Below are 70,634 nucleotides of genomic sequence, written 5' to 3'. Positions count from 1 at the left end.
TTTTCTTTGTCATCTTTCTCCTTAGGAAAGAAAATGGACTATCCTATCCCATAGTAACCTCTCTCCATTAAGCCATTTTTACATGATTGTAGTCTCAACCTCCTTCTCCTTACGTGTTTATGAAAGTGCCCTTTTGCTTTGTTCACATACTTGGCAGATTGTGACTTATCAAATTTATTTTTACAGTATTTATTTGTCCTTGTTTTTCATGCTCTGACTGTGCTTCTATTATTCTGCCAGCTCCCAGTTTTTGGGCTATCTAGCACGCCATTAGGATACTTCACTCCTAAATAACAGCTCAAATAGGCAAAGTGATCCCTTTCAGAGGGATTAATTGAACTGTACAAATACGTCTATGAACTATAGTTCTTTTAAACCAAAATCATATACAATGTGTCAAAAATGGATAAAGATAACCCAGACAATTGCTGTTAAACATTCTTAGTCATTCTGAGGCTTCAGCAACATTCTAACTGCTGCTGCGTTTCCCTGTCATTTACAATATAATTGATACTAATTTGATATTTATCTTGCTAAGAAAAAAACAACAGTAAATATTACTAAATGCCACTCCAGGCACCGCAGAAAAAATATCAAAATGGGAATATAAATGGAAAATTAGAACTTCTTGCCACTTGGAGATGAAAAGGTAAAAAGGGGTTTCTTGCAAATCTAATGAACAAATAAGTCAGAAAGATTTCTTTTCTCAGTGTAAGGAGTCTTTAAATAGTACTACAGAAAGTGCCTTACTGGCATATGAGTTTCTGCACTTAAAGATGTATATACATGAGTGTACAATTTTAGAAAAACTTTGCACTATCACAAACCTGGTGTAGCTGATTCAAGTGATAAAACTGTCATCTGCGTCTGGGCCAAAAGCAAGATGAATCTTCAGTCTATAATTCAGTATCTTTAAGTATACAAATTCACCCTGAAGGGAAAATAAATAATCAAAGGCTGTCCTTGACAGCATTGCCACAATGGATTACCCTAATGAAAATTAGGCTAATTTTTGTTTGCTTTTTTGTTACTCAAGCTTTCCTCATTTTTTTCATAGATGTGCTTCCATACAGGTGGAGTATGTGTGGGGTTTGATACTCGGTTGTTTGCAGAACAGTTCCAAGTATCTCATAGGAATCCCAGCCCAACTTTAGCACCGTATTTTAAAAGCTATCAAGCTGGCAGTGTAAGCTGAAGGACTGCTGGCGGTTATTTCAGAAACTCTATGCTCTGTCCTCTCTGAATATTAACAGCTGCATCAAATAAAAAACCCAATATCCCAAATTTAGAGCACTGTAATGAAGCTGTAGAGCTGACTGAATCATCTTTCCCCGAAAGCTAGGATGATACAAATCTTACCGAAATTTTACTGCATGTTGAATATCCTACGCTTTGATGCAAGACCATTACTGCCTGCACACTCATACTGGGAAAGGTAATTACTGAGCAACATTGGTGCAGAGAGCCAAGTAAAGAAATAAACCCCATGAATTTTCTGTTTGCTGGCCAAACACAAAGAAGAAAAGATAAAAAGGAATAAATTTGTCTGTTATTTCAAAATTGAAAGTGATTTTTTAGTGAAACAGACTGATTTTGGGTCAAGTTTTAAATTTTGTTTGATTTAAAGTAGTTTGATTAAAGCAGTTTAAATTTCAGGTTTTAAAAAAAAATGATTAGGATATATGGCTATTTTCCAAAAGTTCTGAAATGAAAAATCAAATGGTTACATTTTGAAAGAGCTGAAACAAATATTTGAGCTCCTTCAATATATTTTCTTTCTTGCCACGACTGTTTTTTACCCAAATCAATTAATAGTTTTCTCCTCCCTAAAACTTTTAAGTCAGTTTTCTGTGGTGAAATAATAAAAATACAAATTAATTCACTGTATTCTACGGCTGCCTTCAGCTGTGAATAACATCACACTAGACATTTTTAACGTTAATTTAACATGTAAACATGATGACTTGTTAGATCTGAGACAGAGTATCGTGGAATATGAGACACTTATTTGAGAACTGGACACAGCAAAATATCTTCAGCCAGAATTGGTGGCATAAAACCCCCATGTTTAAAAAAAACCCTGCAAAAACTAAACAGAGCTCTTAAAAGTTAGTAACACTTCACGTGGAAATGAGCTGGGCCAACAGCTGTTGTGTCTTTATCTTCAAAAGAGTGCTTTATGTGCACAAGCACAGGAAGAAACTGAAATACAAGTTGATTCAAAACAATTAAACTGCAGGTTATTTTGAAGGAAAAAAAAGAAAAAGAGAAAGGAAAAGAGAAAGGAAAAGAGAAAGGAAAAGAAAAAGAAAAAGAAAAAGAAAAAGAAAAAGAAAAAGAAAAAGAAAAAGAAAAAGAAAAAGAAAAAGAAAAAGAAAAAGAAAAAGAAAAAGAAAAAGAAAAAGAAAAAGAAAAAGAGAAAGAGAAAGAGAAAGAGAAAGAAAAAGAGAAAGGAAAAGAGAAAGGAAAAGAAAAAGAAGAAAAAGAAAAAGAAAAAGAGAAAGAGAAAGAAAAAGAGAAAGGAAAAGAAAAAAGAAAAAGAAAAAGAAAAAGAAAAAAGAAAAAGAAAAAGAAAAAGAAAAAGAAAAAGAAAAAGAAAAAGAAAAAGAAAAAGAAAAAGAAAAAGAAAAAGGGAAAGAAGAAAAAGAAAAAGAAAAAGAGAAAGAGAAAGAGAAAGGAAAAGAGAAAGGAAAAGAAAAAAGAAAAAGAAAAAGAAAAAGAAAAAGAAAAAGAAAAAGAAAAAGAGAAAGAGAAAGAGAAAGGAAAAGAGAAAGGAAAAGAAAAAAGAAAAAGAAAAAGAAAAAGAAAAAGAAAAAGAAAAAGAAAAAGAAAAAGAAAAAGAAAAAGAAAAAGAAAAAGGGAAAGAAGAAAAAGAAAAAGAAAAAGAGAAAGAGAAAGAGAAAGGAAAAGAGAAAGGAAAAGAAAAAAGAAAAAGAAAAAGAAAAAGAAAAAGAAAAAGAAAAAGAAAAAGAAAAAGAAAAAGAAAAAGAAAAAGAAAAAGAAAAAGAAAAAGAAAAAGAAAAAGAAAAAGAAAAAGAAAAAGAAAAAGAAAAAGAGAAAGAGAAAGAGAAAGAAAAAGAGAAAGAAAAAGAAAAGGCAAAGGCAAAGGCAAACCTGGTGGGCCTGCCTGTGGATAAGGAAGTGTGATTTCTACAGAAGAAGCAGCCATTAGTCAATCCTTGGCTTCGCATTGGGCCTTTCAATAAAAAACGGGCAAAAGGAAATGAAGCACATGCAAATATCTGCAGGCAGTCTCTTCAGCATTCTGCAGTTTGGGCTCTGACAAAAGACTTAAGGACAGAGGCAGAAGTTGGAAAGAGAAGCTGCATTCTCTAAAAATGAGAGCTTTTCATTTTTACTTACTTAACAATTTTCCCAGTTTTGTTAGGTTTATTAAAGCTTACAGAAGATAAGACTTGGAATATCAGTATATAATTTATTAAATCCTAGGGTTTGTCTGAACTGTGGGTTGAGATGAACTGACCAAAACAGTGGTGTTAATAAACAAAACCTAATACATTCAATTCTCAGTTTTTCAGGCTGTCATGGTTTAACCCCAGCCGGCAGCTCAGGCCCCCACAGCCGCCCGCTCACTCCCCCTATGGCAGGGTGCGGGAGAGAATCAGAAGAGTACAAGTGAGAAAGCTCGTGGGTTGAGATAAAGACAGTTTAATAGGTAAAGCAAAAGGACACAAGCAAAGCCAAACAAGGAATTCATTCCCTGCTCCCCACCGGCGGGCAGGTGCTCAGCCCTCCCCAGGGAAGCCGGGCTCCATCATGTGCAACGGTGACTCGGGAAGACAAACGCCATCGCTCCAAACGTCCCCCTCTTCCTCCTTCCTCCCCCAGGTTTCTATGCTGAGCACGATGCCATGTGGGATGGGACATCCCTTTGGCCAGTTGGGGTCAGCTGTCCCGGCTGTGTCCCCTCCCAGCTCCTTGTGCCCCCCAGGGGTGGGGAGCAGAAGAAGGAGCAGCCTTGAGGCTGTGTAAGCGCTGCCCAGCAGTAACTAAAACATCCCCGGATTATCAACACTGTTTCCAGCACAAATCCCAAACAGCCTCATACTCGCTTCTATGAAGAAAATTAACTCTATCCCAGCCAAAACCAGCCCACAGGCAAAGTGACCTTCCTTCACCATTTACAGTTCTGGGTTTTTCCAGTAATATGTCAAGGCCAAAGCTATATAATACTGGGATTATTTTACTTCCCAGAGATATCCTCTACACAAGCAATTCTCATGTTTTAACTTACACGTATTTACTTTTTAATTTGTCTCAGCTGTACCATAGCTTTCCATTTAAGATAGGGCCTTATATGCTTTACACTCAGTAAATGTTTCTTGCATGAAGAATGGTATGTAATTAAATAATTCTTGGAAATTAAAAAAAGGCGGTAACTTCACATTCTCTTTCAAAAAGCATTTCCAGAGACTAAGGCGCTTATTTAAACATTCCCCAAAAGATTATCTTGGTAGAGTATTCATTCAGAAATCCTGCTGACTACTAAGTTTGGCAAGAAACAGAAAAGATCATTTTTTCATATGGACAATTTCAGAATCTGTCATTCAGGGCAGAGCCAGACCAAAGAAGCATTTTTCCCTCTGTTACAGTCTATGCTACAGCCAGTGGTCACCCTGGGACACACCTGGGATTTTCAACGACAATGTTTTTCATTCCTAAGGAATACAAACAATCAATTTCTATTCGTTCATCACATAAAATAAAAGCATAGACTAATACTATTGACAGGCACGTCTCCTCCACCCCTTCTCCTACTCTCCCTTCCCTCTCATTTATGTCTTCTCAAATGGCCTGCATGCTAGAATTTATTCTGCCTATATAAACCAATAATCCTCACTGAAACACTAACAATGTTATTTGAAAGAAGTCTTTCATTAACACGCAGTGATTTATAGCCAAAGAACTGGAATGTGATTCAGGCCTAACAACGTGCATCTTAGATGATTCCTGCTTCATTGTTTGCTTTCTAGCGGTCGTGCTGGGACTATTTACTGAACCACTGCATTGCCTCATAGCACTGTGTTCTGGGACACACATCTTAGGGAAGCTGAAACATTCCCAAGTCTTGCTGGACACATTTCAGAATCCTTCCTGTAAAAAAAGTAGATTGGTATAGAGGATTTATTTCACAATTCTGCTTGTGTTGGAAATGGACTTGTGCATTTACAAGAAGCAGATATTTGACATCTAAAGGTACTGGACGTTCACTGTCAGGTATATTTTTCTCTCCTGCCTTGCTAGAAAAAAGGACTGAAAAAAGGACTCTGTTTTGTGATGCCTAAAATGTAGGTCCCTTGAAACAAAATCTGGAACCCCCTCTATGGCACTGAGGCACCCTATATCACACCAATGAGGCTGTAGTTTGACCAGTGCTTTAAGCCGTGTTCCTCTGGCACCACCACCGAAATAAGCTTTTATTCACCCCGGCTGAGTCTACTGACCCTGCTGCATGCCACCCCCTCCTGGGATGGCACACTGTTTTTTGACCACAGGATGAACTGGATTGGAGAAATGAGCCAGCTAAAACCAACTTTGTTCTGGGCTAGTTTTTAAGCTGGTTCGTTTCCCAGTCAAGATTGCCATGTGGCTGCACGAGCACTCAGGATACAGGAGAAATAGGGGAATGACAGGTCGATAGGACAGTTTCTTTAAAGACACCACCATCTGTGTGTTCTTGGTATCTCCTTGACGTCAAGGTCTGATGAACTACAGACTTCGGTATCTCAGCAGTGAGATCCAGAACTATCATCATGGTGATTTTTGATGCTGCTTAGAAGTCTGTGCGCTGCGTAAGATACCACCTCCAGTTACTGAGAATACAATAAATGTAAGATTCAGATCTGTTCCTCTCCAGGGCCTGGCACTGCACCAAGGATAGAAAGAAGAAATTTCTGTTTGTCCATGGTTTGTAGGTTGTTTTTTTTTTCCCAGTAACTGAGTAGAGATCACTAAGGATGGGAGGTGGTACAGCAATCATCATTCCCTTTGGGCAGGCTAGCTGCTAGACAAAGTACAAAGGACTGGGACACTGAAGAGAGGTCAAACCCACTTCTCCCAGTTGCTGGAACAGTGCTCTGACCACACAATACTGATTGCTCTGGAACATGGAGTCTCTGTTCTCTCTCTCAGAATGTGTGAAAACTTCTCAAAGAACACTAGGAAAAAAAGCACTGATAAACAGGAATCATGATTGTATCCTGCTTATTAAGGAATGTATTTGTATGATAATGTGCTGACAGAATACATGAGCAGGTTCTTAATGAAGAACCTGAAATTTTATTTCCTTTTTTCCAGGCACTAATATTCTACAAAAGCATACATGATTTTCCAGACTCTGCAAGTCTTGAAGACAAGCAGGGAAGGCATCACTAGCCTCTGCTGGCCAGGTTTGGATAGAAAGCACACAAAAAAATGGAATGCCATGGAACATGATTCTGTTGGAGTATGAAAGTACCATACATGCCATCAGAACACGTCAGTGGTTGAATGTGGCTTCTAAGCATTAACAGACTAAAGCATTCAGAACTGCCAACGTTCAGGTGATACTAGACCTGTCTGGAGAACAAGGCTCCTTTGCAGCTGGGGTACCTCAAGGATCAGACAGGCACTGAACAGGGTTTCATTATGACAGTACGATCTAAGCACCTAAATTCCATTTACTTCCTTCTTTGGACCCGGTCTAACTTTAAAAGAATACTCTCCCTCTGAAGGCAATGCCATGTGATTCTTCACAGTTACTGTCCAGAAGCTGAGTTATGGTCAAATTGTTTTGGTACCAATAAAAGGTAAGCTTATGGCTGTCAACTTTCTTCCAGCTTAATCAGAGTATTTCCTGATGTAGACGAGTCCTAATCCTATGGTGCCAGAAGGGTCATGGTTTTCTTTTGAAGTTTCCAGTCCAGCTTTCTAGGCTTATCAAGAGTTTTTCAGACTCCTGAAGAACAAGTTTGCTATCAATGGCAACTGCTCAGAGAACTCTTGAGAGTTTTAAGGCTTCTTGTACTCTTATGCTATATTTTACTCCTTGATTTTCCCTTTTAGCTAGACTCTTCTAGAGTTATGAAATCAATGCTTTTCCCTTTACTCTGATTCATATGTGGTTAACACTATAAATTCACAACAAACAGAAATCAATGAACATATCAACTCCAAGTCAATTCCATTTCACTTAAGGAACTTTGCCCAGTTCAGTATCTCCAATAAATTCCCTTCACCAAACAAGCACAAACACACTGTTCTGCTCAAATCCCAAAGCAGGCCATGTAAACAGACTGGTGTTGCTGCATTCCCCGGAGTTTAGAAAAATAAGGCACTTTCAGATCAGCAGTGACTTCCCAACATGACCATGGTTACTGGAGAGCAGCCTGCCACTCTGACATTTAAATCTGAAATCTGATGTACTTAGGTCATAACATAATCACCTCCTCCTCCCTGGCTACTCCAGCTAAACCTCTCCCTTTTACTCATCTCATTAGTAACCAACTTTGTGTTTATAAAGCAATAGTAAACAGAGTTATCCATTGTCAAGGCAGAAAATAATTTAAAAAATATCTCAAATACAGGGTCATAGTTTCATCCATTTATCTTAAAAAACAGATAAACGACATTTGAAACTGCCATAATAATTACCCCCTGGGTAAAACTCCCACTGAATTCAGTGGCACAAGGTGATTGCTATCCAAGCAGGGTGCAATCCAGGATACCCTTTGTACAGCCAATGAAAGCAAAAGTTCTGAAAACCTTGATCTGGCTGCTCTTGCGCAGGCCTCTTCAAGTGTGCACGCGGAGCCCAACCAATTTCACTGCGATGCTTCGCGGCTACACAGCTCCTCCTGCTTTCCTCTGAAAGTAGAAGTCCACATCTGCTATCTGCTAAGTGGCAAAGTCAGCTTCTAGTCTTTCTCCAACTATCTGGCATATTTTGAATTTTTGAGGATTAATTTCTTTAACAGTCAGTGCTGATTGATTGCTAACCATACAAAGTACTTCGGTCAATGAGTACGAGCCTGTTTCCAATTTTGAGGGTGATATTTAAAAGATCAGTGAGTTTTAAAGGAAACCTGAAGCAATTCTATGAATATGCTTTCTTTTGTGTTTGGTCTAGGACACAGAAATTGCACAAATTTTGTTCATGACTGTTCACGCATCTTTTATGAGTATCTAAATAGACAGTAAGTCTTGAATTCAATCAGCTGTGTCTGGCTGCTTGGCTACAGTCTTGGATGCATTGTCTGCTCCTGAATCCAAGTGGAAGATGTGTGTGGTACTTTTCTTTCACCCACCCATGCTTAAGCTCAGGCACACTTTATACCTGCCAACTGACAGCTCCTGTCAGAAGTCCAGTCTGTCTTAGCAACATAATTTGCACGACAAAGTGAGTCATACCAGCATTCTCAGGATCCACAGGACATTCTTTCCTTTAGTTACCCACATGCAGAAGGATCATTCAGTCACCAAAGCCTTTTACCCTCCCCTTCAAGGAGCCAGTGCTTTCTCTTCCTCAAACTGATCATCATGGAAATCTAAGCCTGTCTTTCCCAGAAGCAGCTCTTCCCTGAAATCTCTTTAGAAAATGAGTGCCTGCTGGCTAATGCAGTGGATGCTTGCAACTATCCGTCACTTCACACCAGTCCACATTCCGTGACTTCTCTGAGATGACTTACGTGCATGCTGAAGCTCTCCTCCCCTTCTTTCCCTGTGCTGGCATTAGCAGTTGTCATCACAGACCTAGGAACTGATGAGGCTTTTTTGTGAGGGGCAAAAAGGAGGTAGCTGTAGGATCGGTGCTCCAATCCAACCCACAAAGCACACACTATGGCCAGTCAAAGGACTTGAAAAAGAACTCAGATACCTTAAACACTCACCACAGAATTCGGTTGGCGTTGCCTATAGACTGCCCATCAATGACTTTGCTGCCCATCAATGACTTTGCTGCCCAATTCTAGGTGTGTCTGCCGTGGATCATTTTTATGAGTCTATATACATATTTATAAATCAAGCCCATTTATAAAATCAATGATGTGCCTCTAGGACAGAGGATGAAGCCCTCTGCTTGATGCGAGGTGGCTGCCACCCCCTTCCCCAAGGCCCCACCTCATCCCCCTGACCCAAGATGGCGGGCTCCCTCCGAGATGGCGGGTTCCCTCCGAGATGGGGGGCCCCCTATGAGATGGGGGGCCCCCTCAGAGATGGGGGGTTCCCTCTGAGATGGGGGGCTTCTTCAGAGGTGGAGGGCTCCCTCCAAGATGGCAGGCTCCTGCCGAGATGGGGGGCTGCTGCTGTCCCTAGGAAAGGACCGCATGGCAACCGTCTGCCACTGCATTTTCCAGACTTTTTCCAGGAATTATTTTTTGGAACGGGGCACCTCCATCAGCAAAGGGTCTTTCTGTCACTGAATGTCTTACGTCTTTTGCCACAGCCCGGCAAAGGAATACCTATGCCTTATAATACAAACAAATAATCCCAGAGAATGTGGTTGAAAACAAACAAGTAAATATATAAAACAAATTCACCAAAATTAGCTTGAGGACGCCAGGTCTTAGTCACTTTACTTCACAGAAAAATCCAAACCAGAAGCCAAACCAGAAGCTTCCAGCCAAGTTAAGAGACAGGCAAGAAAGAGTTCAAATGGCAGGGAGGCGATGGCCGCCTGGACGCCTTCATGCCCTCCCTGACCCATTCCCAGCCCGCCCGCTCCCCACCTTTTCTGGGATTTCCCCATTTTCCGCAGGGCTCTACCTGCGGGTGCTGCCCAGGGGCCGTTCCCCGGAGGTGCTGCCCGGGCCCCGTTACCGGAGCGGGGCGGCGGGACGCCCCTCAGGCCGCCTCGAGGGCGAGGGGCGGGTGGGAGGCCGCGCTGCCGCCGCGGGGAGGGGTCCGGGCGGGCTGCCCTGCGCTGAGGCGGCGGCCGGCGACACTTTCCTCCACGTCACTTCGAGGAAAAGGAGCCGGTGTCGCCCGCGGGGACCCGGGGAAGGGCACCGGGGAAGGGAGGGGTGCCCGGGAGCCGCTCCTCAGCCAGCGGGAAAGCGAAAGCGAAATCGCCGGTGGCGGAGGGAGGTGTCTCGGCGGCGGCCGGAGGGGCTGCGGGGTGGCCGGCGCTCGGCGCTGCGCAGGACCTTGCAGGGGAGCGTTCGTCGCAGCGCGGCCGGCCGCCGCCGCAGGGACCCGCGGCCGCTGTAAGTTGTGTGAGGCTCCGCTCGCCCCCCTCAGGCCGGGGCGCTGGGCCTGGTGCGGCCTTCCCGGCGGGACCGGCCTCCCCGCACCGCAGAGGGAGGCTGGGACGGGCTCGTCCGGGGAGGCGAGGGGCTGGAGCAGGCGGTTGGGCTGCTGGAGAGACGTGTTTTGGGTCCACAAGAGAAGGGAACCACAAGAGAAGGGTGGCGGTGCAGAGGTGGGCCTCGGCTGGCAGCTGGGCTGTCCTGTGGAGAAGCCAAACGAAGGTGTTTTCCAGTTATGCACTTTCCCAAGTCAGGAATGGGTACACAAGTGAGTAAATTTTGGGTTACTTAATGTAAAGCAGAAAGGGATTCCTGCATCGTTGGCCAAAGACGGCCTCAATGCTGAACCGCGTCGTCGAATGCAGCGGGGATGGTGGTGTCGGGTAAGAACCAAGCTTGGGATTTCCAGGTGGGAACGTGTGAGATGTCCGCAAGGGTCAGGACACTGCTGCCTGGGTCCTGGCAGTTGTCAGAGGCACTTAGAGACTCTCTCACCTGCCGTGCCAAGCTCTCGCACTTGCCGCAGCACCCATAGGCTCGGGAACCTGCACCCCTTAGCATCTGTTTGTGGATCAGTGGCCCATCAGCTTCTCTAAATTCCTTTTTATCTACCTCCACTATATGTTGTGGCAACAGATTCCAGATTTTACAGTATCTGTGTAAAGGAAGTGATTTTCCATTGTATTAAGCAGGTTTAAGGGTTGTATCCGTTAAGCACAGAGCACACAGGATGTTAAACATGTATCACAGTACAAAAGCAGTGTAAAGGTAAGTACATAAAGTTTCAGGACTGAAAAATTACATTGTGCCATGCAGAATTCCTCACATGTCTCTGGCATTTATGCTTAGTAAGGAAGAAAGCTTCAGATATCCAATATATATCACTTTTGCCTATAAAATGGTGCAGCATTTACATTTAAAAATTCTTTTAGCGCAACACAGCTGCTGCTATTCTGTTCTGCTGCTGCTGCAAAAAAAAGCGAATACACACAATGTTCTGATTTCTTTTCTTGTTCCCTCAGGTTTCAATGGATTTCACAAGTCCCCCGCTATCTTTACAAGATAATGGTTTTGTAAGTATTTCCTGATGTGCTGCCTGGAAAAAAAAAATCTATATTTGACAATAGTATCGCTGAGTGAAGGTTTGTGCTAGGGCTGCTAGGACAGTGCTTCTGAAACTTCTTGTCTCACCTTCTTCCATCCTTTTATACTTTGGACATTCCCCATTCCCGCCTCCTCTTTCCATCCGGAGAGTCCCATTCCAAAGTGTCTGCATTACAGATTCTGGGAGAATATTCCTGTCCTGCCTCGCTTGCTCATCCGTCTCTCTGGAGGTTTCTTAGGGGAATTTCCTTTTTCCTGGTGCCTCCCTGGATTCAGTTCCTGCAGTGTGGCAAGTAATTTGGATGGGACTTCCCCCAGAATTTCTTGTGGTTTCCTTCTTATTTTTTCTATTATTTCAGGTTGAAAACTGTTGTCTTAGACAATTTTTCAGTAAAAAACAGGCATTCTTTCTTACCAGCTTCCATCTGTGGCACGTCCATCCTTCTGCTTTCCTGCACTCAGTCCCTTGAGCAAAGGGATTTTTTTCCGGTTTTAAGTTATACACAGATGGGGATTTCCCTGTTGCTTAATAGGCACTTGAAACTGGACAAAGTAGTGGAAAAAATTATTTTATATTTTATTGTTTTTAGGAAATACCCAGCATTACAAAGAGAATTGACAGGATTATCTAATTTAGACCTTTGCCATGCGTAAATTTCATGGTTCACATTCAAGTTTTATGTAATCTTAAGTAAAAGGGAGGGATTGTTTCAGCAGGTCTCTTTGGATTTTTTTTTCTTTTCTGCAGAATATTGCAGCCATAGAAACAAAACAGAACAGAAGATTTTCTCTCTTCTTGGGCTTTATCCAGTTGTAGTTTTCCTGTGCTTGTAAACTTCTGCCCTGAAGTACTTCAATTATGAAATGCTTCTTTTATTACCTTCCTCCTGCTTGATGTTACCTTTTATTGTCCAATCTCCCTGAGCTTGGAAGCATCCCATTTTGAATTTTTTTTTCTCATTAGGCCTGTATATATATACATTCTCTTAGAGGAACTGCTGAGAAAGTAGATAAAAATTTGTGGGTTTGAGGGGCTTAGTTCCCTGTGGAAGAACATAGAGACAACTTGCTTTTATTATTTATCAAAATATTAGCCTGTGAATATTTTCAGTCAGATAGTTAGCAAATAATGATTACTGACCAGGACGCATTTTCTTAGATTTTTGTCCTGTCCAGCCATTAAATAGTTCAATGATTTGGCCCAAGTGCCTGAATGCATTTTTCAAAAATTCTGTGGTATATGCTATCCTCTGGCATGCAGATTCTAGGAAGATTTAATTATGAAATACAATCGGTCTCTTGACTCACCACATATTTTGCCTGCATAATTGGAGAAAAACAGCAAATGGGCACACAGGCAAAATACATTGGACTTTCATTAATGGCCATACATTGAAATCTGCCATGGCGAAATGATTCATCCCCTGCAGAGGGTATTTTTTTTTTTTATTCTGAAGCCTCATTTGAATTGTTTGGTGTGTCTCAGTTTTTGCCTAATGGAGGGGAAAACCTGTGTGTGCCTCCTTTTTTCTCTCCAGAGTATGGTAAGCCCCGACCCTGTTGGCACATCACAAGATGAGATGGAAAAACTTAAAGAAGAACTGAAGAAATGGAAGGCAAGTTCTATAAAGCACACAGATTTGTGCAAATTAGCTGAATGATACTTGGAAGACCTTTAGTCCATCCTTCTAAAACCAAATCAACTCTCTCCCAATTATAATGTTTGTCTGACTTGTTCTCTGTTCTTCAATGGTACATGCTTGTGTTGATCTCAGTGGTAACTACATTTCTAAGTCTAAGAAAAATATTTATCCAAAGTGTTAAAAATAAATAAATATAAAGGGCTTACTTAAGGTTTTGTTTGTTCCTGTGGAAGAAAAAAAAAATCAAAAACCTTTTTTTCTTTTTACTGTCCAGGAAAGACTTGAAAAAGCTGAAAAAGTAAAAGCTGACCTTCTTCTCTGTAAATTAAGTGCCAACGAAGAGTGCATTAAAGCAGAGGAGGAGCTGAAAAAGCTCAAGGACTTTCAAGAGAAACAGCATAAGGACATTATTATGTCTAGGGACACCCAGGAGGTATGGAGCAGGCTTTTTTATAGTTCTTAGTGTCTGGGGAGTTGTGAAGGAGGCGTTGATTAGAGAAAATAAGAATAATATCTCCTTTTCAGTTTAAATGGCTTTGCTGGTTTGCAGACTGTACGAGTAGAATGTTCTACGCATAGCTTTCCAGCGGCAGATAAACCAGTGCAATAAAATAAGTCTTAGGGCAGTGTTGCAAGAGTGAAGGCAAAACTGAGACTTATTTTGTATAGAAAACGAAGACTGACAAAACCAGTCTTCCTCTTCCAAGATTCTCCACCAACAGATGAGTTTCAGTTTTGTGTGATGGAGGTAAAATTGAACGGGTTGATTCCACTGCTTTGTCAACTCCCAGCCCATCTTACAAGACGTTACAGCACCCAAGGGATTTCTTAAGTGACACTGAGCTGAGCAAGAGCCTGAAGAGGGCTCTTCTTGCTAGGACTACTTGGTCCTAGAACTAATTGGTTCATTACCTCAGTGTGCCATGTGCAATCATTGGTACAGTAATAGAGGTTTCCATAGGCTGTCAAGGAGGTGGTTTCAGTGAAGTTTGGTTTGGCCCGTAAATCACCGATGAGAAATTACGGCTTCAATATTACAAGCTATTAAAATATAATTAATAGGTTAAGTACATTCAGGTTGGCGTGAGATTTTCTGAAAGTTGGTTTTGGTTCTCCAATCATAAATGTTTGGATTTTATGGACAGAAGAGGTCCTTATCATCATCTGGCTTTTGTTTTACGTTATCTTCAGATGATGGGAACTAGTCTAAATGTCTCGAGTGGTTAATAACTTTAAAGGAGTCATCTTGTAATTGTGGATGGCTGGAGCTGACTACATCTGCAGTGTTTCCTTGTCATTCCAGGAAATACTGGATTTAGTTACATGGGCTTTATGCCCATTTAGGATTCATTGGTGTGGAGGAAGTACATAGCAGTTGGGAGGTAGAAGTGTTCCCTCTTCCTGCTGAAGAAGTATAGAGAGGGAAGAGCAGCAGTGTGTCAGGAACTGTCCTCACCTGCTAAACTTTTCAGAAAAGGGGATAACAGTTACTAAGATCACACGTGGTACAAAAACCAGAATGTTTGTGTGTTGACATAGGTTCTGACCTTGCATGTATAAGGAACTGACATAACTATGGAAAGCCCTGTGCGATTTATGGTACGCTGTATGTGCTTGGAAACACTCATTTCAAAAACCCTCTTTCTGTAATTTACTTTGACTGAAACTGCTCCTCAGTGAGTGAATTTACCTTGCAGATAGTTAAAGCAATGCAAAAAATGTATTGTGCTTGGCTGTCGTGTAGAATAATTAAAAGTTGAAACCATTTCTAATGTCTACAGATTTTGCCGAAATATATTTTTGTCTTCTGTATTTTGAATTTTACATTTAATACTTTTTGGGCTGTAGAGAGAACTCAATGTACTAAAACAAGAAAACGCTGAGCTGAAGAGAGAGATTGAAAAGCTCAAAGAAGACCTTGCAGAATGTAGTTCTGTGCCTTCGCAGGATAGTCAGGTAAAGTTTGAAATATTTTGCACTTTGTCTTTCGGAAGTGCACATTTTCATTTTGTCAGTTCTAGACAGCCGGGGCCAGTTGTTAGCATGTGAACCTCTACTGGTTTCAATATAAAATACAGCTTGAAGTTTTATTTTCTTATTTTACCTGGAAAGATAATGTGAAGCAGGCTAAGGATATGGAAACAAGTATGTGAGATATTGAAAACATCAGAGGAATGAAGAAAAGCAGAAAATTATTACATGGAAGACACTGGAATGAAAAATACACATAGCATTAGTAATTTTCAAGTACTCATACTAATTGGGCAAGAGGGTGGAAGAAAGGGAATATGTCAATTATATGGCAAGTGTAGCATTTATTTTAGCCTGTATTGAGCTTGATTTGATTATAGTTTTTCTCATGTTACTCCAAATCAGAAGTAACTCAGTTTGCAGCCAGATGAATATTAGTGATACTAAATAGATTTAAATGTAGCATCCAAAGTGTCTTTTTGGTGAAACTGCTACTGATTCGTAGGTGTTCAGAAATTGGAACTTCCCTTGTGGAAATTTCGGCTTTTAAAAACCCATTTTCATTCTGAATTGGAACAAACCCAAATATTTTGGGGAATTTACAGTAAAAGGAAAACTGTCATCATTCTTTGTTTATACAGAGACTGAAACTCTATCCAAGTGTTACCTTGTTTAATGTTAGCAATATTGTAATATTAGCTTTAGCTTTCTAAATTCCATTTCTAAATTTAGAAGATGTCAGTTAAGTCCAGCCTATGCAGTCAGTGGACAGGCCAAGGCTCCTCTAGAAGGAGATTCAGTGTGAATTCAGACACCCAGTCTCTGAATTATCGTTCGGAAGAATGTCTCTCTTTCCCTTGGCAGTAGAAGGAATGGAAAGAAAGTGGGCTCATAGATAAAATCCTAGTTTTGAAGATAGGTAGCAGGAATGCTTTCATTACTCTGGTTATATTATCTTAATGCAAACAGTATTTTTCTTCTACATAGGGTTTTATTTTGAAATAGTTACGTAAAGGGGAAAAAAGAGTTATCTGAAACTCCCTCAAGTTTATCAAAGCAGCCTTTCCTAACCAACATTTTCATGAAGAGTTTTAATCTATCCTAGTTATAAAATAACTATATATATATTCCTAGTTATAAAGTAACTATATATATAGGGATAAGATATTCCTAACTATTTTACTAAGATGGCAACATCGAAGGCTGTTTATTAGCAGACTTCCCATTGCTGTAGAGCAATGATGCAATTAGGCAAAAATAAATAGCAACACAAAGGCCTCTGATACTTGCAAATTTGACATACTTTGCAAACTTTGCAAATTTGACATACCAAAAGTAGTATACTTCTGCAGGTGGAAGTGTGGACTTCAGTTGAATTTTTACTGTATCAAGTTTAAGTTTGAGGATAATCAAAGAGAAAACAAAAAACCCATCCCACTGACAAAAATCCCAGGAATAGACAAGTAGAACTAGTCAGTTTAGTTAGAAGAGTTATACCTGTTTTACCAGCCATGACTTCAATCTGCTTGACTGTTAAACTTTCAAAATACAAAATATATGTAGCACTTCAAGGAAAGACTACTGTTTGTTTTTCTGTTCTGCAATAAATTACAGAATTATTTTTTTTCCCCTTATCTTGATTCTAAAATACTAGATTAAAAAAAAGGTAGCGGGAATGAAACTGAAGTTCACTCACATGGAAGACATGAGGGATGATTATTCAGATATGGATACTCACTGTGTTTTTGGTGCAACTACAAAAATTCCATTCAGACTGAATCAAAACCAGGCACTGCTTACTTTTGAAGATGAAGAAGGTATGATGCATATTTTAAGCATAAAATTAATGTCTCTGATGTATTTCATTGCCAAAAGAAGATTTACATAAACATTTTGGAAAAAAAAAATCAACAACAGCCAAAGGAAGAATACACAGAGAACCTTTCACTATTGTGATACCAATCAGTAGAACAAATTTCTTGCAAGCCCTCTGCCTGTCTTCGTTGGATTACCAGATTTCTGCTCTCAGCTAATACAAACAATACTTGATGTTTGAAACTGGGAATATGTTTCTACCTTACAGAGTATTGTCAAGAATGAGTCAAAATGTTTTGACAGCAGAATTTGATTTTTTTTCTTTACTCTGGGCAGTACCTTATTGTGACAGCAGTTATGTTGGTTAAATGTACACGTCGTCAGATGATGGGTAGATCTGAGACACAGGGATGGTGTGGTCTGTACCTTGCTGGCTTCCCACTGGGATAGTTGCTGTTTGGCCAGTCTGGTGCCTGCCCACAAGGAGCCTGCAGGCTCTGCTCGGTGGGTAACTCGCCCACCGAGTATATTCCAGGTACATATACGCGAGTATATCTCAGATACAAAGCTAGTGATGTGGTTTTCATCCAAGGATATTTTAAATGAAACATGAGAAGTCTAGTATTTGATACAGTGAGAGCATCTTCTGACAGCGTAAAGATTCTATATTATTCTATTCTATACTATTCTATTGTACTATTCTAAAGACAGTACAATATTTTACCTGTTGCCTATAACCAATGAGACTTTATGGAAACAGACATGCCTGAAGACATGGATAGTGGGATCTGCTTGCCTAACTGTTATTTATTTCTCCTTTATTGATGCAAAAGGACATTTTACTTATAAGGCTGGGGAATAATTTTGGTTTTACCTTTGATTAAACAAAGCTTTTCATATGTGAAAACTTATGATTTTCCTTAGTTGCCCAGAGACTGATAAAAATGGGTAAGCATACTGTGAACCTGGACAACAAAATAGCAGATGTGAGTGTGAAGCCTTTTACACTTGACGTGGGAATCAAATTTGAGGTAATCAACTGAAATATGAAACTGTAAAGATACAAACTTGCAGTTCTTAAAGTGCTTTAAGTTCGGGGTTTTTGGGTGTTCTCAGTCACAAAGCACACAAAATTATTTTTTTAGCTCCATGTCACTATGTCGGGAAAGAAGATCAATGTTTCAGAAGTACCTGACCTATCCATTCCTGAAGACTGGGTGAGAGACAAATTAGAGCTGAACTTCTACAAATCTGAACAGGGCGGAGGAGGAGAAGTAGAAAATGTGAGCTATGACAAGCAGTCTAGAACAGCCGTTATTACGTTCCTCAGACCTGGAGGTATAGTATGTGATATTTTCTTAGCTAGATGTACAGGCCATATTGTCCATTCTGCATTCCATTCCATTCCATATTATATTCTGTGTTAACTTAACCACTGAATGTAGCAAATTCTTCCCACGGAGAGTTAAGTAGATCAGGAGAAGATGTGGGTTTGCCCATACATCTGTAAATAAAGCAGTATTTCATCATACTCCTTTTTGATCAAAAATGACCTGATAGGCAGCTTGTGAGCTTTATTTCTTTCTTAACTTTGTCAAAAAACTATTTTTTCTTTGCATTGCTAGACACTTATATTGCAAAAAGAAAATTAGGAAAATGTGTTTGATTTTAGCTCTTGTTTCATGACAATGAAGTTAGACAGGCATTCAGATTGCCCAACTGTATGAAATTCTATGAAGATCAGTGGAGCCACATCCATTTAGAGCAGCTGCTTTAGATTTATTTCAGAAGCTTTTGTGGGTATTTAATGATTTTTCTTTTTTGGAAATGCCAGATAAACTTTTTTCAAAATGCATATGAAGAATCTGCAAGTGTGTTATCGTATTTTAGGTTCTAAATACATATAAGAAAGATTAGTCTGTTCTTTGATATGCTTACAAAATGCATTTTAGATTATATTACTCTTACTCCTCGTTCTCTCATTCTCCATTACAGCAGCTAACGGCTTTGTGAGCTGTACTAAATACCCTTTCTTTGTAAATGGAAGGTGCTATAGGCTTTCTGTGTCCCCAGACATCAACGTACACTTGGAAAAGTTTCAGGTAAAAGAATCTAGCCCAGGCTAACCCCTAAATAGAAGAGATACATGGGAAATAGGAGATATGAGCAGAATTTTCAGTTCTGAGGACTGCAGAAGCTTTTGTGTCATGCACTTTGTGAAACTTAATAGCAAGCGTGAGTCTGCAATATGCTGCTCTGCTGATAATCTTATGTTTTGCAGTGTGAAAGCTATAATTTATTTTTAAATAGTGTGCACGTCTTTCCTTGATCAAATTATATCATTACTTACCACAATGTCTGTGCTAGACAGGAGGCAGATACTGAACTGTTTGTGAATTAGGTTAATAGTAGACAACGTTTTTCCAAGTCACAAAGCACTGTCATATTCATCCCTAATGAGAGGCCTTGTTGATAGTCTCGGCAGAGACCCTTGTTGTTCTGTGAAACGTCTGCTCGTTCATTTTTTTCATTCATTCATTCAACCCAAATAATGACTTATTTTCCTGTAACGCTAGTCTGCTTGCTCATCGTATTCTCACTGAAATTGTCTTTCACTTTGTATGAATAGATTGTAATCAAGTCAGTATTGTGTATATAATCAGGCCTTTATAATTAAAGCATTGACTAGAGTGTGTGCGTTTATGAGATACAACAGCATTCTTTGCAGGTGTATATCATGTATTGGCATGGGTTTTTATGAAGTGACGCTGTCTGGAGTCATCAGAGATCCCCAAATCCAGTGTCCGTGTGCATTCAGGAGTGGAGGACGCACCAGTTGAGGAGGCTGGGTGCTTTGCCTATTGAACTAGGTGTATTATGATAGAGTTCAGAACTGCTGCTATACTCAGTGATAGAAATATACCACACCATCCAAAGTCTTAAAATGTCATCAAAAATCCTAGCCGTATCTGATCAAGGATATGTTTATTTCCTTTAGATGTACATGCAGCAGCTGATGTTTAATGCAAGTTTGTTTTTCTTTCCTCACTAGCTCTATTGCGGGATTTCTAAGAAGACCATTCTGTTGAAAGGAATTCAAGAGGTGGAAGATGATGAGGAAAGTGTACAGGACATGATTGAAATTCATTTTCAAAAGCCTAGTAATGGCGGCGGGGAAATAGAGAATATCAAATATGTATCAAAAGGAGTAACATGGGTTTGTTTTGAGGAGGATGCTTAGCATGCTGTAGAGGAAATTGTAGGTTGAACTCACGAAGTTCCAAGTATTCGCATCATCAGAGGGGTCGAAAGTTATGTACCTTGTACTTTAATGTTCTGAAATTTATACTTGAAAAAGAGGAATGACCTGTCTTTCTGATTTGTGTAACAGCACAGACTGCATAGAAATTCAGTAAAACTCACTGCTTGGTGTCCCAGAGGTTCTTGATTATAGTCACAGTAAAAGCCTTTACCAGCACTTGAAACTTAAACGTAAGATTGCTTTCTGCACATTTGCAGATTTTGTATCTTGCACATTTCAGACGGGTCACTCCCAAGTGGGATAAACCTATTCCTTCTTGTATTTTGGTTACAAAAGCCATATGTAATACCATAAGATTATAGCCTGGTTTATTGTTTACTTTTAACATTTGTTTCTACAATGACATTTTTTTATTATTTTTGTTCATGATTTTGCTTACTTTAAAATATTAAGAGTTGAGATCATTCTTTACCTAAACTAGATTATTTTGGGGAAACAGTCTGATGGGGTTTGCTGCATGTGACTGGCCAGACTGCTGGCTCTGGGAGGGTATGGAGGGATGGGTCGGTTGGAAAAAGGCATATAGAGTTAAGGACAACGTTAATTTTTCAGCGTGTAAAGTCCCCCTTTTGTTTCCAGTTCATCCTTCCAGTTGTCATTCTAAAAGATCTTCGAAATAAAAAGGAAGTGCAAAGTTGGGGGTGGATTATTTTCCAAGGAGGGGTGTTTTTCCTGTTCTGCTGTCAGCCTTTTTATTTGCTACCTTTGGGGGCTGAAATGTTTTGGCAACTTAACTTCAAAGTAGCACGGCTTTAACATTAAAAATAATTTATTTTTATAGTCTTTGACATCTTGTTATGCAGGAAAACGACAATGCACCAAACTCAGATATACCTCAGATACATCCTCAGGTATATCTATTATATACACCTCAGGTATATCTATTATTATTCTATTATTATTCTAATTATTATTATTATTCTAGAGAAGCTGTTAGTAGACAATAGATAGCGTTGAATATGGGAAACGAAAAGGCTGCCAGCACCGCAGTTGATTTTTACTGTGAATTTACTGTTGGGTGAGATACATGTGACTGCAGCACCTCTTGCTGTCTAGTGCGTGCAAAGGCACGGATGGATTACCTGAAAATTATGAAGTAATAATAAAAAAAAAAAAGTAGTACTACTGGAGTATTTATGGAGATTGTGTACTTTTGCATGTAACGGTCTTAAAATCTTGGTAAGATCAGATGCCTTAAAAAGAAAGCGGGGAAACCTGGTGAAGGTGAAAAATGTCATTAACTGTACCAGTTTTAATGATGAAAAACGAGAATACAGAATTTAGGTGATGTTTCTATAAATGGCAACATCCCTTTTCCTACCTACTGGAGTGAAGTTACCTCTGACAGAAGTTTTAAGAAGAGCTGTATGAACTTTTTCCATGCCCGTACTGCCTACAGGTACTTCACCGCCTCACCGGTGCCGCTCCCACCCTGAGCCGAGCCTCCACGCCGACTCAGTCCCACAGCCCCTGTGGATTTTCACTAATTGTGAAAATCGGGTTATTGCTCCTTCTCGAGCTTCCTCAGCGCGGGGTCGGCGGGAGGCGGCCCGGGGAAGGCCCCCACCTCCGGCCGCGGGGCTCCCGCAGCACTGGGGCCGCCATTTCCCTTCGCTTTCCCCGCAGGGCGGGGCCCGCCGAGCCCTCCCGCTCCTCCCCGCGAAGGGAGGTGGCCGCCCGTCGCCCCGGACGCCGGTGGAAGCCTCACCTCAGCGGAGCGGCGGACATGGCAAGTGCCGGCGGCGGGCGGGCAGAGCCGTGAGGGGAGCAGTGGGGCCGTGAGGGGAGCGCCGCGGCGGCGGGAGGCGGCGGCGGCGGCGGCCGTCAGAGGGGCCGGGCCGGGCCGGTTCCCGCCGGGAGGTTTCGGGGGTGCTGAGGGCGGGGGAGAGCCCGGGGCTTCCTGCCGGCCCTCTCGTCCCTCCGGAGCGCCCTCGCAGCGGGGTGGAAGGAGGGGCCGTCTCCTGCACCGCTGGTGAAAAGCTTCGGGGGGTTAAAAGTAACGGCGCCATGAGGGAAGCAGCGAGTCGCGTCCGCCCCTCGCTCGGTTCCCGCACTGAAGAACCACTGCGTTCCCAGGCAGCCGCGGCCTGCTGTCCTGGCCCTCCTGTGGGGGTAGCAGCGGCTCTGATTTCCCTCTCACTAACATTAATACTTCAGTTTTTTAATAACAGTGATAACCGATGAGGCCTATGGGTAAGTCTTCACATCCGATCACTTGCCAGCCTTGACCCGTGTAGCAGACTTGCCAGGAAAGGGCAAATAGTCGCCAGGGCCCGGCATTGCAGTGCTCCTCTCCCCTCTGCCTGCCTGTGTCCGCATGGCACCTCTGCCCCGTCTGGCAACTAACACAGACATGTCTCAGAAGTGATTCAGCACAAACAAACTGTGTCTTTTTGGGTTTTTTTTGTTGGTTTTTCGTTGTTTTTTTTTCTAACCCCAATAGTAGGCATGAGTGTTCTTCCAAAATACCAGCTGGCAAGGTGCGAGATGCTGTCTGGCAGCAGAGTGCTCCCACTCGTGCAGGGGCTGCGTCGGCTGCGCGAAGCCTGAGAAAATCCTGCATAAAGCTACGGCAATCTCGGGAGCACCCTGTTTATATTCTCTTCATGTTGTCTCATTAGTGCAGAAACTTGCTTTCGCACAAGCGTCACCACCAACATAATTGCCTAATACAGTTAAACCTCCTGGCTTTTTAAATTTGATGGGTGATGAATGCTTTTATGAATTAAAAGCTTGCATGGTGGCACAGTTGAATTGAACGTCCCCTCGGTCCCTTCAGAAACACTGCGGTGGTGGTCTATAAGGCTTTGGAGGCAGGTTGATGAAGCATTTGCCCCTGGCGGCACGTTCTGCAGGCTTTATAACTGCTCTGCTGGCCCTAACGTTTTATGCAGCCCAGGTCCAGAAGAAACTTTGTAAGAGAAGTCTAAAGAAAGTAGATGGAATGACTGGCCTTGAGTACAGTCGCTGTGAAGTTACTGATAGTTCGTTCCCGTGAACGCTGCCAGGCAGACAGACCAAATTATTTTTTTTCTTCCAAAAAGTCAATGAACTGTTACAAAATGTACTCAGTGTTCCACCATTTACAGTAATTTTGCTGTGATAGTCCCAGTGAAATGTTACTGTTTATGTCTGTGTAATAAGAATGGAGAGAAAATATGCTTTTCTTAACAAGACATGGATGCAAAGCCTATTTAGGATGGATTTCATGTTTGCAGCATTGGGAGGTTTGTCTCTGATGAGAATCATGTGTGTAGTTAGTTGTTATACGCACTGCGAGTCTCAAATGACTGGGATTATGTTCTTCCAATTTAACAAGGTTATCCATTCAGTAAGTGGAGAGAGATGAGTCAGAGCACAACCCCAGATCCCAGCTCTCATCAATTTAACAAGTAAGGACAGTCTGAATCTGGACCTTCTATTCTGAACAGACAATCCTTACTGAACAGTATATGCAATTACAATTTTTCCTTCTCTTCAAATTTTGGATATTAGAATCAGAGAAAACAACCTTATCAGTGTGACACTGGACCTTTCATTTGAGAAGCTGTTAAATTTAGTTGTAATTTTTACTGCGTTAAGAAGATACTGAGAGGGTGTAAATTACACCTAAGAGCCAGGCCATTTTTTACTGCAGCCTAATGGAAAGGTGCCTGAGGGAGCCTGGCATTCGCTGACATCTGATTCAGCAGTCGTCTTCATTACCTACTAAATGTGCGCGTTCACTGTGCAAAGGGAAGAGGAGTCACTTCAGCGATCTGGGTGAATCAGGGTAACCTCTACGGGAGCTCACCGGTACTCCCCGCGTTTACATTGTGCCATGTCTCTGTGCGCAGGCAACAGGACAAGCTGCTAAATCAGCAAGGACGGTTGTCATCACTGGTGTTCCAGATGGCCTTCTGCACGATGATGTCATGACTGACATACTGGTGATTCACTTCCAAATGTCCAAGAATAACGGGGGAGATGTGGAAGAAGTACTGTATCCAACAATGGAAAAAGGAGTTGCATATGTAACTTTTGAAGATCAAGAAGGTATTTAGATTAATACATGAAATGTAGCCGTCTCCCAAAGAATTAGCCCTAGATTGTTAGCTCTAAACCAAATAATTTCAAATAGTTTACTGGTACTAGGATTTTATAGAACCAGGAGACTAATACCTCTCTTTTAGTCAGTCAAAGCTTTAGGTTTTTATTTCTGTTCAGTGAAGACATGACTCTGAACAGGTTTTGTGCAAAGCGTTTGTTATGTTTGTTTTTAGGGATAAGTTTATATCATGCATAATAGATATGATTTTTGTAGTCAGGGCTTTGAGAATAAATCTCTGCCAATTAGTGTTCTAAGAAGACAGGCTTCTGTCTCTCTCTCCACAATTTTGACTAATACATAAAATATTAGGCAAGAATATTGAATTGCCTGCGTGCATGTATGGAAATTGTTAGGGAAAACATCAAGAGAAAACCACCTGTGCAGTGTTCTGCCATCAGACTAGCAATGGCACATTGTCTTACTGTGCAACAAGTGAATCTGGCTTTCTCTTTAGTTGTAGAGAGTGTTCTAAAGAAGGATGACCATCGACTAGAAGACAAGAGGTTGTCCAGATACTATCCGCTGAAAGTAACCCGTTACTGTGAACACGTAAGCGCATTCAGAATTTACCTAGTTGTACTTCCGTTGCTATGTTAACCATTACGTAACTTCTGCAATTCAAAATTCTAGGTCTTCAGCTCTGTCACGTCTATCCTCAATATGTCTATTTTCAAAGATCAATTTGTTTTAGAAGATCTGATACAAGAACTTAAAAAGAAGAGCACAGCTTTGAGCTTTGGTCCTTTGCAATCCAATGGGCATATTTCTGTTCAAGGGCCATTCCCAGCAATCAAATTGCTAAGAGACTCTCTCTTACTAAAAGCAAAATCCCTTTCAGAGAAGGACAAAGGAGAAGAAAGTAAGCCCCATCAGAGACCAAGGAGGAGGCTACAGCAACACAGACTTACCACAGAGACAAGTAATTTCATTTATGATGCGGATTGGGAAAAACAAGTGGTTGTCCTTGACACAGATACATATCACTACATGAAGTACTTTTATCCCAGGACATTCCTCGTAAATGATGATGTTGTAATTTCGAACATTACTGATGGTGATATAACTACAGTGTATATTGAGAAAGCTGGAAGTAGGTCTGATGCTGAACAGGTACTAAGAGTCAAAGAGAAAATTGAAAACCGGTCTCTCAAACTCCATAATGCTTTACGTAAAGAAAGGATTTACTTTGAGGAACAAACTGGAGATGAAAAGCGGAGATATAAACAGGTGTGTGAAAGTCTAAAACCCCATTACCCTCATGTTTTGATCAGTCTTTACGATACTCACGTTGATGTTGTAGGTAATTCTTCTGAGATTTTTGAATTTATAAAGGAAGTGAGCAATAAGATTCAGAGCCTGCTTTAAACCAGGTAGGAAGTTAGTGTTCGTGCTTTTTAACGTTGTGCTTCTCACACAGACCGTACTGGTGCAACCTGTGCACCTCTGTGTCCCTGCAGATCTGTCACATTCCTCCCACTCACGGGCTGGGAAGGGGAAGTCTGCATACGAGGGTGAACAAGCCCATTCCCCTGAAATTCCAAATTAACTTCAGAACAGGAAACAAATGATCTCTGTATCTCTCGTGAGCTTAGAGACTGAAGAAGTTAGGCCTCCTCTGTCCGGATATAGCCACCTTTTTCCTTTTGTTAGCTGCGTTCTGGGCACACACGCATTCATTTCATCTTGCTGTCAGCAAGCATATGATAAGAAAAGAGGATTTTTTTTTAATAGTTCTCATTAGCATAAGAATTCAGACTGACAAAGCTGGGCGAGCCAATCTGATATGACATACTGCGTTGAAGTTGAGTTGTGTTTCTTTGTGCTGGGAGACAGGAATCGGAGCCTTTTTCTGTTGCCTTTAATCGGCAGAAGGAAGTTCTCGTCATTGGGATGCATGAAGAAGATAGAGCTTTGACACTTGAGGGGATGGAATGTTTTATTAAATTTACAGGCTTGTCATGTCCTGAGAAAGACCTTAGAAGATGGCATTGGAAGTTCTTGACAGTAGAAAATAAGTGAGTTTGTTTTCATAAGAGCCGTTATGGGGTTTTTTGCAGCTGTAACAGCATTTGCAGCATCCCTTGACAGCATGTTATTTAGACATGAAAGTATATCCAAAGTTTTGATGGGAAAATCTTGGGACATTTAGACTTTTGAATCAGATTCAGTTTATGCAAGTCTGTTTATATATCTATTACAAGGGTCTAAATTGCCATCCTAATTTAGGCTTTTTATAAAACTGATTTAGAAGATAACTTACTTTATGTGTTCAGGATACTTTGTCGAAACATTGAGAGCAACAGCTCTTTTGTCTTATGTGCAGGAAAAGTTTTATTTTTTTATGCCATTAAAGAAATTAGTTATACAAAATATTGTGTCCGTGTTCTTTTGGTTAGAAGCCCAAACCTAAAGCCCAAGAAATGCTTTAGGCGTTTTCTTTTCAGGACTGATTATCCATTGCAATTATGCCAGTGAAAGATAAAATTGTTAAACTAGTGCCAGTGCTCTGTATTAAAATACACTGTCAAAATGGGAAGATGATGAGCTTAAGCACTTTGCTGAATTGGAAGTGAGGGGAGTAGTATTTAAAGAATTAATCAAAGAATTAATCTCTTCCAAGTTCCCCTGCAGCTCGTCGGTTCACCAAGGGTGTCGGAGATGGGGCTGCAGGTGGGTGCCCAGAGTCAGGCCCTGCAAGAGCCCCTCTTATGCTTCCCTCCAGCGCTGGGCTCTTTTGGGTGCTCCCCACAGAGCTTAAGCAAAGATGGGAAGTTTTTCAATCTTGTAAAAGAGAAAGTCCTCTACGAAGGATAATCCTTTAATGAAATTAGTGCTCTTCACTAGTGTCCGGATTGGTCTTCCCTTGTCTTTCCTGAAGAGCTCCATTTCTTTCCAATTCATAGCATTAGTATTTCCTGTTCATGGCAATAAATGTTTAGGGCTAGGCTGGTAAACCAGCGGCACTGGTGTCAGTTTGAATCCTGACTGGTTACTACTGGCTGAGTGTCACTTTTTGAGTCAGTTTTGACCACAGAAGAGCTTGCAGCAGTGGTACAGGTGTCACTCAGGTCTCGTTGCCTGGCAAGTACGTGGTTTTCGCCGAATGCTTTTCAGTCAAAACCTGAAAATCTTGAAAACATCACAGTTGGATAAAATTTCGTTGTTGAATCCTGGTTCAGTTGCGGCAGCTCTTCTGATTCAGTTGCTGAACGCCCCTTTGCCACCACATCCTTGGCAGCTCTCAGCTGCCGAGTGCTGGGGCCGTTTCTCGCCCCCAGCCAGTGTTGTTTCATTGTTTCCCGGTGCTCTCCCATCTGCTGTCTGTGGTCTCATACTAAGAATGTCATTTCTTTAGACAAAAAAGAACGTTGCATTGGTTGGTTTGTGTTTATGGAATGCCTACTAAATAGGGATCTGGATCCGGGCTAGATGAGCAAATAGTAGCTGTTGTTATGCTCCAGGCTTTATGGGCTGTTTTTTCACGTTGGATTTGCAGCAGCCTTGGCCAGGAACATGCCACCTTTGTCACCTCTGATGGCTCCTTGTGTCTGTACAAGGGCAGGGTCTTTCCTAGTGATAGTAGAGAGGCTGTGCCACTTATGGCCTCTGACTGATGGAGCTACTCTCAGATCTAACCCCAGCAGCAGCAAAAAAAAAAAGCTGCGGTCCACCAGGATAGACCAGCATTTGCTGTAAAACATAAACAGCATTTCAGGAGAATAACATCATAAGCAAAACAGGCATTTGTTCCTTCCTTCATGATGCTGGTATCACAGAAAACAATAGATGCTTAGGAAAAAATGAAAGTCCGATTTTGTCATTACCATGAATACTTAAACAAATACAACAAAACAAATTGGTCTTAGGTCCAGTAAGAGGCTTGCCAGCTCTTATTCTCACAGTTATTTTTATGGCAAGCAAAGCACTGCTGTATCTATTAAACTCCACTTGACAAAGGCATTTAGTATTTGTGTATATTGGAAAATATCCGGGAGACAGTATTGGATGTTTTTCCTAGATCTAAACTAGTGGCGCTGACTCAGTATTCTCAGTGTTGGGTTTGCGCTTTTAATTTTGAATAGAGAACTTGCTCGTGGGACCTCAACAAAATATTTGTCCTTATTGCTGTGCCGACGCTTGCTGCCCTTCACCAGAAGGGAATACATAACAGTTCACGTTGTAAAAATACAAAGCCTAATTTTGACTTCAGGCGCAACTCCTACTGACAAAGCCTAAAAAATAAAAAAAAAAATTTAAAAGTCAAAAATAGCAGCAGAACCTGAGCCCAGTTCCTGGTTGTCCCCCACGACGGCCAGTGGGGTAAGCACCATTCCCTGTCGCCTGACAGCCGGAGGATTCAAGAAACAATTTGACATCCCTTATCAGGAAAATATTGTATATTTTGGAGGCAAAAGCAATCTCCTTGTTGACCAGAGGGGATGGAGGAGGAAAGGCTTGCTGAAGTCCTTTCGCCATCACTGGCATAAAGCGCTGCTCTGGTGAGGCAAAGGGGGGACAAAACTTCCTGTACTCCCCATTGTACCTGTGCAACTATGAAGTGTTAAAGGTTAGTTTGATTCCTGCAGGAAGGAGGTTGTTCCAGTACGAAGAAAAGCCCTTCCCATGGGTTTAATTGTCATCCAAACTGCTTCTGCCACCTTCGAGTTGCATTGAGACTCTCTCTGGGCATTTCTTAAAAAAAGCACATCCTACAAAAGACCTGGCAGGTCTCCTGAAAGACTGCGATGCCAGAGCGACATTTTCTTGCTACTTTTGGAAGCCGTATCTTTTATTAAAACAAACAAACAGAAAAACAACAGAATGATGCGCAGGAAAAATAAACAGCATTATGAGCAAATGATTCATTCTTTAAGACAATTTTTACGCTTACATCTTCATCTGGCCACGCTGGAGACTCAGAACCATAAAACACAGATGAAAACAGCCACGAGCCGTCAGCCGAGGACGGAGGGCGAGCGTGGGGTGGTGGGTGAGTCGGTACCTGCAGCCCGCGGGGGTGGGATGGGGCTGAGAGGAGATGAGTTCAGCCATCTGTGTATCTGGAGGAACCGAGGGTCTTCGCTTGGCTCCGCTTCGGCTCTCGGGAGGCTTCCATAAACAAACACACACGGTCCTGTTTTGTCGCGCGTCTTGTGCAAGAGAAAAGCAGCTGTAGACCAGGGCCGAGCTCACGCGGGGGAAATTCCTTCTCCATTGCACAACATTTCTGCGGTGACTTCTTCCCTCGCATTGTGTGGCGTGTGGGTGTTTACAGGATACGTGGCTTCTGTCCAATTTAACTTAAAATAACTAATTTCTTGTCCTTTGGGCTTCTGCCTTTCAATCTGCTGCAGTTACTGATGAAAGGACCTTTTCCATCGCTCTCTTTTAAACTAAGAGCATAGTGAAATCACATGTAGGTGCTTTACCATTTTCACCTACCATTAGAGGATGGGAGTCTTCCCTGATTCCTGCAGCAGGCTGCTGAAGATAAACAGACGATTTGTCTAAGAGAAAAAGAATGATTCATAATTAATTTTAATTATTATTTTAAAAAAAAACCACAACAAAACAGAAAAAATGAGTCAAACTGCACAACAATTCGGAACTGACAGAACCTGGTCTGGTTGTACTTACTTTTTCCTTAGCTATAAAGTTGCAGAACATCTGCTGGAAAACAAGTCCCTTTTTCTCCTTCGCCTAACACAGCTTTCCTTTGTCTCCTGACACCCATTAATGGCCTTTAAAGAAACCTCCTAAAAGTAACTCCGTTAAGAAGAAATACTACCTCTAATGGCAGCGGCCACTGCTGCTGGAGCATTGCATTAAAGCCATTTTTCAGGTGGATTTCCCCACTTGTTACTGCTACCACCTTTGCGGCAGGAGCAGTATGGATCAGGACCTGCTACACAGAGTACTTTACCCCCCCCAAAAAAAGCTGTATAAAATACTGGAAAAAACAAAGTTCTGTTATCTTTGTACAGGTGAAATCGTTACATACTCCTTAGATCCCTGACACCAGGGAGGAGGGAACACATGGCATGCCGAGCGCGGTACGTACAGACGGCAGTGCTGTCACTGGGACCGAATCGCGCAGAAGAAGGGGGGATTTTCTCCAAGGTGGAAGCCATGGCTGACAGTCACAACTCATCCCCGATCAAGCTATAAGCAGCAGGCTGTGCGTAGTGCATATGGAGCTGCACACCCTATTCCGTAGCTGTGCTCCAGGAACAGCTTGATATTTCCTGGCAAGCTCAAGGGTGCCAGAACACGGAGATGGTCCATATCAGGTCAGATCCTGACTAACAGCTGCTGATGTGATCTACTTCTTGGGCTGGACATGAGGACATGAGCAGGGGCCACCTTCCCTACAGGGTTCCACCAGCTGGACTTTGTCCCATCGACTTCTCCTGCCATAAACAACAGGGAGCACAAGAGGGAGCCAGATGCTTTGGAGCTGAAATCCCAAAGTCTCCGCTGGGGTCCTGCCCAACGGCAGCCGGGGAAGGAGGAGGTGCTAGAAGCAGGTCCTGCTCTGTCCTTTAGCTGGTGGAAGTGGAGCTCAGGTCACGTTTGCCTGGAGCAGATGTTGGGAGCGGTCTCTTCCAGTACTTCATCACTCAGGAGGTGCTCTTACATCCCCTTCTTTCAAGGTTATATAAAAATGGGTAAGGAAATGGGGCACTTCACTGGTTTCACACTGATATTACGGATGGATTCGATGACCAGAAGCCCTAGCGCTGCTGCAGTTAATCCCTTGTTAAACATCATTACTTCAGCCCGCAGAGCCCTGAACCAGGTGAGCACAACGTGACACCATGGAGGGCAGATCACCTCAGTGCTCACCTGTGGGGGGTGACCACCCCATTACCACTACTCTGAGACAAAGGGAGTGACCAGAAAGAAGAGCAGGTGAAAGCCAACAGTTCTGCTCTCTGGGGGTGATGCTCCCCGCTGACCCCCATCCCCCGGAGGTGAGGACCTGCCGTGGAAAGCTGCGCTTGGATTCCAGCTTACCTGCACTGCTCTGGGGCTCCTGGTCTCCTCCAGATCCCACCAAGTACAAGGGCCTTGGAGGAGAAACACCAGCTCAAGGCCACCGCTGCACTCGGGAATTTAACCCTTCCTGCACATAAGAATCACCTGGCACTGAAGTCAGTGGGCAGTGGTGGTGGGGTTTGACTTTCAGTCCAGACACACTTTAAAAAACAAAACAAAATAAAATTTAAAAAAACCAAACAACAAAATCCATCCACTTTGGCATGGATTCTGGCAAGTCTTTCCTAGCATTGTAATAAAAGCAACATGTCGGTGTTGCAAATAGATGTGTCCTGCCTAGCCTGCACATGGGGCCTTAATTTGCAGAAACTCACCATTTTTACCATTGTCTGAGTGCTTCTGTTTATTAGCAGATACAGCCAGTTCTTAACAACTGGAAAACGTTACTGCACACAGTAAACACCATTGAGAGTGCTCTTCCCCCTCGAAGTTATCCGAACGCTTCCCCCGTGAGTTAAGGGATTTGGCATTTCTCTCAGGCATACTTTACATTTTCCAAACTTTCTGAATAACACATTGAGAGACTGAAGCATCTGCACTGCCAAACCAAATGAGAGAAGAAATGATTTTGCAGGCTCATTAATGCCTCGCACTGACAGGCCTGGAGGGGGCTGCGGTTTTATTTACATAGGGTAGAGACAGGCCTTCGGGGAAGTGCGGTGTCATTTCCATGGAGGAGAGATGTTCCTTCAGGGGTGGGGTCTCATTTAGATGCAAAAGGGGCAGGAACTGGGAACGCAGTCTTACATAGGGAAGGTTTTACCTGTGCTTCCAAAAACACACTTAAAAACACAGTCGTAAATGCTGTTCTTGGTGGCAGCTGGAGGATTTTTCCCCACACGTGGAGCTGTTGGAGTTCAGCTACACCAGCTATCCCACTGCGAGCAGAGCCCCCGAGGGCAAATGAGGGTGAATTAGCTATGGAGGAAAGAAACAGAAGATAACTTGAAGATGGAAAGACTAAGAAAATCCAGAAAATAACAGTGTTTATAAAACAACAGTTGTCAGTCCTCCCTCCCAAACTCTCCTGAAGTCAAACCCAAAATAACTGTATATACCTACTTGCTGGCTCAACGCTATTTGCAGAGCTGTCCCTCTGCCCCCCCATCGCTGCTCCCCAACGTGCCCAACCAATGCACACCGAGGTCGTCCCCAACACACCACAGGCTGCCCACACCACCCACCTCCCCTCGGTGCCTCTCCACAGCCAATGAGGTCTGGTCTTCACCGCCCCAGAGTCATCCTCCCAGCCTCCAAGAGAGCTGATGATTAATTGAAGCCAGCTGCTTGGCTCCCTCGCCTTCTTCCCGCACCACTTTGCATTCCTGTTAAAGCACATGAGCCGCCCCAGAGCTCTGCTTGGCTTTCTGGAGCGTGCAGCAGTGATGGTGCAGAAACAAGGCCAGCTTTCACACCACCCCTCCTCTTTGCTGGCTGTAGATGTTTAGGTACCAGACACTCACAGTGGTGAACTCAGTGCGCAATGTCATCAGCCTCAGAAGGTATTTAAAGTCTTGCTGATTTGGGGCCTGTGTTACATTTTTAGCTGTTTTTGTTATGTTCTCAGTTTTTTAATGTGGGTAACCCTGAAGAGCCTCCAGACTTGCAGTACTGCCATAGCGATCACATATGAATATCTAATCAAATAACAGTTCCTCGAGAATCATAGAATGGTTTGGGTTGGAAGGGACCTTCAAGATCATCTCGTTCCACCCCCCTGCCCTGGGCAGGGACACCTCCCACCAGCCCAGGTTGCTCCAAGCCCCGGCCAACCTGGCCTTGAACCCCTCCAGGGATGGGGCAGCCACAGCTTCTCTGGGCAACCTGGGCCAGGGGCTCACCGCCCTCACAGCAAACAATTTCTTCCTCAGATCTCATCTCAGTCTCCCCTCTTGCAGTGTAAAACCCTTCCCCCTCGTCCCATGGCTCCCCTCCCTGCTCCAGAGTCCCTCCCCAGCTTTCCTGGAGCCCCTCGAGGGCCTGGAAGGTCTCCCCGGAGCCTTCTCTTCTCCAGGCTGAACCCCCCCAGCTCTCTCAGCCTGTCCTCCCAGCAGAGGGGCTCCAGCCCTCCCAGCATCTCCGGGGCCTCCTCTGGCCCCGCTCCAACAGCTCCGTGTCCTTCTGCTGTTGGTGCCCCAGAGCTGGAGGCAGCGCTGCAGGGGGGTCTCCCCAGAGTGGGGCAGAGCAACTGCCGTGGTATCTGATAGAGACCTTCCCAATCAGGTGTTCATGCTCCTGACCCGTTTTGCTTAGTGACAAATACTGCACACTGAGAGTGCCACCAAGCCAAAGTGTTAAAAATGAGCACGCCAGAGGCCTTGCAAGTCAGCGGTGCTCAGTTTGCTCAGCACCTCAGCCTGAGCCCATCAGCTCTTGAGCTCTTATCTTCATGTCAACTGACATTTCTGCGGCTTCTGTGTCAGCCAGTCCCAAGGCATATCCATCACCACTCCCAGGCTTTGTGCAAACACAAACAGAAGTAAATAAATACCTGGGTCACAGCACTAAAGAGTTAAGAAAGCTCTGTGTTCTTCCCCAGGGGAGAGCCTATTGCAACTTGTAAACACTTGCTGTCTGTTTCCAGGTGGTAATTAAAACAGCTTCCCCCCACCACGGCGGTATTACATCAAGAGGCTGACAATTTCCTGGAGAAAACAGCTGTGTTTCCACTAATGAGCCTCAAGATCAGCAAAACGTGATGCCTGTGCGCAGTTGTAGCTGCGGCTCTGGCACGTGAGACCCTAAGACCCTTTGATAATTCTTACTGGTATTTCTTAGAGGGTTTTGTTTCTCCTACTGTTATTGTCCCAGCTTGCAAAAGTCTGCTCATCACGCTGTGGAGTTTTTCCTTTTAAATATTTACTGTGGATTGTTGGTAATTCAACCAGGTAACGGTGACACATGGAATGGGCTCTGCCAGGAGAAGGCAAATTGGGGCAAAATAACCACATCAGGGAAAGAAAAAGCAGAGAGAAGCATGTTTCTGAGTTTCTGGAAGAAAGACATTTTTATATCATGCAGATCAATGAAACTTTTTTTTTTTTCCACAAGATGAATTAATTTTTGCAGGTCTGGAGAGGGTATGGGAGTTTGAGAAATGGTTTCATTCCCTTCAGGTGGCATATTCACATTTTCCCAAATTACTTTGCAAATAACTGGCGCTCTTTAATAGGGAAGCTGGGCAAAATAAAGCAGGGCTGTCAAATATTGCTGCTAAGTTGCAGATTCTTCACCACCGTACTGGGCTGGCAACGGCTAAAAGGGAACAGATAAAACTGTGATGGTCGTTCATCTTAATGGTTGCGTTGGCGAGTAGATATTAGTAGTCCTGCTATTGTGAACCTGGTTTGCACGCCCATGTGTAATGCTGCAAACAGCTAGGGGGTGAATGGTGTTCTGCGCTGAATTTATACTTGAATTTGTGCTGTTGTATGAATAGGCGATAAATACAAGCGTGGCTGGAGCATGGGAACAGCAGCAGATCTGGAGCAGAAGTCCCTGCTGCTGGGGTCAGTCTGTTTCCCGTCACCTCGAAAGGAGCTGGGACTTCATCCTGTGTCCTGGGATGCAGGGGTTTTGGTGGGCACCAACGCAGGTCTGTATCAAACACAGGGAAAACTGGTATCACAGAATCTTCATGGTTGGAAAGGACCCTTAAGATCATCGAGTCCAACCAAACAACCTACAATCTCTGCCACTAGAGCATGCCCTGAAGTGCCACATCTAGACGTTTCTGAAACACCTCTAGGGATGGTGACTCAACCCCCTCCCTGGGCAGGCTGTTCCAGTGCCTGACCACTCTTCCAGTAAAGTAATTCTTCCTAATATCTAACCTAAACCTCCCCTGGCGCAGCTTCAGCCCATTTCCTCTGGTCCTGTCATTATTCCCCTGGGAGAAGAGGCCACCACCCACCTCTCTACACCCTCCTTTCAGGGAGTTGTAGAGGGCAATGAGGTCTCCCCTCAGCCTCCTCTCCTCCAGGCTAAACATGCCCAGCTCCCTCAGCCTCTCCTCATAGGACCTGGAGAGGATTTGATCATATGACCTGGTAGAGCGGTTTGATAAAGGTCTGCCCTTCAGCAGCTTGTGCCAGTCCAGGCTGTGTGATGACGGGCTGCGGGCATCTCTCAGGAGGATGCAGATCGCCAGGGATGCAGCTCCCTTCCCAAAAGCAAGGTCTTACGTGAATCCTCAGGGCTCGGTCATGTTTGGCCAAGCAGGAAGGCTCTCATGCTCTCATTCTCCTCTGGTGTGGATTGACTCGGCACCTCCACCAGTACCTCCCTCACTCCCCGTGGAGACCTCACTCAAGGTCATCTCCATCACCTCTGTTTCTGGGTCCATTTATCAGTAGTTTCCCACTGCTCTGCTTTCCCGCTGGAGCAGCCGAACCCATCTCGGCTCAAGCAAATCTGGGAGGACTCTCTTCTTCTGGGCAAGGTTCAACCACAGCTGAACAGATCAGTCCCGCTTTTGGCCCCTTTGGGAAAGCGTGGCAGGGAAAGCTTGTGCTCGTTACATTAAAAATGAGTATTTTCACTATCTAGACAGAAGCCTTCAATCTCCAGGGCCATCAGTCTGTACCCCTGACAAAGACGGAATGAAAGGCAAAACATAATTACTTACATATTACTCCATCTGACATCTTAAATATTAAGACATCTATCTAGTCTAAAATCATTCATATAAATGTGTTTGTGGCACCTTAGGCTTAGGAAATTTTGAATAGCTGAAGCGATAATGTTCTTCGGTTCGGTCGGGCTCCTGGTATAATGTGATTTGGTTTTCCTCAGGAGCAGGGGGTTGGCTACAGCCTCACGCCGCGAAGTTGTGGTCCCACCTGCCAGGAACTTTATACTATTTCTCTGTGCCTCTGGAGATATGTTTCCGTGATAGTCCACTGCCTTAACGGGAAATTTGAGGTGATGCATCCGTTTTTTGAAAAGTAAGCATTGTGTAAAATGAGCATAAATGTCATGTGTTTTCATAACTGTCAAACTATTGTAATTTCTCTGTTATTTTATAGATTGAAAAATTGAGGCAAAGAGGGCAAACGCTTGCCTGAGGCTACACGTTCAATAGCAGAATAAAAATTGACAATAACGCACTAAGGTCAGGCCAAAGAAATATTAACACTTTGTCAGCCTCCAGCATTCAGGAAGCATGGGACGAGAGGCCCCACGCCATGTTTTTATTCCTAAACCCCTCCATGTCGAGCTCTCTGCCTTTTGCAGGTGCATATTTCCAGCCTTTTAACTGAAAAGCGGATTAAAAAGCCTGAAAATGAAAATAGTTGGAAATAATGAAAATAACGACTGCAGAGAACCTCGTGTATTTGCAGGATTTGAAGTCGGTGCCTTAAGAAAAAGAGCAGAGGATTATTGTGGCTCACGACAGTGTTGTGAGAGCCAGAAAACCGTGTTACGCCGGTGCTGAAGGCGGCGGAGGGCGAGCAGGGGACGCCTGGGGACAAATTCACCAGGTGCTGCGGGGTTTTCAGATTCACCTTCAGACTTTTTCTGCCACCCGGAGTCAGCTCTCTGCTTTTGCAGCTTGTGCTTTGGGCAGTTCACGGCGCTGGAAAATACTTCGTGAAAATTGTCTAAATTGAAAAGAAATGACGAATTTTGAAACCTTCTGCCTAGCCAAAGAAGCAAAACTGACTTAGCAAACACGACTTCTTTTTGTTTAGGGAAAGGAACTGCTGTGTCTGAGGCGGTCCCTTGTGAAAACGTGTTTTTATGCAGCGTGCTGTATGTGCCATTCCCAAAACCTGCACATTTTGTAGCCAAATGGCAGAGCATGTCAGTTTACGTGGTGTAACAAACCGTGCTTCTGCTCTTCTTTGCCTGAAAAAAGAATTAACTCCAAAAAAGAAAACAGGGGAATTGAGTATAAAAAAAAAACGGAGGTGCGAAAACTTAGGGACATGGGAATAATTAGAAGTATTTTACTACCCACTGGTACTTAAATGTGAACTGCACTTCAAACGTACACCGTTTAAATTACCTCTGCAACCGTCGGCAGCTTCGCGGAGCCTCGCACGCAGAGCTCGTTATGCCGCCCTCTCCTGCCACGGGATCCGGGGGATTTGTTTGGCTTCCAGAGAGCGCGGAAAAGGGCTAATGAGACCCCCTGGCATTTCGGGGTGAGCGGCGTGGAGCCCCGGGGTCCCTGAGCATCACTGCTCTGCTTTTTTAAGTCTGGATTTCAGCCGTTGCTCACCTTGGGAATGGGGACAAGGAGGCTGTGAGGTTACGAAGGGGACTTGCAAGGGTGTGGAGGGCTGTACATCTATCCGGACTTTTCTGGTTGAACTGCATAGTAGGGTCTGTAGCGATTGGGGAAATCAGGGATGGCCCATCTCAGCTCTATAATGTCATTTTTATAACTGTTATTTTGATTAATTGGATGGCAGCTAATGATGTAACCAACAGGCTCTCCCTCTTGGCCCCTTTCCCGCTGGGGATGGTGGTGCTGCAGGACCTCCACCAGTACCTGTGCTACAGGACTTTGCGGGTGGGAGGCAGGAGGATGGATGGATGGATACGCCTGGGACACCACGTCCTCTGGGTACCCTTCCCGACATGGTATCCCAGGGCTTTGGGACCCCCTGCTTTACAGAGCCTGCAGATAGTGAGCTTGTGTATAAAGCCAAAAAACATAGCTTTTTTTCCATCAAGAAGAAAACAACATTAATGGCACTTCCCAGGTTTGTTAGCTGCCGCGCTCCTTTCTTTCATCTTTATCACTAAGCAGCTCATTAAACAAATCAAAGCGGGTTTTATGAGGCTGCCTCCTCCCAGATGTGCCCAGCGTCTCCCCCGCCAGGGCGCTGCGGGCGCCCAGCAGACGGCAGGGCTGGCACAGGGCACGGGGACGCAGCCTTTGTGCCCGTCAACGTGCACTTCAGCCAAATAACTTCAGGAGTGGGGTTTCCAGCAGGTCCCGCGGTTGTGCTCAGGTACAGCCGACTCGCCTGCTCTCCCTCTCTTGGTCAGGATGTGTCCGTTTTGATTGCCTGCGCTGTTAACGAGGGTGGTTGGTGGTTTGGAGCCCTCCTTACGGGGGCGAGAGCCACGTGAAATGCAGAAGGAGCCCATGGTAGCAGCAGTAAAGGAAACCACGTCTCGCTATTCCCCATCTCCGGTTACCGTTAGCCCGTACAGGAACCACTGGTCTGTGGGTGATCTTATAGCCCATCTGTTCTGCGGTCTGTGCTACAGCAGAGCGGCACAAAAGGGCGTGTTTATATTGTAGCCAGTTTGTTTTTATTGTTCTTCAAGGTTTATTTTGAGAGGGTTTGTTGTTTTTTTTTTTTAATAACACATTTATATTTTCCTACGCAGTGCTTGCTTACCTTTAGAGTTGAAGCTGTTAAACCGCAGCCAGATATTTGGCAGCGATGCATCGTTTTATACTCGCACAAAGACCGTTAATGTTCGCTCGGCGATCGTTACCACGTTAATGAATCGCGGGACGTGTATGCTCGGGTGAGCACAGCCGTAAGGTGGGAACCAAGATTTTCCAAAGAGCTCTACAAGCCACCGGCGCCCCTTCCTAATGCCAGAGCGTGGCTGATCCGAGAGTCCCAGAGTGGTGAGTGGAGGCATCTGGGGGGGTTCGCCTTGTGGCACCTACACCTCTAACACCGTGCGGTCACCCATCAGGCTCCTGCAGAGGAGTGGATGCCATGGGAGTCTGCCGGGTAGGTTAATGCTGGAAACGTGCCCAGGTGTGCTATGGGAGCGCTGGGCTGAACCATGGGGGTGAGGAACCAGCCCCTCCATCTCACGCCCATCACCCTCTGTGGGGCTGGGATTCCCAGATCCCCGGGAAGAATCGCGGAGTATAGATGGCATAGCATCCTGCTGGCGTACGAAACCATGGCAACACTCTTTCAAGCATTTCTAGGCTGTTTAATTTGGCCTAAACGCTTTATAGGCCTTTGTCCTTCAGCTATTTTTGTATTTTTATTTTTATGTGGATTTTAATAGACTAGTCTAAGTGCGATTTTTGCCCCTCCCTGCAATTGCCCCTTAAGGGCAGCCTTATGATGTACTGTTAGATGTTTCTCACTTAAAAAGCCTTGGGTAGAAAATAGCTTGGCTTGCCAGAGCATCACACCACTTGCGTGGCATTTTTTTTGAACCTTTGAAATGGGGCTAAAAATGTTCAGACAAAGACAGGGGCTCTGGCTGGTGCCAGCGGCGAGGAGGACTCGGTGCTTCATTTTTGTGGGAGCCTGCAGGGTCCCCCTCCTTAACCACAGCGAAGCCAGTGTGATACTCAACTCAACTAATTGTCGCTATTAAAGGAAGAACAGGAAAGCTCAGACAGTTAATATGGGAGATGTTTTTTGACTTCTGCACAGGCACTTTTTTTTTTTAAGATTACCCTCAAGAACCAAGAGAGCCCATTTAATTCCGAATTTAATGACTTTCCACCATACCTAATTCTACCATTTCCAAGTACATTAGCTGCATGATCTCCAGATTGCTAGAAAGATGTCGTCAGGTACCAGACTGAATGTCAGACATAAAAGCTTAATAAGTGACATGCTTTACATTTTTGGTGCAATCGAATATAAAAGCTTCCACTCAGTTAAAATTACCAGAGGTAATTTCAACACAGCTGTCAAGTCTTTTTCCTAGAAATGGAATTTTTTCCTAATGTGCTTTTACTGAGATTGAGGGAAGTCATTTCTGATGTAATTTCTTTGTATGCAGGTATTATCGGAGAGAGGTGAAGCTTGACATTTTGCTGAGAAGGTATTTCTGGGGCCGTCCTTACCAGTACGCTGCTGGAGATGGTCCCCCAGTTCAGAGTGGGATAGATTTAAGACTGATATCCAGGTCTGAACATGTGGGGCTGAGAGCTGAGGCCACCTGGGGCATGATGAAACCGATAAATTCTGTTAAATGCCAGAAGATCTGGGTTTTTTCTCCTGCAGAGGTGTGACGGCAAGGAGCTGAAATCCTTGCCTGAAATGGTCCCAGACCATGGAGTAGTCCCAAAATCTGCCTTTTGAAGGCAAATGAGTTCTCGGTGGGACCTGTGCTGTAGTCCCTCAAAACCACTCCAGTTTGCCATGGGGTGATGTGGAGGAAGGGCTGGACCCCTTTGCATCGACAGAGGAGAAAAAGAAAAGTGGAAATTTCAGCGCTTCCCGCTCTTTATTATTATGGCTTGCGGAGTCAGGCACGGGAAAAAGTTATCCATTAGCTCCGTTTAGAATAACAGAAAAATGTCATTTCCATGTTAACAGGCTGCAGTTGGGCCTGTGACGCTCACTCAGCCCTGACAAAACGGCTGCTTAACCCCAAATACTTTGCTTAAGTACGTTTCAGGACTGGGGCCTTATCGGTATTGACTTTCAAACCAGACAATGAGCCACCTGAGAGCGCTCAGCTGCCATTGTGGCCTTCAGAAAGGCTTTGCTTTTGAGAAGCTGATGGCCTTTTAAAGTCCGCTGGTGAAGTCGCAGGCTGTGCAAGGGTCCCTCTGAGCCCCAAATTTCATTTCAAACGCAATAATAGATGCTTCGTCATCTCTGAGTGTTTGTCTCACTGTTTTAGGGAAGGGATTGGGAGAAACTTTTTTTTTTTCTTTTTTTGGAGTAATTTTGGAATGCCCGGTGTCAAAGGCTTGTAGGGGACAGGGAGAGCTGGCACACGGCTGGGAATGGCGAGTCCGGAGTGGAGAGACAGCTCTGGAACCCCAAAGCCTTGCAAGGAGGTTTGGGACAAGGCTGCCACCTCTCCTCGCCACCGGCTCAGCAGCACAAGCCAGGAACGGAGACGGGGGAAAGGGGTGAAGGATGGCCCAGGGGTCCCTGCATTTGTGCTTGGGATGATGTGTGTGCCCCAAACCCCCTTCCCAGGGTGTCAGTGTCTGCATGCTGTGAGAAACCACCCCGTGGTGGGACGCAGGGTATCTGGAGGCTGTGGATCTAGTGGGTAACTAAACTAATGCATATTGGCCACAAGAGAGCCTCAGGGAGAAGAGACAGCCACTCCTTGCAGGGCTGGGGCCTCAGGAGGCATATTTAGCACAGTGTGAGGCCCATGAGAGGTCAGGACACACAGCTTTGTGCTCTGCAGCTTTCCAGAGCCGGCCGATCCCTCTGCTTGGCTGTCGTTGAAGGTTTCTGTAGCGATGTGTCCCAAGAACTTGTATTCCAGCTCACTTGTGACATAGATGTATTGCTGTAATGGGCAAAGTATCCACGTAAGATTTAATAATACACTCATCCATACATCTTCTAATTCCTTCCAAAGCATTGATGCTGGCATTCATCTTTCTTTTTTTTTTCCCCCCGTACAGCAATCAGGCCATGTGGTTTTCCCAATTAGTCAAGGAACTCAGCAATCTCTGTAATCGCATCTTTCATCTGATTATATCTCATTTTCCCTCCCTTGCCCCTTCCCTTTGCAGTAGGACTGGCAGCGATGGGAATTGTCCTTTCTCAGCCACGCAGGAGTGCGCTCGGGGGCTGCTCCTCTGCTTGGGCCCAGGTTTCACCCGCAGCTTCTAAATCCTTCACCTGAGCCAGGGTCTGGAGGAGGAGGAGGTCTCATCTCCCCCTTCTCCAAAAGCTTCCGCATCTATCTCTTGTTTAAACGGTCCTTTTCTCTTCCAGGACTGCCTTAACCTTCGCCTCCGCTTCTGCATCAGCTCAACCCACGTGCACCACAGGGACCTTTTTACTGCCTGGCTGAGCCCATCACCAATAGCCAGGATGAAATCATTCTGCTTTTTATTTCATCATTACGAGCCCATAACCAGCTCTTAGGGCAAATGGAGTATTTTTCTCCAAATAGTTGTAAACATGAGCGGAATGCACTTTAAAAGCAAGAGAGAAGAGTGAAAACGCACAAACCCAGGCCTTTGTCCTTGCTGCAGGAAAGGTCCCGTCCCAGTGCTGCGCCTCGTTCCCTTTATGAGGCCCTTGAACAAAAAGGTTAAAGCAGAAAACTCTTCAAACTACAATGTTTATGCGCCATTCGGGGCAAAGTAAAACCCCGGGTATGCTCTGACCTGCAGTTTGGAGGCAGAGGGAAAAAAGAGAAAAAATCTAATCACAGCAAACACGTTTTCCCATATGGCGTGTCCAAGGAGTACAGAACCCTGCCCAGGTGTGCCAGCCTGGCTGTTCTCACCAACCCTGGTTGTCCTTATTTTCTGTCATCTGAGGGCTCTGGTGCACTTCCAGCTCGTAGTGAACAAGGTACCCGCTCGGCCTCGCAAATGGATTATCCTTGGGCCTCTCGTTTTCCCATGGCCTCAACCCTTTCTGGGTCTCCCACTCCCCGAGTCTGTCACGTCCCACAGCAGGCCCAATGATGGGTCCCAGGACATGCCGCTTGGCTTGCCCTTCTCAGAAGGTGTCACTGGGGTCCCACAGGGGGTCCTCCAGCAGGTTCTGCAGGAGGTCTCATCATGGGCCCTGTCGTCAGCCCAACAGTGGGTCCCCCAGTGGGCCCTACTGATCCCGTGGCAGGTCCAATGGTGGGACCCACAGTAGGTCAGCCTTCCCTTCTCTGTGCCCATTTAGACACTGTTTGCCTCTTCTGGAGCATCCTTCTAAAAAAAACCCCAAATAATGCTCATTGAAATAATGATAGAAATGTCTTTTATGGTTTTCAGATAATTTTTTTCCCTATTTAGATGAGCTAAATGCCGCACCTGATGCGAGTGAAACCCATGTCCTCCAAGGTCAGAAGCCAGTACTTGGGGACCAGTCAGCCAGTACTAGGCCAGTACTTCACACCTTGATTTTTTTTTTATGATCTTGGTGCTTTATTTTGTTCAAATATCTGACATTTCCTCAGGGAAGGCAGCCTCTGGCCAACAGCCGATCACCCAAAGACCCCTCTGTAATTGTGCTTCAGCTCATAAAGGATGTGAGAGTCACAACCTCTCATGTCTGAGGTCGGCATTTGGCTACACAGAGACCCAAACCTCAATGCTGAATGGCCTTTACTGTGTTTACCTGAAAATTGACATCCTAATTAAGGCTTCCTTCATCTTCCTAGTTAGTGAAAGGGAATTTGTATGGCAAGGTATCACTGCTGAAGGGCTTGAATTCAACGCAACAAGCGTTACGGGTGAAATCCTGTCGCTGCCAGTTCTGGGAGCATTAACGATGTGCTCTTCCTAATGAGAGCGATGAGCCAGCCAGCACATCTGTGTAGTGCCGAGCAGTGTATCAGGAGGATGCAATGCTATTTTGATACCATGGATGTCAGCAGCTTTTCTTCTCTCTTTAACCAGGGCTGGGGAAGAGGATGGAAGAGGGATGGAGAGCGGAGGGGTCTCCTGTCCCTGCATGCACAAACCCTGACATGGATGCGGGTCAGGCCTCGCGTATGCAGCAGCCTCAGCATCTCCCCAGGGCTTTTATCTCGTTGTGGTTGTTATCCTGCTTGCAGAAAAGCAAAAGACAGGGTTTTGGCACCCTTCAGGCTTCTGTTAGTATACAAGTCCTGCCTCTTCCCTGCTGAGAAGTGACCAGGCTCCTCGTCTTTTCCCGGGTCCTCCAGTCCCACAGCTCCTGCTCAGCTCGTGTCAAGATGAGGACTTTAAGCAGCAAAATCCACTTCTTATCTTCCCAGTACAGTATTGGGCCAACTGCTGTCCAAGCCTGCCCGGCCCGATGGCACCTCTCGTCACTGCGTCGTATGGAAACAGCCTGGGTGAGAAAGGAAACTGGAGAAAGTGGCCGTGTGCTCTTTCCATGGATCAGCGTCTCTCAGGAGCAAGCAGCCGAGGCTTCACTAATATTTTTTATCCCAAGAAAATCATTATGCAAGAAGACTAGCTAGATACAAACAACATAGCTTTAACATTTTAAGGAAAACAACTATGCCAGCAAGAGAAAAGAGGGAAGGAAAAGAACGGGAAGGAAAATGTCTCTAGGATCATGCTTTGTTACTCCCCATATCTAACGGAGTGTCCACAGCGAGCGATGGAGCTGGCGGCGGAAGAGCCGCTCGGAGAGGTCTGGCCTTGAGGGAGGAGGCTCCCACGCTCCCGCTCCTGCCTCCGTGAAAAGCAGGGGCAGGGGGAAAAGGAATTAGAGGGATTTCAGTCCTTTGAACCGAATGTAATAATAAGAGAACCGGGTACTGGTGTCTTGTGATAGAAAGATATTGCTAGTTGTTAATATTTTATACGCCGTCTCAGGGTAACTAAGACTGTTTCTCCCACCTCCCTCCTACAGAATAACCCTACAGCTGCCACCGATCCCAAATATCTTTAATTTGAACACTTGCAGGACAGGTATTCAAAGAAGTGAGTTAAGATCTGAGTTATGATTTTTTTTATCTTTTTAAAAAGAAATGGAGTAGGGAAGAGGAGTTGGCGGTGTAGAAGCAGAGCATTGTCCCATGCTTACGCCTGCCACGTGACCTATTGATGGCAAATGCAAGCTAGCTATTAAGCTTATCTCCCAGCTGCTAAATATAGAAACATATGCAGGTATACTGTCAGGTGGATAATGCCTGGTATTTTTACGATTTGACACAAAAATGACATATCTGAGGATTCAAAACTTCCAGTTTTGTTCTACACACTGCTTCAAAGGTTTCTTTTTTGTTTTACCCTTTAAGCATCTCTTCCTCCTGCAGTGGAGAAAATCCCAGTCGACAATTGATTGAATCAACACTATTGAAACCAAAAGAGCGTGCACCGTGCAATTCTGCTCCCTTTTTCTTTTTTTTTGAGAGCAGTTTCTCATTTTTGTTGAGGACAAGCTCATAAACACCTGTGGCAGTATAAAATCAGGAGAGGTTAAAAAAAAAAAAGGAGCATGAATAGTGACTGGCAGTATATCTAAGACTGAAGCAGTGGCCAAAACAAAAGAAAAACGTAATGGAGAGGGAAACGTAATGGAGAGGAAAGGTGAAAGGTGAAAGAGTTTCTGTATCTGGGTTCTTTTGAGTTAGAGCTTAAGAATGGGTTATTCAAAGGACACAGGAAAAAAAAGAGCTCTTGAAAATTTAGCAGAGATTTAGGACATATAGGGAGTCAACTTGAAAACAAATAGCATTTTCGATACAATTTTGTTGGAGCTTAAATAAGAGATATTGAGGAATTGGAAGCATTTGGAATGTAGTTTTGTTTAAAAAAAAAAAAAAAAAGAAAGAGTTGAGAATTCCAAATATAGCAAAAGGAAAAGATACGTAAATGTGCTTGGAGAAGCCCTAGGAAATGAAAAGGAGGAAGAAAGATGGAAGGAATGGGAAAAGTGCAAGTAAGAGAGGTCGGAGAACAAATGGAGCTGAAGATCACTCTAACAAGATTAACGGTGATTAGACAATTGAGCAGAAATCTCATTTATTGGGCACTGACCTTTGAACTGAGGTTGTTGGAGATTAAAGCAGAAGATAATTGCCTTTGAAGACTTTGCTTTGGAGCAGTAACTGGGTGATGTGTAAGGATGGGATTCCTCCACCTCCCCTGGCTTCCTGGCACCCCAGGAGGGACGGGGGGCAGCGAGGAGCAGCCATGACTTAAAGTTTCTTTTAAACGAAAGAAAAGTCTTTCAACCCTAACTCTGGGCACGGCAGTATATTATAGTGATGTTGGGGTGAAGCAAGTAGGACAAAATATACTCGGATGTTTGGACTCCAGAACAACCTTGTATTTGTTCACTTAGAAACTGGTGGTGTATGAAATTAAAGTATCGAGGTAGATGGGCAGCTCGTCCACGGGTGAAGACACACCAGTGAGTTTTGGAATATTTCCTGATATGATTTTCCATCATGATAGGATGCAGAACCTTCTCATTTCCTTGGGATGTCTTTTTCCCCTTTTTTCTTTCTTTCATCCTCAAGTTTCTTGCCGGAGCATGCTAGCGTGTGGCGGTACTTACTGCCAGGTGCCGTGGAGGTGAGGGTTCTTTGTGCCGGCTCCGTGCTGAGAGGAGAATAAACTCAGCTCAGCGTTAAAAGTTTTTACTACTGGGGAAAACACAGATATTACAATACAGGAGGTCCGAGATTTGTTTATGCAAGAGAAATTAAACTGCTCATTTACATAAAAAATAGCATACAAAGTATTACAATCAGCCATTGTACTGGAAAACAAGTGTTAAACATGCAGGGGAGAAAAATATACCCCGTATGGAGCAATCCTGCACGGACAGCAGGAGGACATAGGTATACTACTAGATTTTTACCATTTCTGTATTTTATTATTCCGTGAAACGTGACTACGTTGAGTTGTGTTGACTCACGTTGAATTAATTATTAATACAATACCCCAAAGCTTTTGATGGACCAATTAAATTTTCAGCAGATACTTACCCTTTCCTGCCACAGGCTTGGAACAGGTAAGGCTGGGAGAAAAAGGCCCCGGCGGGAGTGAAGTTTGAACAGGGAATCGCACAAAACCCGCCAAAACCTCATCTGTTTGGCCAAGGAGCAGAAGAAAGGTCTCTTCCCCAGCGCGGAGACGGTAGAGATGCATTAATCACGGGTGTCCACACTGTACGTACAAGCAAAGTCTCACCAGGTCTTACAATATTACTCTGATTTTGCAGATAATAGACGTATAGTGATTACAGTACGAATAAATTCACCTTCAAGAATATGCGCGTCACTCCCCCAAAGCCATTGTTATCCCGAAGGTGAAACCTTTTAGGAAAATATGAGCTTGTTTTCAGAAAATCTGCTGCAAGTGAGGAGCGGGGAGCTGGCAGCTTTGCAAATCGTAGAAAAGCTGAAAATTGTGCTATGGGCGTAGAACCGAACCTCAGGGCGTGTAACAGATGATTAGAAACTCCCTGCCCTTGTGGAAATCTGATTTTACATGGAGTTACTGGGATTTTAAAAATCAGAGCAACAGGGGAAGTTCAGCAGCCTACTTCAGTAAAACATAGGATAAAAATACGTGCAGGGCTGGAGGAGAGGGATTAGTGCGTGTATATGAGATACTGTAGGAGAACACCAATTACTGGAAAATTACATTTTCCAGGAGACTAAAGTAATCTTTTTACCCATATTGCAAACATATTATAAATGTGCTTTGAAATATTATGACTTCAAAAAGCGCATTTTCAGAGTAAAAATCCCACAGTATCAGGAGTGCTTCCTTCATGTTTTTGCACATCCATCACCACATAACGGAGAGCAGCAGCCACTGCACGTAATTCCGACTTAAAAGCAAGAAAAGGGAACCATAAAATGACCAGGGTTGGGTTGGAAAGATAAGAATAGGTGGGAAAGACAAGAATTTAGCTGTGATCTGATGGGTGCACAGATCATGTTCCTGCGGGTGCTGGTCAACAGGAGCTGCTCTGCAGATGGAGGTGTCAGGATCAGGCAGCCGGAGAAGGAGCTCGGAGCTCAGCAACGGCTCAAAAGGGAATCTGGAGTGATGGGTTGTAAATACTGTCTTTAATAATTAAGGGGAACATTCTGTAAACTGTAAAGCGATGCCAGGATCAGCCTAATTGCCACTTCCAGGGCAGTAACTTGGAGGGGTACCCTTGGTGAGCAGGAGATGTGGGTTATGGGGGCCACCAGCAGCAAGGGGGAAGCAAAACAACAGCACATTCTGGGCAGCATCTTCCTGCACTCAAAGGCCTCTTTGTTTGTTTAACGTCCACAAGAAAGCTGAATTCCTGAATCTGCAAAAGCGTTTTTTCTCTCTTGAACCTGCCACTCTTGGTTGTAGGATGCAGCAGCAGATCTTCTCGCGGTGTCAGCAGCTCTCCGGGGGGAAGCAGGGACCATGCCCCATTTCACGCTTCCCTGGCTGGCATGGGCCAAGCCCCCGCGCGCCACAGCAGTCCGGGATCGTCCCGCGCTATTTATTCCCCTCCTTTTCACAACTAATGGGAGCAACGAAGAACAGGGAAGCCAAAACGACACTTTCCCACTCAAAGGGTTGCTGCTGGCAAACTTCAGTGTATTTCCCTCCTCCTGCAACACTTTACTGATGATTTTTATTAACTAAAATAAACCGGAGTTTGCCTAGTCTTGGTAAGCAGCGCTTCCTCTTCCATCTAAATAGCTTTCTCCAAATCTCGACCCCATTCCCTTTCCGTTTGCAGGCAGCTGCCCATCGCCCCGAGCTCTGTTCCGTACAAACACAGTTGCTGAGCAACGAGACAACCTCCCTACGGCACAATTTGGGCACATAATCTGCGATTCGTGTGAAACGGAGAGGGCTTTGGAAAGGCAGATTATCACCCTCCCTGCTGCACAGCGCGTAGGGCAGGAGGTTGTAGCAGGGGGGGACGCTGGGGAGACCAACGAGGGCTTGACCATGGTCTTCCCAATTCCTTCTGGGATGATTCTCCTTGAATGGGGATTAGGTCCTAATTTCCTGTTCTCAAGAGGAAGCAATGATGATGGCCATGCAGCTGGTGGCATGTGTGTTACGGGTTGAGGAACCCACAACAATTTATTGTCGTTTAGACAATTATTCTCCCACGTGATGACCCCTCCCCACCCAGGAAGGGGAACTGGGAAGAACAAGGAAACCCGAGGGTTGAAATATAAGTAGATTTAATGGGATAAGACTAAATAATTAATATTAGTAATACTGAAGAACCAGCATTGATCCCAATACCAACATACAACACCCCAGGACTGTCCCCAGCCCCTTCCCCAGCAGAAGCCGTGCGCTCCCCGCAGGGACAGCCAACGGGGGACCCTGCGAGCGCTGCGGCTGCGGGAGGGAGGGAAGGGCTCAGGGCTCCGGCACCGGGGCGAGGAGGGCTCGGGATCCCAGACATCATGGAAGAGCCAAAACTCCTCAGCAAACTTTCTAATTTCTCTGGAATGTGCCGTTCACGGTATGAAATAACCCTGTTGGCAGCTTGGGGCAAGTGCCCGGCTCTCGCTCCTCCTTGTCCCTGCACCTGGGGAGCTCAGAACCACCGAGACCTTGAAACCCGCACCCCAGAGCTGGCTGCAAAGGAAATATTTTCACCAATTCAGACACTAGAGTCTTCTAAAAGTGCAGTTTCCCCAGGCATTAGAAGAGCCCTCACTGAAAAGTAAAATTACTGAAAGAGAAATAAATCCTGTGTCGCTCAAAGCGGGACAACGTGCCGCTGCGGTGGGGAGGTCGGTGTGAGCGCCCATCTGCACGGCGACCAGTTCAGCTCCGGCTCTTTGAAAACCCTTGCTCCAGCAGAGCTGTAAATTACCGAAAGGGTAAACTTTATGGGGAGGAATGTGCAAACTATTAAATAGCTTTTGGGGATATAAACCAGAGCGAAGCTGTAGCTTTTGACTGCTGAGAGCATGGCGTGCCGCAAGGGTGTTGCTCCCTGCAAACGTGATACAATGAGAAGAGCGGTTCCCCGCCGGTGACAAGTTACATGATATGACAAGAAGAAAGATGAAACAAACCACTGTACCAAAATAAAATAAAATTAAAAAATAAGCTTTTGTGCTATGGGAATATGAGCTACCTCTGAATATTTGGGAGTCCTGTTTGCATGGGGACCGTTTTTGCTGTGTTTGGGCTTAAAGATTGGGGGATCTGCAAATGCAGGGTATTATTTTAGGTGAACCCCAGGGGCCGAGCTGCTCCTGGGACAGCAGCTGCAGGGTGGCTGTACGTTGTGGCAATGTCTTGGGGTTTTTTTTAGCATTGTTGGTTTAATTTATGGGGAGGAGATGCTGTAGCAAGTGGTAAGTCAGAGCAGGGACCTGTCCTGGCTGGCAGTGTCCCAGGGAATGGCTGTGGTGCCTCTTGCATGGGGTGATGTCCCCAAAACCATGCAGCTCCAGGTGCAAGAATTGCTTGGGGAGCACAGAGCATATGGAAGAAGGGGAGGGACGGTTTGCAAGGGCATGTAGCGACGGGACGAGGGGCAATGGTTTTGAACTACAGCAGGACAGGTTTAGATTAGACATTAGGAAGAAGCTTTTTACACTGAGGGTGGTGAGACACTGGCCCAGGTTGCCCAGAGAGGGGGTGGAGGCCCCATCCCTGGAGTCATTCAAAGCCAGGCTTGATGAGGCTCAGAGCAACCTGATCTGGTTAAAGATGTCCCTGCTGACTGCAGGGGGGTTGGACTAGGTGGCCTTTAGAGGTCCCTTCCCACCCAACACATTCTATTATTCTGTGAAAAGCCCTGATGGTGTAGCCCCTCTTAGTGGGTTTGGATGCAGAAGAGTTTGCGTTACCCTCAGGGCAGGCAGCTATCGTACCAGCAGACATTTGTCATCTACAGGTGGAAGACTTGGGGAAAAAGAAACCCATAATTCTCATATGGTTTTTGGTGCAATCTGCATGGGGCAAAACCCTGCCATTTCGATGAAGTGAATGGTTACATGTTTGGAACTGCTCTTGTGCCGCACGGAGCTTGCGAATGCGCCCCGTGCTCAGCCTCAGCAAACCTCCTACGCGTGGCCTCCTGGGGACTACGGCTCCTTCCAAGCTGCTTCTCCTGCCAGCTTCAGTGCCTCCACATGTCTCAGGCCGGGACTGCACATTGATCCTTCTCTTAATTTACCATAGTCTAATTAGTATGAGAATAATTTGAAGGGGAGGAACTCGTTGCTGTGCCCGGGGAGGGGAGCAGAAGCCTCTGTGCACGTAAAACCTGCTCGGGGAGCTCGGGAGGCTCTGAATTAAAACACCGCTGAGTTTTTTCCAAAGCGCTCTGCTGAGAAGGTCCCAGCTCTGTGTAAAATGTTTAAATATGAATTGGGATACAGCCGGCAGTGCAGGTGTCTTCCTCCTCTCTCTTCCCGTGCCTCTCTCATGAGGTTGCTTGGCTGTTCCCGTGCTTTCCTCCTCCGACTCACTGAATACTTCATCCAGAGCGATTCAGCTGCACGCAGTCAGCCGGGAGGTCTGCAGGAGATGGGCCTGAGCACGAAAAAAAACTCCAAAGTTAAGGAAAGGGAAGAAGATCTTGCTCCGAAGTCCTGTTGAGTTCCCTGTGCAGAGGGGCGAGGGCTTGGAGCTGTGCCCTGGGGATGCTCTCGGTGAGCGTGGCGCAGGGAAAAGGGAAGCATCGTAGTTGCATGTAATGGAGCTGTTCCTCCATATAGATTTATTGCGTTTTCGCCGGTCAGAGAGAGAGAGACTGGACGCCAATAATTGTGTAATTCTGCTCTTTCTGACCACAGAGGACTAATCCCAGGCACAGATAGTTTAGGAGCTGGGATCGGTGCCACAGGAACGGCAGGGAACACGCTGCCAGCCCGTGTAACCGGAGTGCTGGACACGAAGCTCCCAGCAGGCAAGAGTGTTGTTTGCACCCTTTTCATCAAAGCGGAGGATCCCTGCCAATCCCCTTTGACGGGTCCTGCCCCAATATGTTGCACAATAAAGTTATATAAGGATTTTTTAGGCCTAATCTGTGCGGGTGATGCTCGGTGAGCGTGTTAGAGGCGAAAGTTCTACTCTCCGTATTCCTGAATGAAAACAATGTGTTAACCTGACACTGATGTGTGGCTTACATGGTGGCAATTCCCTCGGAAGAAGGGCATCACCTATACTGAATAGCAGCGAATCCACTCATAAATTGCTAGCGCTGCCCGAGAGGGACAGGGACAGCACTGCAGACCAGAAGAGCCTGTGCACCACCTGCACCAGCTCTCTGCGCTTTGGCTCTGCATCCCTGTATAATCACCATCCGACACCACCATCAGACCAAACCCCACACTTCAGGAGGAACCAGCATCCCTTTAAGGTCTGAGACCTATGAGGATGATACAGGAGCCCCGTGTCCCCCACCTCAGGGACATGCCGGTGCCTGTGCTGCCCTGAGGACCTCTCCTCCTGATGCTGGTGGAGATACGTGGCCATGCACCTCGCTGGGACCCAGGTGTGCTCGCACCGGCTCCCCGCTCCGGACACCAGGCCAGCAGATATCCTGCCGAGAAGGTTTCCTGCTCAGGTCCTGCTCGGCCCAGGGGAGCAGCTCGAGACGCGGGTTAACTCGTGGTGTGGCTGGGGAACAACGCTTCGCTTCAAACGCACATTTGGGAAACACTTCACGTCTGACTTGGAGGAAAAAGGAAGGAAAACGCTTCCCTCAGATTAAAAGAAATATCACTAAAGAGTTTAAAAATCTTGTCTGTTCCCTGTTTGTTTTGACAATGTTAAATTTTTTCTGTTTTTCTTTTTTACCCACCCCCCCCCGAAATTTTCATTATCTGCAAAACACTTTCTGCAGGAGTCGTTTTGGTTTTGAGAAAGCTGCATAAACTCTGCTCGAGGCTGATATTTGAGCATGCTCGAGTCCCACACGGAGTGAGAGCGTACCAGGGAGAGATGGATTCCAGATGTTTGCAGCTGTCACGTGGTACCAGTTGATGTTTGTAAGTAATAGAGTTCCTTGAGTATCTGATTTTGGCAGCGATCTCCACTTTTGTCTGAAGAGAAACTGCGCAGGAAGTTAGAAAGTACAAGACAAAGGAGTATTTTTAGCTAACTCAGCTGTGAAACTGCGCAGAGAGGCAGGGTCGGAGGAGCAGGACTGGGACACGCCGAGGGACACTCGCTCAGGTTCCTGCTGGTGGGGTCAGAAAATAAATTCTCCTTTCTTTTGCAATCTTTCCCAGCCTCCAGCAGTGAGTGTTTTGCCATGAGTTGTGCCCTGACCAGCCCTTGGACAAGTCACTCTCCATTAATTTGTCTCACCCTTTCCTGGTCCCACCTGTGGGCCCAGCAAGGCCACCAGAAGGTCCCTGCCATCATTCCCGTCTCTGTCCGTTTGTTGTTTTTCCTATCGCTAAAGTGACGTCTTCTGAGAAGGGAGCTTGTTCAGCGCAGATCCCTCTCCTGAGATGGAAACCAGCTCATCGGCAGGGCTTGGCTGGGGATGTGCCGCTCGCTTTACGTTCCTCATTGAGCAGCACCTCCCCAACCCAACACGGAGCTCACGCGTAGGCGGCTGTCACCACGTAGGCTTGAGCTTGAGCCTGGTCTCAGACCTCGCACTGGTAAACTGCTGTCCACACATAAACTTTTCCCGTTCTTTTTAAAGGTATATTTTTCCCTGTCTGACAAACTCTGAGCCTGTGTGTGGCCGTCGAGGAGTAAGTTACGGGGGTAATTGCGCTTTGCTTTTTTTTGAATAATAACAGAGATTTTTCTTTGGAGCAGGGAGCAATTAGCTGGAAACAGTGAGATACATGCACCCGCGCATCTACAGGGAGAGGGCATTTTAAACGTGATTTAGCAACGTTTCTATACACGCCTGGAGTCTTTGTTTAGGTTAAAAATAGCCGGTCCCCAACCTCCACTAGTGCTTCTAAGGAGGTTAATGGCTGTTCTGCAAAGTACCTCGTGCTTAATCTGCCTGGTCCTCTCTAAGCGGTGCAGAACACTTTCCCGTGCTCCCGAGCATCCCCATCAGCACGTAGCAGCATCGATCCTTGGGCAGTGCTTCCACTGTGCCCGGAAAAATGTCTGCGAATTGTCCTACCCACGCAGCCACGGGGCTGAGGCTGCCAACGCGCCGGGAGAGGCCAGGGAAGGGGTTTTCTCCTGCAGGGCACCCAGAAACACCGGAGTTTTGTCCTTATTGCAGATAACGCTGCTCGACTAGATAAAACGCGGTTACATGGATTTATGGTAAATCCCCTGAAAAGAGCACCGAAGAAACGTAGTGGCAGCAGAACTATGCTTTGTAGAAACGGGGGTTATAACAGTGTGAAAAATGCCTGTTGACTGCACAAATCTGCCCCTGCAATTTCTGTAATGTTATCTATAATGTGGGAGAAGGTTTTTTTCTTAAAAAAATCAATTATTTGACAAAGAAATAAATGTGAGAGAATAATATTTACTCAATATATTATTTGCTTGAATGAAAACGCATTTTTTCAGGGCCAACGCATTAAAAATACATTAAAATATTTCAATAGAAATAGAATGAATAGGTTTTGAAATTTTCCCAAATTGCAAATTCATGACTTCATTTGCATAGGAACTTCTTTTGAGTTCTTTGATTAATATTGTAATTAAATGTACATAAAAGGCACAAGAAGTGTGCAGAAAATAAATGAATAAAGTAGAACTCTAGAAAGGAGAAATGTGAGTCATGGATAAGAGAAACCGCAGGCAGCACAGCAATCTGTTTGTCAGAGTGGGTTGCTCTTCACAGCACATTTTTTGGTACTTTAATTAGTTGGGTTGACCCCGGCTGGACGCCAGGTGCCCCCCAAAGCTGCTCTGTGACTCCCGTCCTCGGCTGGACGGGGGAGAGGGAATATAACGAGAGGCTCGTGGGTCGAGATAAGGACGGGGAGATCACTCACCCATTACCATCACGGGCAAAACAGACTCGACCTAGGGAAAATTAATTTAATTTATTACCAATCCAATCAGAGTAGGGTAATGAGAAATAAAAACTAAACCATAAAACACCTTCCCCTCACCCCTCCCTTCTTCCAGGGCTCAACCTCACTCCCCATTTCTCCACTTCCTCCCCCGGCGGCGCAGGGGGATGGGGAATGGGGGCTGTGGTCGGTCCATCACACCTTGTCTCTGCCGCTTCTTCCTCCTCAGGGGAGGGCTCCTCACACTCTGCCCCTGCTCCAGCGTGGGGGCCCTCCCACAGGAGATAGATCCGAACTTCTCCAACATGAGTCCTTCCATGGGGTGCAGTCCTTCAGGAACAGACTGCTCCAGCATAGCGTCCCTGCCAAGGGAGACAGTTCTCCATGAACTTCTCCACTGCTCCAGCATGGGTCCACCATGGGGTCACAATTCCTGCCAGCAAATCTGCTCCAGCGTGGGGCCCTCTTTCCACAGTCCATAGGTCCTGCCAGGAGCCTGCTCCAGCGTGGGCTCTCCATGGGGTCACAGCTGCCTTTGGGCATCCACCTGCTCCAGTGTGGGGTCCTCCATGGGCTGCAGGTTGATATCTGCTCCACTGTGGACCTCCATGGGCTGCAGGGGACAACCTGCCTCACCATGGTCTTTGCCACAGGCTGCAGGGGAACCTCTGCTCCAGTGCCTGGAGCGCCTCCTCCTCCTCCTTCTTCACTGACCTTGGTGTCTGCAGAGTTGTTCCTCTCACATATTCTCACTCCTTTCTCCAGATGCAATTACTGTTTCACAGGGTTTTTTTCCCTTTCTTAACTATGTTATCCCAGAGGTCCCACCACCGTCACTGATGGGCTCAGCCTTGGCCAGTGGTGGGTCCCTTGGAGATGTGTGGCCTTAGCTCTACTGGACATGGGGGAAGCTTCTAGCAGCTTCTCACAGAAGCTATAAACCCAATACACTAGACCATCCTGCTGCTCAATAAGCTTTTGAGCCTTCCTCATGCTCCCAGGTTAGCCTCGGGTGCACAGAGCTTGGAGAAACTTCACTGGTTTGGATAAACCTTGGGGAAGGTTTGGGTAAGACTTGTCCTAGCCACAGGGCTATTGTTTCCCCTGCTTTTGGTAATGCAGATAAATGCCACTGGTGTAAATGCTGCACAACCTGGATCCAAAACAGCTGATATATGGAAACGTGAGTGATGATTTTGTGCATCAACAGAATAGAAAACTAAACTTTCCCACCACTTGTCTGTGGGAAAAGGAGCCAAATCTGCTTTTTGGACTCACGTAGCTGCATTGGCTCTGATGGCTGCTGGGTATGAAAAGGAGTAGCAGTGCTTTACTGGAGAGGGAAATGGGTCTGTGCACAAAGGTGTCATTTTTACGTAATTCCTTCAAAGGCCGAAGAGTTCCCTGACCACATCCTTCACTGGTCAAAATCACTGAACCGATAGTAAGTGGTGTGTGCTGGTGGGGAAAGCAGCCCCTGAGCATCCCTGCCACTCCATCCTGCCTGCTGCGCTGTGTGAAAAATATAAAACACGACCAGAGTTCTTGAAATTGCAGTTGATTTATGTTCTACGTATGTATTTTTAAAATAGCCATATGGGAACAGTGTTCTGCTGAGAAACAGCCTGTTCGGAGCCAGGACTGCAGGTGTGTGAGAGAGGAGCTGTTATAATTGAGCCAAACCTATTGCCTGCCCCACGTTGCAGTCCCTGTGCAGAAAGCGATGCAACCATCCCGGTGGAGTGAAGGTCTGAAGGCAGCTCCAGCTCTTGCTGGGACCAATGGTGACGTTGATCTGCTCCTCTGAGCGACAGGGCAGTCCTCAGGCACCGCTTTCTCAGCGTAGTGCTGCCGGACCTGCTCGCCAAGCACCTGCTGTCATGGTAGAACCCTCCATCATCATAGCACCTTCCATTGTGGTAGCACCTTCCGTTGTGGTAGCACCTTGCATGGTGGTAGCACCTTCCATCATGGTGGCGCCTTGTGTCATGGTAGCACTTTCCATCGTGGTGACACCTTGCAGTGGTGGTGGCACCTTCCATCGTGGTGACACCTTGCGTGGTGGTGGCACAACATCACCAAGCAACGTGGGCAAAGGCAAGGCCGTTAGCGCAAACACTTACCAACTTGAAGCCAGGTAAGGTTGGGAGGAAGACAGTTTCAGCTACAAAAGTTGCTCTGAGTTTAGCTTCTCACACATGGGTTTTACTTTTAAAAGAATTTATTCAACCTGAAAATTATTTGTCTGCTTATACTGCCTGTGACGGCCTTGAGGGAATAAGTACAGCTAGGAGGTAAGGACAAGAGACAAAATCAAGTGTGCATGTAAAAAATACATAAAACGATGAATAACATAGAGGATGTCAACTTGATTTTCAGAGATTGTTGTAATGTCTCTGTCCCGAGACATTTGGGGAAGGGGAAGACAAAGTGAGAAACATGCTTTGGGGTATTTTTGCTGTCGCCTGTTAAAGGAATTGATTTATGATATGCATTTGAACTAGGTGGGGCTAGTTTTATTGCACATGTTTGATAAAGCATGGTATTTTAGATATCAGGAGGGGATAAAACAGATAAGGAAAATCTCCGCTTTTTTTCCCCCCCTTTTTTTCATATGCTAGAATGAGAGAGAATTAGGTGAACTGGGACGCAAAGTAATTAAAATGGGCAGAAAAAGGAGTTTTCTTTAGAGTAAAATCTAGTGACCTGAGGACTCTGTCATGAAGACGGAGTGTTCAGCTGGCACTCACGTGAATAACTGGAGTACCGTGTACATTGGTAAGCAGCTGAAAACGGGTGCTCCACGCTACAGAATATATATACCTGTATCCCTCTATATCTGTGTGTTTAGATCTATGTGTCACGGTGTCGTGGTTTAACCCCAGCCAGAAAATAAGTTGCTCACACCACACACCACCCGCCCCCCCCAGTAGGGTAGGGAAAAGAGGGAGAAAAGGAGGGGAAAGGAAAAAAAAACTTGTGGGTTGAGATAAAGACAGTTTAATAGAACGGTGACGGAAGAGGAAAATACAGCGACCACGGATTCCCCCTGCCGACCCCCGTCTATATACTGAGCATGACACCTATGGTACGGAATATTCCTTTGGCCAGATTGTCCCCTCTATGCTCCCTCTCAGCTTCTATGGGAAGCTGAACATGTTTTAGCAACAACTAAACCAGTAAGTGTTATCAACATTCTTCTCATGCTGAATCCAAAACACAGCAGCTACTGGAAAGAAAATTAATTGCATCCCAGCCGAAACCAGGACACGCTGGATGTCCAAGTGTCTTCCACAAACGCGCTGTTGCTTTATTATCCATCCTGTGGGCTTCACACGAGCTGCTAAAGCATGTGAGTGGTAGCTGTTGGGAAGACCCATAGAGTTTCCAACACAGGGCAAAGTGTTGAAAACCACCCGGATGATGGGCTGGCTCGTTGTTTGGGTATTATGAGAAAGCTGCAGTTTCGTACACTGGGAATAGCCGTGTGAAATCAATCGAGCAGCGGGGATTGTGTGCCTGCTTTAACTCCTCTCGCGAAAGAGGTGGGGGATCCCCAGCACCTCTGTTTGACCCACCTCGGGGAAAGGTTTTGGCCTCGCTGGAGGTGATGCACCCACAGACCAGATGCTCTGGTGGCATTTTCTGGGTGAGACTCAGTGAAACTGGCTCTGTATTACGGATTTCAGTCGTCTGATGCTCCAGCATAATGGGTCACGCCAGAGCAGAGAAAAGCAAGTGCCGTCTTTCCAACACACCACGCTCAAGGGAAGGAGAGACGTGTTTTAAACTGCTGAATTAAGCAGCACAAAGGGGCACGTTTCAGAGGCCGTGTGCTTTTCCCGACTGGAGGCGGGAGATGTACAACATCCATAACTGAAATTTATTTCACCTCTCTAGTCTCCTGTAGCATTATGGGCTTTTTTTTTTTTATTTTATTTATTATTTCTATTCCTCTGAAGGGCAAGCTTTGGTAATGTTTTCTGGTGCACGTGTCAATGGTGTCATGTCTATCGCAACAGCCTTGAGAACCTGCAGCAACAAATATCATACCGACGTGTTATCCGCGTTTTACCACTTCTCAGCTCTACAGCAAAAGAACTACAAGGAAACAAGACAAAAAATGCGCCAAGTTAAAGTCTCTGACAGAGTTTGCCTGTGCACCCAGGGTCACGTTTTGGGTGTATATTAGGCAAACCCCAACACAGAAGCCCTCGTCGTCGTGGGTTGCTTCCAGCACTGTACAGGCAGTGGTGCGAAAGGGTGATATAAAACTCAAGGATTTTGGAGGTTGCAATGTGAAATTCTGGCTTCAAACCGTAACAGGTCAGGAGTTGATCCCGAGCGCTGGACCTAAGCTTGCGCCACTACAGCATGCAGCGGTTTTGTAAAAATAAATGCAGAGCATGGCAAATGACAGAGTTCCCTGCGGATTGACTGCCTCTGACACGGGCTGCTCAGGCTTAATGCTGGAAAGGCTATAAATGTGATTTTCTCTAGCCTTCCATTTCCTGCAAGCCTGACGAGTCCTTCCCTGTCCTTCGGCTCTTGCTGGTGGCTCTGGCTGATGGCCACCGACCCCTTGCTGTCCCACCAAGCCAGAACGCTGACTACAGCATCTCCTTCCGATACCCAGGTGGAAAAAATAACTCCGGTGTCGGCGGGGATTTGCCGACAGGCGAAATATTCACGGTACGTGGCGGCAGTGGGCTGTCACTCTCGGCCACGGATGGTTCCTACCACGTTCAGCCGGAGTGTTGTGCGGAACAGTCCTCGTTATCGCTAATAACCTCCTGGCTGACACCACGCTCAAGAAATTCGGTGTGTTTACCGAAAAAAATTATTGGTTGATGAGTAGAGTATAAAAGGAGGGCAGAAGGGTGATGGCAGATTAATACTTTATAAGGTTAGAAAAAGCCATAATGATTATCTAGTCTGAACTCCTGTGTAAGACGTGCCTGGGGACTTTTCTATTTGAACTGAAGCTTTAGGTTTCGAAAGAAAAAAATACCTCTTCAAATCAGAAGATTTCTCAATGGTTGTTTCAGCGGTTAATAACTACACCACTAAAAATGTGCTTTTAATTCAAACCTGAATTTGAATCTTGCAGGCACCGGGCTGCGCGTACTTTCATCTGCCTGACCGGGGAGCCCTCTATTATCACATTTAAATTCCAGAAGTAATTAGAGGCTGCAAGTGGATCCTCTCTTAACCTTCTTTTTGTTAAGGAAAACAAATTGAGTGGCTAGTGTCTTTCATTATCAGGCAAGCTCCTCCATTGTCCCCGCGGCTCTCCTCTGAAACTACTCCAATTTAACGATTTCCACCGCGGCAGGTGGACGTTTCCTTCCACCTACTGTACCTGGGGGGGTCCTGGCTAAGGCAAAAGCAGTTCAGAGTAATTCCCGTTGAAAACAAAGAGGAAGAAAGTTTCTCACTAAGAGATGTTTTTTGTGTCATCCTGGCAAATTTTGTTACACGACTGGCTGGAACCAGTGGCCGCGGCAAATGCGTGGTTTGCACACACTCTCGTGTGTGTCCTGGTCAGAGACCCTTTCACCGCACAGCGAGAGGTGCCCACCATGCGCGGGGGGGGCAGGTGAGCAGGGGCTCTCTGGGTTGAGCCCCTGAGCCCTAGCATGGGACGGACGCTGTTGCTCAGGGGATATTGTCCCATGGTAATAACATGGGGTCACCCACAGAACGTCCTGAGAAATTTCATGGAATCATAGAATGCTTTGGGTGGGAAGGGAACTTCAAGATCATCATTCTACCCCCTGCCCTGGGCAGGGACACCTCCCACCAGCCCAGGTTGCTCCAAGCCCCGGCCAACCTGGCCTTGAACCCCTCCAGGGATGGGGCAGCCACAGCTTCTCTGGGCAACCTGGGCCAGGGGCTCACCGCCCTCACAGCAAACAATTTCTGCCTCACATCTCATCTCAATCTCCCCTCTGTCAGTGTAAAACCCTTCCCCCTCGTCCCATGGCTCCCCTCCCTGCTCCAGAGTCCCTCCCCAGCTTTCCTGGAGCCCCTTGAGGGCCTGGAAGGGGCTGGAAGGTCTCCCCGGAGCCTTCTCTTCTCCAGGCTGAACCCCCCCAGCTCTCTCAGCCTGTCCCCACAGCAGAGGGGCTCCAGCCCTCCCAGCATCTCCGGGGCCTCCTCTGGCCCCGCTCCAACAGCTCCGTGTCCTTCTGCTGTTGGTGCCCCAGGGCTGGAGGCAGCGCTACAGGGGGGTCCCGGTACAGAAGACACACCGCGGATGGCGAGGGCACAGCCAGGCACGAGGGTTTGCACGGGAGGAAAGCTGAAAGCGGGGAACTTACTTCTCACATAAAGTGCAGATGGTGCTATTAAAACCAAAAGCAATGAAAAGTAAGAAAAGAGAGACATTAAGATGAAAATAGTAAGTCTCTCAAATTTGCTTTGATATGATGATACAAGCTGAATTTTGATTGCGGCTGTTGTATCCCAGCGGTAATCGCCAGCGACGCAGAGAAACATCGGGGATTTTGGAGCCTGTGGTACAGCTGCGCAGCACGCTTGGGACTGTGTGGATTTAGGCCAAAGAGAGATTGGGCCTTTATCTTTCTGCAGGAAAATTAATGAGAATGTTTGAGAGGGTGCGTCTGACACCCTGCAGCCCTGCTGGGGGAGGTTGTCCCCGGGTACTTGGGGTGTCACAGGGATGCTTGGCCGGCTGCGGGAGGGGTGCAGCCACTCTCATGCCTTTTGCAGAAGCACAGAGGGTTTAAGACGGATGTATTTGGGTGTAGCCACCTCAGATTTTAGGTCTTGGATATTAGAAACCCTCTTCTTATATCCTGGTGTGAACCGGCATTGAAATTTTTGGGAATGGCAGCCGCTCGTGCTAGATTTTGCAAGAAGGGTCTCTCCCTCAAATAAAGACATGCATTTTACAACATCTGCTGGCCAAGGGGAACATAAGAGGAAAATAATGAAATATGGGACAGTATATTTTTGTCTGTCGTCGGTCCTAAAATCTCCATCCAAGGAAAAGGGCTTTAGAGAGTTAAGCAATGTAAAGTAATGGATGGCAGGAAAAAAAAAGCAATCTCTGCCGGGTGCTGAGCCGGGGAGGGAGGCAGATCCCAGTGGGGAATCGCTGCACGGTTTGTGGGCGTTTGTCTAGGATTATCATTCGGTTATCCCCAGTACTCGGCAGGAAAGAGGATGTTCTCTGGGGGCTCAAAGTCCTAAATGAAAAAAAAGAAAGAAAAGATGAAGCCTGGAGCTAATTCCCAGGCCAGCCCGGGCTTGGGGGCAAGGAGGAAAATGGGGGGGTGGCTGAAAGGCTGATGCCGAAAGTCTTCTTCGCCAAGAGGTCCAACATGTCCAGACCTCGTGTTTCTCCGTGGCAGCTTGGGTATTTATTTATCCTCCTGCATTACGGCACGGGAGATGGTTCTGCTCCTCCCAAGGAGACCACAGCTACTGCAGGGCTCGGGGGGGACCCCAAATCAGAGCCACGGCGAAGCCACCGTCACCCAGCGAGGAGCAACCATGAAGTTGCGTTAGAGCAAATGAGAGGAAAGTCAGGCCTGCTGAGCGGGATCTAAACATAGAGAGAAAAATAAAACCATAAGGCACACCCAAAATTGCAAAGAAACAAGGGGAAAATTTGGCATTGAGAAAGAGAAAGCAGGAAAAAGCGTAAAGAAAAAGGTTTGGTATTTCCAATAGTACAAAAAATACGTTTATTCGCATTCCAGTGTAAATGATATGGATATTTATCAAGTGATCTATTGAAGTATCTGTCTCTCACCAAACAAAGTACCTGCAGTAAGGAGGTTTGATTGCTTGAGCTCGAAGTGAACGCAACGCTTCAAAATCTGTGATAGATAACGCCTTAGTGAGCTGCTTAAAGGTCCTCATGAACTGAAACACGTAACGTTATTTATATAGTACATACTGGTACAGCGTGTTATAGCAGAGTTTATAATAATTTATTAGGGGAGAAAAAAGCTATCTCTATTAATAATTGATTCATTATAAATAATGTATTAAGAAATGCTCCTTTGATTTAAAGCCCATGCTGTTAACGTATGCTGAATTCTGCTGTATTTGATGACAGTAAATCCAGGGAAATCTTGCACGTTTGCCTCCCCTACCTCCCTCCTGCTCTGAACCGCGGAGGGCAGGTGGAAACCTCGCTGGAAATGAAGGTTTTTCTGGGCTTGCCAAGGGAAATGTGGGCTAAGACGCAGAAATGTGCGGTGCCGATGAGAGCTGCAAAAAAAGAAGGGTTCCTCTGTTACGCCGTTACGAAAAGGTGCGTGTTGCAGCAGAAACGGTTCACCGGAATCGGCCCCTTACAAATTGTCCTTCTGTGTTCACAGACATAGAGAGATTTTTCCTAGCTGAAACTCCAGCACCTCTTCCTTCTCCCTTTTACCAGCATGTATGTTCCGCGTTTATGTTATCGGGGTAAAGCAGAAATGAATGAGAGAATGTGAGAAAGTGCGTTACACTTTTCCAGACACTTCCTGAAGGCAGCTTTCTCATAAAAAACTGATACTTTAAACATTACAGATCGCTGGATATGTCGGTAAATATTGACAGAAATTTGTCAGCAGAGATTATGAGTCAGCTCTGGCCTCAAATTTACAAAGCGACTTTTCATTCATTTATTAAAAAAAATATATATATAAAAAAGAATCCCCGTTAGTCTATAAAGCACAGGCTGGGTGCAAGCTGCAAGAGCAGATGGAGTAATTTAATGCCTTTAAACTGTTGGACTGGTGACAGGTAGGACGCGGCGTCGGAGCAGAAACCTCCATCTGCCGCGCGCATACCTTCGCAGGAAGGCGATGCTGGAGCAGACGTGGAATTAGGGGCTGCAGAACCCTTCTGGGGCCTGGACGTATTACAAGAGCGATGGCCACAGGTCACGGTCCACAGGAATCAAGAGAAAACTACGTCAAGTAGCAGGATTGGGTCAGAATTAATAATAAAAAGAACCGGCTATTTTGCGACCGAGCTCTCTTCTGTGTCCTGGTGTCGCGGAATAAAAGAAACTCAGGTGTTAAAAAGAAACAGAAGTGTCTTTTCTGGTTTTTCCTCATTTTGCTGAAAGGCTGGTTGGGATCTAATACGTCCCTGCTGCTGGCTGGAATGCATTTAGCCTAAGAAAGTGTGATGCTGAATTTTTATGAGACCTCATATTCACCCGGTGTTCGTAAGAGATTGTCAGTACCTAAAACTGCGTTTTTAAACCTTTTGACTAAACCCCCTTCTTTTCCCAGCCTTCGGTCTCCTGTGACATTATAACTTTCCTTCCCAGTCTCCCAGGGCTGACAAGACTTTAATTTCTAATTTAAAAACCAAGAGATAACGTTTACTCTTAGAAAATATGCTTGGCTGTAAGTCTGTAAAACTCCTTTGTACAAAAGGAGAAAGGAAAAGGGGTAGAAAGTGACCGTTTTCATTTCGACGACGTTTTCCTATAAAACACGGGAACATTTCTTCCTACCTTGGTTCAGCTGAGGAAATTGTCATCGTTTGCAAACGCTGGTTTGAAATGGAGGGTTGCCAATAAAACTCTCTCCAGGGTTGCAGCAAATGGTCCCTTGCGCTGTGAGTGCCACCGGTGCCACCGTCCCTGCCCTGGGCTGGGCTCTGGAGAAGGACGGCGGAGATGGGTATTGCAGTAACGTGTCCTTAACGTGTCCAACCCCCAAAGTCTCCGCCTGGTCCTCAGGCCCACGCTAACCCCGTGCCGAAACCTCGGGCACTGCAAGAAAACTCAGTTTAGCGAGTACTGGAACAGGAACCCTTTGAAAATTTGTTACTGCGTGTATATACACTATATATATATGTTATATATATACACTAACTATATATGTTTATTCCTAGTAATATTGTTTTCTTATCAGGAAGAAAAGATACATAGCAGGGATGATTATCATTTAGCTTCCGTCTCCTTTATTAATTTATAATGGGTAATTTGGGACACACAGGCACTTATTGCCAAAACCCAGAAAGAGACACTCCACTCGTAGGACCTAAATGACTGCTCCTGGGATAATTAAGGTAGAGGGAGTATTTATCAAGCTTTTGCTGAACTTGTGGCCCCTCCCTGAGGTGTCTCCTCCTGCTTGGCCTTGTGTCTCTGGGTGATGGAGAACTTTGGCCCTGTGGTGCGGGTTTCCCCAGGGCAGGGCAGTGCCACGGGGCCATTGGGGCTCTGGTTCAGCCCCTCATTGCTGTCTGGGGGCGGCTGAGCATTGGGGTACCACCTCGTCCACCCTCCTCAACTTTGTTTAACCTCCTTTGAACCTTCCTGCGATCATCTGTGCTGGCAAGCTATGGGGAAGAACGCTGCGGCTGAGGGGACGAGGGTGTGGGGCGACATCCCATCTCAGCATGAGAAGGACACAGAGCTGTTGGAGCGGGGCCAGAGGAGGCCCCGGAGATGCTGGGAGGGCTGGAGCCCCTCTGCTGTGGGGACAGGCTGAGAGAGCTGGGGGGGTTCAGCCTGGAGAAGAGAAGGCTCCGGGGAGACCTTCCAGCCCCTTCCAGGCCCTCAAGGGGCTCCAGGAAAGCTGGGGAGGGACTCTGGAGCAGGGAGGGGAGCCATGGGACGAGGGGGAAGGGTTTTACACTGCAAGAGGGGAGACTGAGATGAGATGTGAGGCAGAAATTGTTTGCTGTGAGGGCGGTGAGCCCCTGGCCCAGGTTGCCCAGAGAAGCTGTGGCTGCCCCATCCCTGGAGGGGTTCAAGGCCAGGTTGGCCGGGGCTTGGAGCAACCTGGGCTGGTGGGAGGTGTCCCTGCCCAAGGCAGGGGAGTGGCACTGGATGATCTTTAACGAACGTTCCTCCCAACCCAAACCATTCTGTGATTCTATGATCCCAAAGCAGGAGGCAGGAGGAATTTGCAGCCGTAAGGTGTGGGAAGCAGGGCAGTGCCGTTAGCAGGCAGGAGGAACACCAGCACCTCTTCCTGCTACGTGCCGACCGTGTTGGGTTGAAGTTATTGTTTCTGCTAACTTTTTTGGATGCAATATTAAGTGCTAATAGAAAATTCTCCCTAACCATTGTTCTCCCCAAAGAAAAATGTGCTTTTATGCTCCAGCAGGATTCCTGCAGAAATTACCTCCCTGCTCTCCATCAAAGACTCGGAGGAGGTTTCCTCCCTCACTCCTGTGCACAGGGAAGCCCCGACCAGACCCCACAGCGCTCGGCCATCCCTCCCCAGCCCTAAATTTCAGAACCAGCAGTTCCAGACCACAATCAGCTCCATTTGAGGTCTTCCCCATGGATTAGAATAGCTCCAAGAAGCCAATAAGGGAAATCTGATCTTAAAGCCCAGGACTTGACGGTGTAATTTCCATTGGAAATCAGCTCTCGGGGCGGCCGGCTGGCAAAGCCGCATCCCTGGGGACACGAAGGGCTGTTTGTTCCTGTAATGTTCTTGCTATTGATTTAAGGAGAAACAAGAATTGGTTAATTATCTGTGGCTGTGCTTAGCTTTGTTTTGTCTCTGCTAATGGCTGGGGCTGTTGTGACTGTACACTTTAATGGCTTTCAGATGCCAGAGGTCTTATTATAAACCCATGCCCCGTACAGAGACCACCAGCAGAAAACAAACTTGTTGCTGCTTTGAGGTTGCAAATAGCAAAGAAAACGATGCTGCTTCCACCGCCCCAAGCCCCCAGCGCGCATATTTTTGTGAAGAACTGCAGAGTTGTTTTTGTATCAAACGAGCTTTTTTCCTGACATAGTTATGGACTGCCGAAGAACTGAACTCGTCCCTGCGCAGGTACCTCTATAAATAATTAGACATATAATATTTCCACAGCTGTGCGCTGCCAGATGGCTCTGCTTTTTTAAGCTTAAAGTAACTTCCTTCCTTCGCGGGGAGAAAAGCCAACTCTGTCAAGTCCTATAAACTCATCCTTTCAGAAGCAGACACGTCCCAGAGACCTGGCTTTGAACCTGGAGAAGAAGAAACTTCTCAGGGATGGGGCAGCCACCGAGCGAGCCCCGAGCCGGGTCAGGCGGGTGCGTGGGAAGGTCCCCGGTCCCTTTGCAGGTGACAGTGGCAACAGCTGGCTGCAGAAACCAGAGCGACCCTGCTGATCCGGACCTGGATGGCCTTTCCTTAGGGTTTTAAGAGAAAAATAACATCAATAACACGAGCGTGGTGATAGTGGCAGCAATCCCCGCAGAGCACAGGCTCCGTGTTGAGCGGGTAAATGCTTCCAGGAGAGGTTTCCGACGTGCACCGGCTTGGCCCCTTTCTGCTTCCCACTGACGGCTGCTAAGTAAATAAATAATTTACATTTCCAAACCGATCCGCTCCATGCTCTGGGCTGCTCTGGGTGTATTTATCTTTTCAGAGACGGAGCAGCTCCTGCAGCGCCGGTGCACAAATGATATCTCCCGGAGCGTGGCAGGGACTGCGCAGAGTCTCCAGATAAAATGAACCCGGCTTTGGGAATCCATCGCTTGTGCGTCGCCCAAGCCTTCAATTCCCTGGGAACGCACCAGGCTCTCAGCGCTACAGCACAGCACGTTACAGCTGTGGCTAAACAACCCTCCGAATCCCACCTTGGATGCGTATTACTGCACCGTTCAGCCAGCAGCTCTGGAGGTGGCAGATGCCCATCCTGACCGTGGCCGGATCCTGGATACCATGCTCAGCCTCTCTCCTAACAAATTGCCCTCCAGCTCCTCCTGCTGCCAAAGGCTGGCAAGGAAATGTCAGGATTTTTAATGACAATTACCTCTGCCATGGACAGGAGTGCATAGGCAGAGCAGAATTACTGTTTTCTTGGCTTTTTTCAACCCCGGCTCATGCTCTGTAATAAGTGTTAGCTCCCCAGCACAAGCGCCTGGTCTCTTTTTACAGCTTTGGATACACCTTTTCCTATATTACACCCCCGGAGCTTTGCAAGAGAGTTCAAAACGCAGGTTTGGCATTCCCGAGCCGTGCCTGGGAGACTGGGCGGGAGCGGGCAGACGAGGGGGAAAGCACAGCGTGGCGCGGGTCTTTGCCCTGTGCTATCATTGCCGGGCTCTTTCCTTGCGGGTTTTCACATTGCTGTTCCTCCTCCTGCTGCCGGAGCCTCGGTGTCCCCTGGGAAGATGCTCCAACGAGAGCTGGGGCACCTTGCTTTGCTGGTTGCCGCCTCGGCTATAAACCAGTGCTTCAGCCTCAGGCTGGGGTGGGAAGAACGTATTTATTTCTCAACGTTTTGCTCATCACGCCGCTTCCCGGGGGCTGCCTGACTCAATTGCTGCTGCTCGCCGCCAGGCTTTGGGAGCGACGCTCGTCCTCCTGTCGCTGCTCCCTAACGCTGCGCCAAGCAAACCCTCACCCTTTCCCTCACCGGCCCTGAGTGCAGCTTAAAACTCAGCCAACAAAAAGCAGTTTTAAGCTGGAATTACAGCCCTGCCTGACTATTCCTGCCCCGCCATCCCCATTCCCGTCGCCCCGCATCCCGCTGCTTTTCCAGCACATTGCTCTCAATGACCCGACCTGGAAAGCTGTGACTGTTGCTTTGTTTTTAAGGCGTTCCTTTCCAAACCCAGCGGCTCCCATCCCTGCTGCATAATTGGGCGCAATCCCCGGGTAACCTCCTTCCCGCTGCCGAAATGAAGCTGCTTCATGCAGCTGCAGCCCCAGGTGCCTTATTTTTTTTTTTTTGGTGGTTCGCTTTGGTGCTATCGAGCAGCGAGGATCTCCCTGCTGAACGTGTGGGCTATTTGCCAGAGCGTTCCTCCTGAGTTTCAGCCGCCATTTATCATTTATCCCGTACAGAAGATGCTCGGCCCAGGGGAAGAAAAGGGCTGAGAGTCCTTGTTTTGTAGCTGTGCAAGAAATTGGGTTTCTGCCTTCTAATGGTGCCGCCTTGTTTGCGGGTCAAAAGATGGCAGCCTTTTTCTGCTGACCCAGGCCTGACCCGGCTGGCATGGCAATGTGCAACGCGCACATGTGTGATAAATAATTTGTACTTTTCTCTTTAGAAAATCTCCCAAGATGCACCTTTGTGATTGCACAAGGACTCTGTGGAATAATGCAAAAAAATAAGTATTTTTAGAATAAACCCAGACAATTTATATCTCTTTTATCCTCAGTTCTGTATATCCCCCTTATTTTGCTCCAAATTCGCGCTGGGGAAACAATGAAAATGTATAGCAGAGAATAAAATTCAATGACCTTCTGAGCCCCGTGCCTGTTGTGCCAGCTGGTCCCTGAGCCTGTGTGCTGGGGGGGCTTTGAAAGGGGGCTCTAAAAAATCAAAAAATCCCTGCAAAGGCTGCGGGGCATGTGTCTGCCCACAGCGCTGCTGCTTTGCCCTCCCAGTACCCACCAGTGCTGCAGGTTTTCCCTGCTCTGGCCCAGCAGGAACCCAGGATTCAGCCTCATCCCTCCGGGCTGGAGGCCACACTCCCGGTCGTCAGAGCAGCTGGTGGTGGGGAGGTGGTGGGCATGCAGGCTGACGAGGGTGATGGGGATGGAGACCCTCCAAATGCTTGGACATGCTTGGAACAGGCTGGTAGAAGTGGTGGAATCACCATCCCTAGAGGCATTTAAAAGCTGGGCAGACGTGGTGCTGAGGGACGTGGTTTAGTGGTGGTTTGGGCAGTGTTGGGTTGATGGTTGGACTCAATGATCTGAAAGGTCCCTTCCAATCTAGACGATTCTATGATTCTAAGTCTCCTTTCCATGGACTGCCTCATTCAAGGTCCCAGCATCCATCTGCCTACAACTAATGAGGTCTTCAGGCTCACTAAATTTAACTTTGAAGTCCTTTGTCCCACCAGGAGGTTCAATCCCTGCTGGGCACTGTGGTGCAGCCACAGTGGTGACTTTGGTAGAGACAACCCTGACCACCCAGCCGTGCCACAGATGGCACCGGTGTCCCAGCCGCCGCTGGCGTCTCCAATTTTAGCTCTGCTGCCAGAGGGGTTTTCGGGCAGGAGTCTGCCCGCATGTCCTGTGGCCGTGGCCGGTCTGATGGCGGCTGGAGGTTGGCACGGCCGAGCTGCAGACCGGCCAGCGAGCAGCAAAGCCCCACTGCATCCCCCAGGACTCGCCCAAGCCCCGCCATCCTCCCATGGAGGGGAGCAGAGGTTATGTTTAAAACACGTGAGCCAAAGCCCTTAATGATGCACCTTATTTTTTATCCGAGGATAAAATAGAGTGAAAAGGATGCTTTAGTACTGGGGAGGCTTTTAAAATAGAGACACCCAAATACAGAATCACTGGAGAGATGGGATGCACAAACAAAGCGGGGTTAGGAGGAGGTCAAAGGGGGTCAGGGTCCCCCACCTGCTGATTGATTTTAGTGCTTCAAATGCTATTTGGGGATTTCAGGTGAAGCCAAAGCCACGTGGATTTTATACGGTGGCCTGTCCACCCCTGTTCCCGGCAGCTAGCAACAGCTCGGGAAGGTGAGGAGGCCACACAGGCTCAGACAAGCATCTTCTGGCTCCCACCAACTGATGCTCCGGCCCGGAGATGCAGGTTTCCGCGCTCTCCCGGTTCCAGGCAGCGCTGGCGGCAGGCTACGATCGATGGAGTGCCGGGGCAAGGAGCGGTGAGTGCTGGAAATGAGTGTTTTATTATTCCAGGGCCTTCAGAGGTCATTGCGGGGAAGAGGCTGGAGCCGGTTCCCTGGCAATCGCTCCTCTCCATCCCCTCTCTCATTAGATTTTCCCTGCGTGGATCGTTAAGCAGGAGGGGAGTAAAGGGCAAAACGGGGCTCAGCTGGAGTCAGTGGTTACGCTGCTGATGGCAGATGTGGCTTTGGCTTGTCCTGCTTTACCGTCACCTCTGCCACACCGTCTCCGTCCCCTAAAATGTCACCCTAAGGCGGGTCAGCACCCGGCAGGGTGCCGGCTCCCACACATGCTGTGCACAGAAAACCAGAGATACCGGTAACACCGAGGCTATGGATGAGTGACAAGGTGTTTTCTCACTTTAATTAGTAGAAATACAAAATAATCACCTGGAAGCGCTGCCCTCCTGCGAATCGTGCAAGCGTGCACTGCAGCGGGCTGCCGATAAATCAAAGCCGGGCACCGCTGGGGCCAGGCGAAATGAATCCCCAAATCTTGACATTTGTTTTGACACATCATCTCCTCGTGCGTC

General features: G+C 46.0%; 2 protein-coding genes across 3 annotated transcripts; both read left to right on the top strand.

Moving 5' to 3' along the window:
• Nucleotides 1-9,954: 9,954 nt before the first annotated feature.
• NMI (N-myc and STAT interactor) lies at nt 9,955-20,736 on the top strand. Of its 2 annotated transcripts, none has more exons than XM_074594838.1 (10): nt 9,955-10,202; nt 11,267-11,317; nt 12,887-12,964; nt 13,266-13,424; nt 14,840-14,947; nt 16,617-16,779; nt 17,702-17,808; nt 17,923-18,115; nt 18,773-18,879; nt 19,830-20,736. In XM_074594838.1, the coding sequence occupies exons 2-10, from the start codon at nt 11,273-11,275 to the stop codon at nt 20,016-20,018; spliced, it is 1,149 nt and encodes a 382-aa protein (XP_074450939.1). In that variant the 5' UTR covers nt 9,955-10,202; nt 11,267-11,272; the 3' UTR covers nt 20,019-20,736. The 2 variants fall into 2 exon arrangements, with proteins under 2 accessions (XP_074450939.1, XP_074450938.1); XM_074594837.1 differs by having other exon boundaries at nt 10,200-10,512.
• Nucleotides 20,737-21,713: 977 nt separating this feature from the next.
• RBM43 (RNA binding motif protein 43) lies at nt 21,714-28,318 on the top strand. Its single transcript, XM_074594839.1, has 4 exons — nt 21,714-21,828; nt 23,936-24,134; nt 24,644-24,738; nt 24,820-28,318. Exons 1-4 carry the CDS (start codon nt 21,826-21,828, stop codon nt 25,552-25,554), a joined length of 1,032 nt encoding a protein of 343 aa, XP_074450940.1. The 5' UTR covers nt 21,714-21,825; the 3' UTR covers nt 25,555-28,318.
• Nucleotides 28,319-70,634: the final 42,316 nt, after the last annotated feature.

Source organism: Larus michahellis, chromosome 7, assembly GCF_964199755.1.
Source record: "Larus michahellis chromosome 7, bLarMic1.1, whole genome shotgun sequence".
Classification (NCBI taxonomy): Eukaryota; Metazoa; Chordata; class Aves; order Charadriiformes; family Laridae; genus Larus; species Larus michahellis.
Note: the sequence above shows the minus strand (reverse complement) of the source record. Positions and strands in the feature narration are given on the sequence as shown.

What these genes read in the sequence shown, in the direction of transcription:
- NMI (XM_074594837.1), top strand. Translation starts at nt 10,480, where the DNA reads ATGCACTTTCCCAAGTCAGGAATGGGTACACAA. An exon ending in AGTCAGGAATGGGTACACAA is followed by an intron (nt 10,513 to 11,266) that starts GTGAGTAAATTT and finishes TTGTTCCCTCAG; the next exon opens with GTTTCAATGGATTTCACAAG. An exon ending in TACGTTCCTCAGACCTGGAG is followed by an intron (nt 18,116 to 18,772) that starts GTATAGTATGTG and finishes TCTCCATTACAG; the next exon opens with CAGCTAACGGCTTTGTGAGC.
- RBM43 (XM_074594839.1), top strand. An exon ending in AACTTTTGAAGATCAAGAAG is followed by an intron (nt 24,135 to 24,643) that starts GTATTTAGATTA and finishes CTTTCTCTTTAG; the next exon opens with TTGTAGAGAGTGTTCTAAAG. An exon ending in TAACCCGTTACTGTGAACAC is followed by an intron (nt 24,739 to 24,819) that starts GTAAGCGCATTC and finishes TCAAAATTCTAG; the next exon opens with GTCTTCAGCTCTGTCACGTC.